General features: G+C 39.7%; 1 protein-coding gene across 2 annotated transcripts; it reads right to left on the bottom strand.

The window, feature by feature from the left end:
• Positions 1–17,437: 17,437 nt before the first annotated feature.
• On the bottom strand, positions 17,438–52,881 carry rab11fip4b (RAB11 family interacting protein 4 (class II) b). 2 transcript variants are annotated; one of them, XM_005936430.3, is made up of 17 exons: positions 51,899–52,881; positions 38,924–39,174; positions 38,206–38,391; positions 35,763–35,897; positions 32,932–32,967; positions 31,926–32,025; positions 31,447–31,550; positions 30,869–31,009; positions 30,446–30,527; positions 29,531–29,668; positions 29,186–29,344; positions 27,563–27,643; positions 26,968–27,111; positions 23,224–26,270; positions 20,753–21,215; positions 18,773–18,903; positions 17,438–18,269 (listed from the first exon to the last, which is right to left on the bottom strand). In XM_005936430.3, the coding sequence occupies exons 1-14, from the start codon at positions 51,974–51,976 to the stop codon at positions 26,154–26,156; spliced, it is 1,752 nt and encodes a 583-aa protein (XP_005936492.1). In that variant the 5' UTR covers positions 51,977–52,881; the 3' UTR covers positions 17,438–18,269; positions 18,773–18,903; positions 20,753–21,215; positions 23,224–26,153. The 2 variants fall into 2 exon arrangements, with proteins under 2 accessions (XP_005936492.1, XP_005936493.1); XM_005936431.3 differs by lacking the exon at positions 27,563–27,643 and having other exon boundaries at positions 51,899–52,863.
• Positions 52,882–68,583: the final 15,702 nt, after the last annotated feature.

Raw genomic sequence — 68,583 nt, 5'->3', positions numbered from 1 at the left:
AAAAAAAGAAACAGTTTACAACATGAGGAGCAAATGGAAATGTTGAAAAATAACTAAACCATCAGAGAGTTTTGCATCTCCAGACCAGCTGCAAGTGGAAGCTTGTCAGAGTGTCAAGCTTATTGTTATTTTTCTGGCGACAAGCAACAAGTTGAAGAAATGATAAATGAATGAAAACAGCGAGAGAAGGTCAACCGCGAGAAATGCAGCGGCGCTTCAAAAGTTTAACCCTTTATTTCTCGTCTTGGGCTCTGTTAAAATAACCGGCAGGTTCGCATGTCCCCTTGGACCTTTCAGGCAGCTCTACTGTTTGTTTTCCACTCCAACGTGGGGACAGATTTGGACAAGGGCGACTGCAGAGTCTATTTTCTCCACCTGGAAGCTTGGAACGGTGGGGAGGGAAACTCAAGACTGGTTTTACCCGCTTCCTGGAAACGGTAAAGCAAGCGGGAGGCCCCGCTGTCAGGGAAAGGGGTAGCGAAAGAGAGGGAGAGAGAAACTCTGTGACAGTGTGCACAGAGAGAGCGACTAATGCCTCTGTCCAGCAGATAAGAAATATGTGTGAATGCATGAGTGGGCGTGTTTATTTGCCTGCCTGCCTTGTATGTGTTTGTGTGTATGTGAAATAGAAAATTACAGAATGGTAAAGAGCACACGCTCCAGCCAGGGGATTTGCTGATGCCCACGAAGATCTGTTTACAGTAAGTGACCCTGATGACCCCCCCCAGAGGATACAGGGCTCAGTTCCAGCACACATACATATACGCACACATCATCCCAGCCTCGCATCTCACCAGACTCTGATACAAAGTGTCGAAGGCCACCTGTTAGAAACATCCGGAAGTCTCAATTCCAGACAAAGCATGCACACCTATCGTGGCACTAAAAACACAGCCTGGAGTGAGGTGTTGTGTGGATGTGTGATAGAGGGGAAAAGAGCGAGAAATGTTCCTTGTATCCAGCAGGCGACTAAAGCCCTGCACAGACCAATTTGCAGCTGAATGAAAATGGGAAGCCGTGCATGAGGAGAGAAAACACGCAAAACACATTTAAACGGTATTGGAGGCCATTGAGGAGCACGGGGAATTTTAAAAAGCTTATTCTAGAGACTGAAGGAACAAACACTGGAGAAAACGGTGGAAAAGGGGAATGGACGGAAGAGACACATACCTGAGCAAAGGCACAAAGACAGACAACTAAGGATTCAAATGTTAAATAAAGAAAGAGTCCGGGAGGTTGGGGGGGGGGTGTAAAGAACTCAATGCAAAAACAAAAAAACATTGTGAACAACTGCTGCTCTGTTTAAGGAAAAACTTGGGGAGATATGCCAATTTGCTTTACTGCCATGGAACAAACGGTAGCTTTGATGCTACTGACGTCTTTAAACCCAATAAGAAGCTTCAACCATGAGATGATGAGCACTTAGATCTAGTCTCATTTTCACAGTGAGGTTTCAGGGAAACTGGTGAAATTTAACTGCACCACAGCCAAGAATATGTTACTTTCGGACAAGTTGTTTCAGGTCTTTAAAGGGGACCTACTATGCTTCAGCACCATATTCATATTCTTGGACTCTTCTAGAGTAGTTTTGCATGATTTACTGGGCCTCAGTGCAGCTCCAAAGTGTACACACTGTCTAAAACAAGACATTTTAGCTCCACTCCCCCTTCCCCTCTAAGTCAGCATTCTTATCATTGGCTGCCCCTCGGAAACACAAGGTTGAACTGCAGGTGAATGGAGCTCTGTACACAGTAAGAGGTGTGTTCCTGATATATTTAGTTTATCCCATCCCACTCAAAAAAACTGTCCAAAAAGGAGTGTTTAGAGCAGTCTGAAGCCTAAGCTTTTGGCTCATGGCAATTACCTGTACATACTCCAACCTCAATATTTAAAACTTTGGCCATATTTAATAAGAGCACCACCATTATATCAATATATACAGAGGTGTAGCTGAGCTAATTGGCTGCAACCTGTTTCTTTATATTTACCCTACAGGTGTAGCTGTAGGGGCCAATTAGCATATCTCCTAAACTATTACTTTAAATCTCCATTTTCCACCTCCACTTCCTCTCTGCTCTAGACTTCTCAGCCCCGCTGTGCTTTTCAGGTTTGCATATGACGGCCAGGTTTTAAGCCTGTCTGTTACATTTCAGTGGCAGATCCACTTGACACACACAGACGTGCGTGCATGCCCGCTGACTCACTAACCTGCTCGTCTGTCAAAGCGATTGTCAAATGATCAATGCTGTGTGCCAACCACGGCTGCGCTAATGCACAATAATATGGCTTTTATAAAAGCTGCAGTTGGCTGCATTGAATGTAGTGGCACACACAAAGAGAAAGTAACAGATTAACTTAACATAAGCTCTAAATTATAGGGCGTCGCTTCGATGCTATGCAATGAACACGGTCAAGGTCCAGTGTGTTTATATGTGGTGTGGCAGACACACCAAAGTACAACAAGCATGAACGCTGTATGCGTGAATGCCTTGAAAAGTGTGTATGGGAGTATACTCCGTTTTAGTGTGTAAATATGTAAGTGTATGGGAATAAAGAGTGTGTCTGTGTGACAACAGGGACAGAGATAGTGAGAGAAAGAGAAAGTGTGAGAGAGGGGAGGGTGAAAGTGGGACAGACAGCAGCAATACAAAATCTTAGCTCCCTCCTCTCCTCTCCTGCTTCATCCTCCCCTCATTCTCCTGTCTTCTGCCACTAAGGGGAAGCGAAGGAGGTCACCTACGCCTACAAGCACTCAATCAACCTGGCGGCGACCTTGCTTGTCCTGGATACAGTGCCCGCTCCCTCTGTTTGTCTGCCTGCTACACTGCCATCCTGCTGCCATCTCTCTGCAGCTGGTGCCAGGTTACAATGCCACAGGCACAGAGGTGTCGTTCCACAAGATGCCCACTTTTCTGCTCACGCTGTGCCAAAAATTCAGAGGCAGACAGCTCTGTTTTCCATCAGTGTTAAGAGAGATCTTTGACAGGGGTTTATGTCAAACCAGATCCACGTTAATTACTATGTGGGGGATCCTATTCCTCTTTGTATACTCTGCTGACAGACGGCTACAAAGTGATTTATACAGCACATAATGAAAGAATGGTTTTGATTAACCAAAGTGAGCCTTTAGAGAGTTGTGCATGTATGTTAACCCTTTAAGATCTGGTACTTTTAGAGCCGGATCTAATGCGAGCACTTTTTAATGTGCCTCAGAACTTGAAAAGGATGACATCATGCATCTGGAGCTAAAGGAAGAAACATGGAAACTTTGGAGCTTGTCTTAAGGAGATATATAAACGTCATACATAAGCCTCACTTGACAACGTTAATGGACACCAAGCCGAAACTACAAGTAATTTCTTGAGAGCGCACAATAATATATGTTGCTAAAATGACATATGAATCAATATTAGGACTTTAACTTCAAAATTACTTTCCTGATTGCTTCATAAAGAGACATAAGTGACAGACTTGATAAACCATAAAACCGTGATCACATCTTTACACTCCTATGTATATGATCCTGAAAGAAGTGACCAAGTCAGACTTAAAACTTGCATGCATGGCGTGCCAACAGCCACTGTTTTAATTCACAGTAGTAGCAAAAGTAGCAAGCGCTATACATCCGTCCACCCATTTTTCTACTGCTTATCCAGAGCTGGGTCACAAGGGCAGCAGCCTAAGCAGAGAATCCCACTCCTCCCTTCCCCAGGCAGGCCGAGAGAGACGTGCTCAGAACACTTCGCCCAGGAGGCATCCTAATCAGATGCCCAGACCACCTCAATAACCGGCTGCTTTCAATATGTGCAATATACTTTTTTCAAAAATTAAATTAATCATTTAAAGACTAAAACTAAGAACAACTATTACTTTACAACAGACAAACAATTTCAGACCTAATGCATTGTCTTTTAGCTCTGTCACAAGGAAAGTCTTACATGTTCTAAGGCAGGAAACATTGCCTTGAAAAGTGTGTGAAGGATGCCTGTTGACTTGTGCAGACTTATCATTTGCAGAACCCCCAATACTTCAGTCCTCAGTGTAGCAGTCAGTGAAAAGCCCATGTTCTTTTGGCACATCTTGGAAGTTGTCTCGAGCTGTTCCTGGTATATTTCATCTTGTAGTCATGTGCCATTAGGTTTGTATTTCCCATTCTTGCAAGCTTCCTTTGCCCTCTTTTGTTTATGACAGTGTACATAACATGCTATGTGAAATCAAATGTAACCCAAAATCCACAAAGTAACATATACTATTTAAGACAATTGATTCGCTTCAGTTGGACCACTAAAGACAAAAAACATGATTAATTTCCATTTGCAGTCATTTATATTTGAGGAGTCTCTCACACTTTTCCATACTTTCATGTGGATACATGGATTGGCAGAGGCAGAGAGCACAGCAGCAAGACCCCAGCAAAGAATTCAGATAGCAAATCATCCGATAGCAAAGAGAGGAGGAGCTGGGGTGGAGGTGGGCCTCAAAGCAGCTTGCAGATAGAGAACAATTGCCAGCAGGCTGAAGCATGTTAAATAGTGTGCACTGCATAATATTTGCCAAATGCCAATAAAAGGGCATCAGCTGATCCATCACCTGGCACTGAGATAGTTGATTTTAAGGGACTGTGACTGAATTTACAGCCTGTCTGCACTAATGTTATACTCAATTTTAGTTTTGTTCTTTCTAAAGAAATAAACTTTAATACTTCTTAAAACTTCAAAGGGATCCATGGGAATCCTGTAGCTCCTGTACAAATGAAGGATGTGGCCTCTCATATCCAAATAAAAGCATTTTTGTAGCCATCATGACACTGCCACACAGTATTTGACTTTAGCCCAAGAGTAAAGAAATATATTACACTGCAGGTCATGGGGAGGGATCACTCAATGTGAGAACCTCCACAGTATACCAAGCTTGTATTGAAAGACTACCTGAAATCTAATCAAGTCGCAAACAGCTGAAATTCACCACCAGCCACTGCAACACACAAGGCCACAGATAACTCTATCAGCTGTGACAGTGAGGTCACATTCCTTTGTTATGTGCTGTCTGATGGGCCTTCCCCTTCGGAAAGTTGGTTATGACTGTAGATACAGCTGCAAAGATGGCTCCAATGACCACAGCTACAAAAGGCATGGAAAGAGAACACATGGCCTGAGACAGACGAGGGAGTAAGATGGGTGGAACAAAAAAAAAGGGGTTATTTTTCTGAATGGATGGCAGAAAAGTTGAAGAACCTTGGCCCTGATCATGTATTAGCCTGTTCCTGTGTGCATTAGAAGAAGGGAGAGGCAGAGACAGGAAAGTGGATGTAATTCATCTTTAAAAGGGCAGATTCCTGTGTGATGTATGATGCACAGAGTCTGTGTATTGTAGAAATGGGTGTGGGAGGTGCAAGCTAGCTAGTTGCAACTCCTCTTACTGCTTCACAGAGCAATGTAGAAAATGAAGACTTTGGGTTCTTCCCTGATGATCAAAGACACGTAGACGGTGATACAAAATCCCCCTGCTGCTCCCCTCCTTTCCAGTTCACTCGTCGATGCACGCACACACATAAAATTACAAGCTCAGCAAATAGCATGTAGGCAAAGACTTTGAGTGATCACTCCACTGAAAGGCAGAGGGAGTTCAGTTTAAATATCTGTGAGAAATTTCAATGAAAAAAACCACCTGTTTTTTTTACCTACATCTACTGTACACTCAGATATAAAAGACTCTGATTTTTGAAGTTAATTAGGCAAATTCACTGGCATAACATGCTAAATAAAATAACATAATTTAACATCATGAAATTACTAGCTTAGGGCCCAGTCCCACAGGTCTAGACATCAGCTGGTGACCACCAAGCAACAGCCAGCAACTCACGAGAAATGAGTAATCCCTGACTAGTAGAGGAAAATTGCTGGCAGTCATTGTGCAACTTATCCAAAAGACTGGTCAGTGACCCGCAGCTAACCTCTTTTCCTTAAACATAAGCAAAGCCTGACCGATATAGAATTTTAAAGGCCAACACCGATATTTGGTGAAGTAAAAAGCTTCTGTATCAGTGGATCTGTATTTTTTATATCACAAAAGATAAACACATATGCCACACATTTTTTGTGTGCTCTGAAAGTCTAAAAATAATAATTTTTCTGTTGTCGTGGATTACTCGTTTATGTTCTGGCAAAATCTGTTTTGGATCACGTTTTCATGTTTGCGGCATTCCAAATACGCTGCCAACACGAAAGTTGTAGAGTGCTTTCTAGTGGACAAAGTATTTAACATTAACACTCATAAGATGGTTGAAGGGTGTTTCTTCACAAATGAAATTTTATTTTTCAGAGTTTCAGTCAGGTTTCAGAGCTCACCACAGCACAGATGCAGCTTTAGTGAAGGTTACAAATGATCTTCTTATGGCCTCTGACAGTGGACTCATCTCTGTGCTTGTCCTGAAACACCTCAGTGCAGCGTTTGATACTGTCGACCATAATATTCTATTAGAACGATTAGAGCATGCTGTGTGCATTACAGGTACTGTGCTGCAGTGGTTTGTATCATATCCATCTAATAGAGTCCAATTTGTCCAGTTTGTAAATGGAGTCTTCTTCACATGCTGAAGTTAATTATGGAGTTCCACAGGTTTCAGTGCTAGGACCAATTCTGTTTACATTATACATGCTTCCCTTAGGCAGTATCATTAGAAGACATAGTATACATTTTCCCTGCTATGCAGATGACACCCATCTCTATCTATCCATGAAGCCAGATAACACACACCAAATAGTTAAACTGCAGGAATGTCTTAAAACCACAGTGTTACCTTTGCCTCCGGTAACACTGTGAGGAACCTTGGAGTCATTTTTGACCTGGATATGTCCTTCAATGCACATATTAAGCAAATATGTAGAACTGCTTTCTTCCACTGCGCAATCTCTCTAAAATTAGAAGCATCCTGTCCCAGAGTGATGCTGAAATACTAGTACATATACATGTATTCATGTATTATTTATTACTTCCAGGCTGGACTACTGTAATTCATTATTATCAGGATGTCCTAAAAACTCCCTGAAAAGCCTTCAGTTAATCCAAAATGCTACAGCAAGAGTACTGACAGGGACTAGAAAGAGAGAGCATATTTCTCCTATATTGGCTTCTCTTCATCAGCTCCCTGTTAAATCCAGAATTGGGTTGCATCCAAAATCCTGCTCCTCCTACTCGTTTTATCCTATCTTCCTTCACCCCAACCGGTCGCAGCAGATGGCCGCCCCTCCCTGAGCCTGGTTCTGCCGGAGGTTTCTTCCTGTTAAAAGGGAGTTTTTCTTTCCCACTTTTGCCAAAGTGCTTGCACATAGGGGGTCATATGATTGTTGGGTTTTTCTCTGTATGTACTATTGTAGGATCTATTTTACTGTACAAAGCACCTTGAGGCGACAGTTGTTGTGATTTGGTGCTGTATAAATAAAATTGAATTGAATTGTCTCATCTCTACTTTATTTTTTAAATAGTAATTTATAGAATAGAATAGAATTCAACTTTATTGTCATTGCACATGTCACAGGTACAAGGCAACGAAATGCAGTTTGCATCCATCCAGAAGTGCTTTAGTGATATAGATATATTACAAATATATATTAGCAATAATATAGATATGTGAGTATATTACAGAAATGGGTCTATTATGGTATGTTATAATGTACACGGTATGAAGTATGTTATGAATATGCTATAACTATAAGTATGTACAGGCTGTAGTGAGTACAAGCTATGTACAGGATATAAATATGAAAAACTATACAGAAATATGAGATATACAGCTATACAGAAATGTGAACTATGCAGGTTATAAACAGTTGTAGATTTAAAAATTATCGTATTGTACAGAATGATTATTTACACAGAATTATACAGTAGTGCAGTTAAGGTAAGTGAGATATGTGGATAATTTCTACAGAGGCTATATAAAGTGCTAGTGGTTGAGAGTGGTTGTTCAGTCCATGTTATTATTGTGTGTATGAGGGTACAGTTGTCCATTGTGTGTGTAGGTGGCTGTGGGTGTGTGTGGGTCAGATGTCAGGAGGCAGAGTTCAGGAGTCTGACAGCTGTGGGGAAGAAGCTGTTCCGGTACCTGGTGGTCTTAGTCTGGAGTGGTGCAGCGATAGAAGTTCACCAGGATGTCTGAGGACAGGTGGTTCTTCCTCAGAGTCCTCAAGAAGAAGAGGCGCTGGTGAGCCTTCTTGACCAGCTTGGAGCAGTTGGTCGTCCAGGTGAGATCCTCGGAGATGTGGACTCCCAGGAACTTGAAGCTGCTCACACGCTCCACAGCCGTCCCCTTAATGTGGATGGGTGGATGTGGGTCAGCATTCCTCCTGTAGTCCACGATGAGCTCCTTGGTCTTCTCGGTGTTAAGCAGCAGGTTGTTTCTGTCGCACCACTCAGCCAGACGATCCACCTCCTCCCTGTAGGCGGCCTCATCGTTGTCACTGATGAGGCCAATCACCGTGGTGTCATCTGCTAAATTAATGATGTGTGTTGGAACCATTCAGCAGGTCTGCAGTCGTGTGGTGAAGACAGTAGGGAAGGCGCTCATTCACAGCCTTGTGGTACACCGTGTTCATGTTGATGGTAGATATGATCAGCTGGTTATCCAGCCGGACATAGTTGGGGGCGGTTGTCAGGAAGTCGACGTAACCATTTGCAATGAGAACTGAAATGGCCAAGGTCTGTCAGTTTCCTTGAGTTGTGAGGCGGTGGATTTATTGAATGCTGAACTGCAAAGTCTATAAACAGCGATTCTGACTTAGAGTTTGTTGTTGTCCAGGTGATAGAGACATAAGTGCAGTTCGATGGAAGACTGCATCCTCTGTGCGTCCTGTTCTGCGCTAATGCGAATTGAGTGGGGATCAGGTGGGGGGGAGAATCAGGATTTGAAGTTTGCTAGGACCTCTGCTCTAAGTCACTTGTGATGATGGGGGTGAGTGCTGCTGGGCGGTTAGTTTATCTGCCAAAAAATAAAATAACCAAAAAAAAGGTGGGTTTTTTTTGATAAACAACCAGAATGTCAATGAAGCAGTAGTTCATCTGGGTCAAGACTTAACGCAATTTGCAGGTTATTGTAAGACAGGGGGGTCGAACATAAGACAAAGTTGACAGAATAGGCTCAGCAAGGCTCTAATCTGCCCCACTGTTGGAGTTTTAGCTGTAAGTTTTTCAACTTTTTCTACTGATAAAGACTTCCCCCATGGCCATTGAGACTACACCAAAGTAATTAAGCAATCGGTAAATAATTAAATGGAGAAAAAGAGCAACCTATCAACTAGAGAGATGTCTGTGAATTAATTTTTTTTTTAACTACAGGACAGTGTGGGCTTCTTTACATTGACAGACAAGGAAAATTTCACTGGTCCAACGCACTTAAGATTAAGGACAAGCAATTCTTATAAACTGTGTAGTAACAGAAGGATGGAGGAATGGACAATGGACACCCTGCTATTGCATAAGCTCACTGGTCCTTTGGCCAGATGGTCTGAAGTAAATGAAACCTCAGTAAACAAAAACTGAGGACCTTCATTGAAGACGGTCCAAAACTTCCTCTGTAAAAGGTATATTTCTATAACATGTAGGAAAGCAGAATTTTTTGGGCATTTTTGCTTGTTGAATACATTTTCTTGACAGAAAATTTTTTATTGATTAATTGAATCCTACACAGATTCATATCTAATTTTTACATTTCAGAGTACAGCTTCAGATGATGCCCTGTATCCCTGTTTAAAAAGACAGCAGAGTTTAAGCAGGGCATTTGACCACAGCATTATATAGAAAGAGAGGCCCAGGGTGTCTTGATGGGATTAACTAGAGTCAAAGTTATGTATACAAATGAGTCTCTGACTACAGCACTTTACATTAGATGGTCTCATCTGTAATTCAGATGCAAGCCTCATCACAACGCCTGTGTGCAGAGGCACAGGAGTCTGACACTAGATAACTGCCTGTGTGGGTGTGCATGTGTAAAAGAGAGTGTGAGAGAAAATGTGAGAGACACGGAGTGCTAGGATGTGTGTTTTTGTGCATGTAAAATCCCCATAGAGTCACAGTTCTGCTCTTCAGACTAACAGTACATCTCGCACACTAATTCAATAACAGAACAGCCGTGGTGTGTAAGCCTCTTAATAAGCAGCATGCCTTGTCTGTCTGTCTCCCGATCCCTCGACTCACTACTGCTTTCACTCACTGCGCTCTGCTTTCCCACCTATCCATCTGCTTCACCCTGCCTTCGTCGTCTACCTCTGTTCCTCCTTAACGCTTGTCTATCTTCATGTGCTCGCTCATTCTCTGCCTCTCAGGATTGCTCTCCACACCCTCTTTAACTCTGTGTGCTCCCTCCCTACTCATCTCCTCCTTTTTCTCCATTTATCTCTCCTTTCATCTGTCACAGCCACCTCCTACCCCCTCTCTTTCTCTCACCCTCCCTCCACGCCTCTGTTCTAGTGAGTGGTCGGTCTGCAGGGTGCTTGTTATCCAGCACCTTTCCAGACATCCCCCGGTTGGGAAGCCAGACGACAAGACAGGCGGCAGGGCAGATAGACAGACAAAAGAAGAGCAGCAAGGAGGAAAGAGTGACAGCTGGGCAGCCTCTGCAGCAATACTGACAGGCAGGAGGAAAGGCAAAAAAATTGCAACTGGACGGCAGATGTCCATGGAGACAGCTAAGAGAGTAGTCTGTCAAAAAGACAAGACGGACTGTCAGTAAGAGGTTACCAAACAGGTAAGAAGACAGATAAAGGCAGACAAGTAGAAGAGAAACAGGTAAGCAGAGTAGCCAGACAGGTCGCCACAGGCCGGTGTGTAGCAGCCAGCCAAACTACGAGCCCAGCATCCCAACATGCCAGAGGGCCAGTGGGTGCACGGCTGACAAACACTGCCGCTGTCTGGGCCTGGCACGGTACTGCAGGCAATCACTGATGCCCGCATAGTGATGAATAACAGTCTAATTACAGGCTGTTCAGTTACCTCATCCTAAAACCGGTAGTAAGGGTCAGAGGAATGGAGTGAACATTAAGGTCAGCGTCATTTGGCGTTTAAATAAAGCTTCAGCTTTCCAGCACCTTGAAAGCAAAGCTCCACTAGCTGCTGAAGAGATAATTATCGTGCACATTTTCATCCACAGTTTGCTTACACTGTTACTCAAACAACAGTATTCACTTATTTTTACAGTTTTAGTATAAGGTGACTATTGAAGCAACAACTACAATGCGGTGAATTTAAGATTAAATACTGCTATGTAGTAGAGCAGGCCATGACAAGAATACGATAGTGTATTATAAGCAGAGACCATTTCAAAGTACAAAGCTAATATTGTTTGTGAATGGCACTGACAAATTTTCCTTTTGTCCTACGAATTCTTTGTGGAAAAGTGTTGCCGTGTGATGTTAAACAGACTTTTTTGATAACGCTGAAGCAAACTGGACCTCTTCATAACCATCAAATGCTGCCTTAATTCATGTCAGGAGGGATTAATGTTAAAACATACGTATTTCCTCAACTGTACTCCAATAAAAGTCATCATGTTACCGCAAGAATGGACTACAAAAGCATTACTTTCACACTCAGGAAGTGATTTTACCAGACGCAGGCTTGCAGCACTTGTGCAGTGCTCCAGTTTCACCATATGGTGAAGATTTTAGTCCAGGCAAATTCCAATCACTCTGACTCAGCAAAATTCATTAGCCTTTCCTCTGCTCACCAGATGTGGCAATGGCTCCTTTCAGAGCAATCCACCAAAAAATAAACATTAACATGCTAAGACTTTAATTGCAGAGCCCGTGTTCTGAAATATAAACATCAATAACCTTGCTCAGAGTTAAAGCTTTGAAATTATTTAGTGTGTAATAAGCTCACCTAGTTGGAAGGACTGCCTGGAGCATTGCAGAACCTTTTTATTTCATCACAAAGTTAAGAAACAGAGTGCTTTGTCATCAGGCTATTGCAACCTTTACAGTCACTACTGCCAGCTATTTCCACAGGCTGTGTGTGGGTTTTTTTCTTGATGGTCTGTCACCCAGATCTCTGCACTCTGGCTGTCTTCCTACTGGGTCAAGTCACAATGACAGGAAATTATGAGCCTTCTTCTTTGGGAGCGATACAAGTGGCTTTGCAGAAACTAACAACAGGGAAACTCAGAGTCTTCTCATCCTCACAGTCAAAAACAAGCCATAAAAGCCATCCACCATTTCCTTAAAGTTGAGGTTTAAAAATGCCAACAAGTCATTATATTTAATCCTGCCAAAATAATAAAAATCCCAAATTAAATTAAACTGGCACAGATCACAAGTAACTGAGGATATTTTTCCAACAGGTCTTGAAATTTCCATCTTTAAGCAATTTTAACTAGTTGACTGCTAGTAACTGTTCAAATTTACTGGAATCTCTGCACCCCGAAAACTGCCGATTTATGTTTTTGTAGTGGTTAGTTCTGGCGGTACTGCATCGTTCTCTACTTGCCAACACATCATTACAAGATCAGTCAAGAGAAGGCACAGAAAATGACCGGACACACTGAAGCGAGATGAAAAAGCAATGACTGGAGGTGAGTCACAAAGGAAGAATACAGCGTTAGATGCCTTTCTGAACTGGCTGTACAATTTATCATGCATGGTGGGAGGTAATTTAGAGGTAGAGGAAGGCGGGTCTGCATCCTATTGATAGAACAAATAGTACAGATTGTTTACATGGGACCATATATACGGGAACAGAATAATTTGTGTCAGCTGGTGGAACAACAATATTTGGATTAGGAAGAAAGATGTGCAAGCTGAAAAACTTATTCTAATGTTGTTATAAAATGCTGCACATTTAATATTTGGTTCCATTTCTTAGTTAAAAGTACCTCTGTCTAGGAATAAAACTTTTCAGTGAAATTTCTTTCTATTCTGTAGACTAATTTTTAAAAAAGTTTTAAGGGTCAAGCTCATTTGTGGTGATACAATGTTTTCCATCAGTTCGATTCAACTATAAAATATTCAGGGTTAACAAGCAAATTCTAACTTACCTCACAAATACAATGCAATATACTGTAAAATATTGATACTCCATTTTCATCCTGCAGAAAAAGCCTAAATTAACAAACATTAGTACATCCATGAATATTTTTGACTGGCAGATTTGTTGCTTAAATTGATTCAATATGCTCTTCCTTATTTTCTGTCATTTACAGATGTTGCTAATGTGCTGGATGCTTGCATTAACATGGACAATAATTGAGTACAATTAGGTTAGATGATGTGCAAATAAATAATGTCCGTTAGCCAAAACCAGCATGTTTCAGACACACACACGAAAATGTTACTTACAAACAGGAACACATCTGTATGTAAGTGACTATTTTAAAAAAACAAAAATAAAATCAACTTCCTTATTCAAACATTCCTTAGATAAGTGAGCTCTACACAATAATGTGTGCAAGGTTTTGTACTAGAAGACTAAAATGTGTACACATGTATTTGATGAAATCTGAATGCTCCTTTGTATTCAGCTGAAATACTAGTTTAAGACATTTAACTCTGAACATCAGTTAAAGAGGCAGATTATATCTGATTATTGGTATATGAAAACAAAAAAGACAGCATATAAAACTTTTATGAGAAGGAACAAGGAATAAATGTACTTTTGAGAATTTATAATCAAATTGTTATATGTTATTATTATGATGATATGTCTATAGCCATCTTATAATTTACTGTTTTTTTTATTTATGAAAATATTTTTCTTTTATTTCTTTGATTGATTATAATTACATTGGGAAGACCATATAGTAAATAACTGAAAAATATAAATACACAAGGTTATCAAAGTCAGACCCCTGACTTAGTATTATGGTCAGTACTGTGACAAACATCCATCCACTACCGCAGTGTGTTTGCTTTAGTTAGGTGCAGGGGATTGAACTGACCACATTCTTGCTTCCTGTCTCCTCCTGGGTCTCTTCATGTGCCAGCCTAACAAACCATTATGTTGCCAGATCAATAAAGACGATGAATGCTAAATTACTGGTCACACCGGATCCAGATGAAATAACTGGGGGGTGATTCACATATGAGAAATGTAGCTGTTAAGACCTCAGGCTGATTTCCCAGAGTCATGTCAGCATGAGAACATTTTTACAACAATTAGAGGATATCTGGCAAGAATTCATCATTATCCCATATTGTGAGCTGGCTAGTGAACTGCGAGTGCAGTGTTTGAACGTCAATCTAATTTGTTTCAATTGAAAGATGAACTCTAGGAAGGAAAACAATGAAAACAGATGAATTATGAACAACAATGAGGACGTAGGAGGGCAAGCAGGGCAGGGCTGGTTCTTTGTATCTACTTATTTGTCCAAATACAGGATGTGGTAAAGGGTCCACTGGGACATATAGAAGTATTACTCCCTCATAGAGATTACAACATGTTATCAGACATGCCATTTCTTAACATTAGAGCTCCCATCGCCACCCCCTCAAAATGGTAATGCAAAACTATTACAGCTTACTTCAGCATTCAGGGAAATCCCTTGAAAGCCAAATGGTGGTTACAAATGTGAAGCAGCACCTCAGAGCTAAAAGTGAGCACCACGACTATGAGTAACAGATGTCTTAGGGTACAGACCCAGCACGTTTAGGTTGACTTTGAATGTAGAAACACATTTTTAGAAAAGAAGATCATATGTAAAGTCAGTGAAAGTGACATATTTCATGTCAAAAGGAGCATCTTGTCAAAGTGACACCAAGTTCGTTTTGGGATTTTTGGATTCTTTTTGCAGAAGGCAGCTATTCGTGACCACAAGTGTTTATCAACTGTCTATGATCAAACAAATAACATATGTGAATTCTGCTTCGCAGGGGATTTTCACTGTAGGGTTAGCCAAGTTTACGAAGAGTGATGATCGCTACAGTAAATTAAAAATGACTTTCAGAATGGGTCAGCTTCCTGGAAACGAATGCTTCAAACAGATGGAGACAAGCACAGATTAAAATGAACAATCAGGAAATCATCCATCCAATTTGTATCGCTTAATCCTGTTCAGGTGTGTGCAGGCTACAAGCTATTCGAGCAGTTTCTAGGGCTATTATGAGGCCATCATAGGGACGCGGTGAGAAAAACATCTGCATTAGCTCACAGATTTACAAAATAAAATAAATAATATATCTATAATAAAAACAAAAAAAACCCTAAAACTAAAAATATCTATGATAAAACTAAATAATTTAAAGTAAATAATCTAACCTATGCCACAAACCCTGGGTAGCAAACAAACAGTCCCCAGTAGACCTACACAGACACGGAGACAACGTGCAAATTTTTCCGTTCTGTTGAGACATGGAACACAATAACCTTTGAAACAGTGACACATCCAGACTGAATCATCTCTATATTTTGAAGAACTTGAGGCCACCTTTCTCCCATTTTCGACACTGTCTGAAACTTTTATGACCATTTCATTGGTATTTAGGTTGTGCTCAATGACTGGTCAGTCTCCGTCAGCAATAACATGCTGTAAAGTATTGAAATGTTTCGGCAGAACTTGGCATGATGTTACTGAACTATGGAATTTGAGCTTTAATTCAAGGGGTTAAAAAAGATTATGTTATTATTTTTTTTGATATTTACTTTATTAGTGTTTATTAGTGTTCTATTTTAAGTGGTCAAATGTAATGGACTATTTATTCAAAAGCTGTTTATCAACAGGCAAGGAGATTTTTATTGTATTTTTTAATCAATTAGGCAGATAAAAGGCAAGTCGAATAGCCATCCTCAGAATGTAAAAAAACAAAAACAAAAAAAACAAAACAAAAGAACTCAAAACCACCAAAAAGATCATGGAGAAAATGTGGAGAAACAATAGAAATAATTCAGGTACAAAAATTAAGAGCTCACATGAGCTTCGCACATCGCAACATAATAAAGTCTGATTGTTTATGGAAGACAAATATGAGGATGATCGCAGGATCCTTTCCATGGGAAAAAAAATTCACAAGTTTCATCCTCTGCTGAACAACATAACACAAAGAGATAAAGGGAAGGCTTCAAACACTACAAGATTTAAACCACTCCTCAGGTTTTTGAACAGCAATGCCAGATCTGCAATTTTGCAGAACAAACAACCAAAAAATTAAAGGCCATTTATCCAACAATATCTGTAAGAGAGGAAGCTAAGATCTGCCCGTACCAGAGTAAAGTATGGAGTATGCTTTTAACAGCTCATGATCTGACACATACTCTGTAACACACACTAGAGGCAGTGTGATGCATGGTCATGTATGCCTTTCACTGGGTCACTAAAACACAGAAGACACAGGATGAATTCTGTGTTTAGGGATATAACTGCTGGTAAAATTCAGACAAATGTAGCAAAGTTTACTAGACAGACAATGTACAATGAAACTAAATATACAGTGAAAGCAACCCAGGACATTTTAAACTTCAGGAAGTGGATTATTCTGCAATCAATTACCTGATCTGTCCCTGACAGAATGCTTTGAGTGGAAACATAAAGAGCCTAAAGCTCCTCAAACAACATCTGAACACAGTCACTGTATAGGTCTGGCAAAGCATCACAAAGGAGGAAACCTGTTATTTGGTCTGATCTGAACCTGACAGAACAGCATTCCACTCGCTTAAAGCAAACATAATGGCCTAAAATCCTTCAAACAAACACTGAAGACAGCCTCAGTATAGGTTTGGCAAAGGATCACAAAGGAGGAAACCTATTACTTGGTCATGTTTATGAATTCCAAATTTCAGGCAGTCACTGCTTGTGAAGGATCCTCAACAAAGAAATCTAAAATATTTGTTAAGTTAATTTGTCTAAATACATTTGAGTCCCCGAAAATAGGGGACGGGGTATAGATGGTGGTAATTCCTCAACACCTGAGGCAGTATTTCTGTTCAGCTGCTTGAATTAGAGCTGAAAATCTGCACTTGAACAGGTTTTGATTGATTCATTTCAGATCTACTATTGTGTTTAAAGAAAAAAAGCATTATGAAAATTGTTACTAATTGCTACTTCATATTAAAACATTTTAAATGGACCCATTTGATTATAAAAATATCTGTAAACATATTTAGTACAACTAAATGGCAGTAATCAGCTCAGTGTCTTATTACATTCTGAATTCAACACCAGGGAGAAATGGGCTGAGCACTATGCAAGTAAATGCCTCTGTCTCTCAAGTCCTTGGGAATGAACCCATTGAACTCCCTGAGGTGTATGGAAATAACTAGCAGAATGCAAAATCTTATATCCACTCTGCCATCTAGTGGCCAGAAGCCATTATTGCTTCTAAAGAGCCGTTAAGTAGCAACAGATGGTAAGGTTTCAAATCCATTTGTTTGTGGTTAAATGGTGAAAAGAAGGTGGGCCTTCTTGTTTAATAACATTTTTTGACAGTGGCGATGAAAAAATGCAGGGTTTAAGCACAAGTTAGAAGAAAATGTGATTTATTATGGTAATAAAAATGATATGAACAACCAGAAAATCACTTTCGTATTACATAATCAAACCATACTTTCTTGGTTAAATCGACTATTCCATGAGTGTCAAAATAAAATAGTTACTTCATGTACTTGCTGTGAACAGGGGGTGTTTATAAACAGATTAAACAGATCTTTCAGCTCAAATGAGCAACTCATAACAACATGGTATTAACTTCAGGCATTTTAAAACACAAAGAAACAGTTAAAACTAGTATTTTGCTCTTTTAGCACAGACAAGAAAAAGAATGGAAATATAAGATGAAAACGAAACAGGAAATGCATGACCTGTGTGAGAAACAGCACTAACTGCAGCAATGAAACTAAAAGTAGTAGTTGAAATAAAACCAACCTTTAAGATCACAAAATCCAAAGTATTTTGTTGTAATATAAAACAAATATAAAACCTGAATTTTAAATATAAAATAGAACCTACAATAAAAAACAACCAGATGGTAACCTAGACTCCACCGCACAATCTTTTACCAATAAAGTAAAATTTAATGTTTTCCACTAAACCAAATGAGAATGAAACAAATATTTTAGAAACAGATGTTGTTAATTCTCATATCAACCATTATTCTAACATATAGGCATACGCCCAGCTTACTAGTCAGCGTCTGCGAATTGGTCTGGCTCAGTGGGAATGATGTGACGGGACCATATCAGGGGGTGTGGGTGGTGCACCGCTGGTGTGTAACTGGCTGACACGGGCAGGGCCGCTGTGTCCCTTTGCTTCAGTGTCAGGTCCTGCAAAGCAAAACGGAGGACGTCTTCTGGACCTGAAACAGGCAGCAACACACATCATGGCCTGAATCCTAAAAGTAGTACTGACACCTACAGTAACATCAGCTTCAATGAAAACAGGATGCTGAAGGACTGAAACTTGCTGTTTCTAATATTCATTTTTAATTTAGTATATATCCTGGCACTTTTATGCACATTTGACCATTTTAAATGAAAGGAAATGTAGATAACACTTTATAACTGCAATGAGCCATTTCAAAGTGGCTCTGTGTGGCAAGACTCGCTTCTCTAAGGACTTTCGTTTCAGCAGTTTTCCTTTATGACAGAAAAGGTAATGACTACTACTACTACTATTAATACACATCAGGTAAACTTTAAAATTTCCTTGTTTGACCTCAGTGGTGAAGATATATTCAGTAATCAACCTTACAGCAACATAAATTTATAACTTATTACATATGCATGTATATAATAACTAAGACATTTAAATTCAGTACTGTAAAGAGAGTAGATGTCATGAAAATGTTTTTTTCTTTACCATAAGGTCTGACCCCAAAACACATGTTTTTCCAGTCAGAGCGTGTGCCCTCCTGGATCTCTTTTCCCCAGTCTTCCTCCGCTTCTATGGGTGCGGGTGAAAGAATTTCCGGGTAGACGACTTCTTTGTCTCTGCAAGAGGGCTCATGTTAACTAAAGCAGCGGTCCCCAACCTTTTTTGCGCCACGGACCGGTTTATGCCCGACAATATTTTCACGGACCGGCCTTTAAGGTGTCGCGGATAAATACAACAAACTAAAACTAGTACTGGTACCGAAAAAAAAGAAAATTTATTCATAACACATGCGAAAAGACCAAGGAAAACCGAGTAAACGATAAAAACGATAACGAAATAACGCTGAAAACCGATAAAAACCCTGAAAACTATACATTTCACACCTGAGCCTCAACTCTCGCGGCCCGGTACCGGTCCGAGGGTTGGGGACCGCTGAATTAAAGTGTTCCATAATCAGAGGGAAGGGAAATTAATTACATATTTAAAATACATTTCTGGTTGTTAGTGGCAGTATTTTTCGCCACAGTTTACATCTGATGTGTGCATAAAACCATTAATGTTGGAATTACTGTAACTGTGTGCTTTAAAAAAAAATGCTATACAAATAAAGTTATATTTATGAGTATTATAGAGTATTTTTATGCTTTAATTCATGCTGTCATTATGTGAATGAGATGAAAAAAATAATTTACCATTCCCATACGTTTTCACTGAATATAATAATTCAGTACAATATGCACAACTCATTCTTCACATCCAGAAGAAGCTTTGATGCATCTCTCCTCTCAGTCTCAAGCATTAAAGGGTTATGGGAAGATGGGCTGTTTATACAAGAGCAGCTGGTCAGGGTGATAGAAGGGCAGCAGGACGGTTATCTGCTCCTTTGTGCAAAGAATTAACCTCCAGCGGGCTGCTCATGTACATGTTTATGTCGCTCCGATGCATCTGTTATCACTTTAATTTGCACCGAAACAAGTGAAATGGATTCACAATGATTTATGCTTTTTACCTGGACACAATGATATCCCTTAAGTCTCTGTGTGTAAATCTACAGACAGATTTGAGCCTAACTATTATGTTTTTAGTGTTCATACTGTGCTGGCTGGAGATTTAAGAGACAGATATGCACAAGAATATTGATATTACTCTCACATGTTACTCACAGCAAGATAAGCAGTTATCTAAAATAATAACTAAAGCATTCAATTTTCTGTCGTCTCATCTGAAACTTCACTCAAGTTGGGACTGAAAGCATTTATTCTTCTACTTCATGAGTATAATTTTTGTACAGGAATACTTTTAATGACTGTTTCCAATACAAAATTATAGTGTGAAATTGTATGCACTACAGGAGCTTTTATAATTTCACATATTCAATCTATGGACACATCTGAATCCCCCTCGCTCTGTGCACAGTCCCACTGGAATGGCATTCCCTAGGCTGTTCCCATAAATCTGGAAGCATAGAATTGAGAACCCCCCTTGCTTGAAGTAAAGGACCCTGGCTAACCCTAAAGAACAACCCCATAGCATTATCCCTCCTCCATCAAACTTTACAGTTGACTTTTATGCACCTTGTTCTCTACTTCAGGGCTGAGTTGCAATGGTTCGTAATTTATGAGGGAAGAACTTCACAAACTTAACTGATTTATTACAAAAGTGGCATCCTATTACAGTACCCCACTCAGATTTAATGAGGTCTTTAGAACAACCCATTCTTTCACAAATGTTTGTATTTGTTTTTATGCAGAAGGGAGTAAACTTGACTCATCTCCATCAGCTGAGCATTATGTATTACTTATCTGTCTCAGGGCCTCTGCAGTAGTAAATCTTGCTACTCTAGGGCTGTTATTAATGGTCCACTGCAAAACCATTAAAAAAACGTGTTGATTTTAAGTAGAATCAACACATATAGCTATATATAGGCTGGACTTGAGAACTTTAAGATTAAGATAAGTGATGCACCTCTTCTTGTGTCTCGATCTCCTCCACCTTTTCTTCTTCCCTGACGCCGATAGGCTGGGATCTGGTACCTTTTGGTCAATGTTACTGGGCGGAGCACTAACTTTGGCTGAGTTACCACTCAGGAGATCTTCACTGCCGTTTCCATCACATGCTGGGGCATCACAGAGAGCTGGAATTTTGCATCCTTGTTTCTTGAGGGTCCCTGAGGGTGCTGCTTTTGTACTCTTGCCTTTGTAGCCATAGTTAAAATAATCGTTAATCCTGTATGTGGGTTTAGGACCATGCTGTGTGCCAGCTGGTGTGCTCCTACTGATTCTGCTGGCAGAAGCTGAGCATCCATTGTAAACAACTGCTCCATTAACCAAACCTGTGTTGTTGATCAGATCATTGGTTTTACGGCTGTTGTGATAGGTTCCCCTTCTGTTAGGCTCAAAGTTCATACAAACCTGAGGCATCGCTTCACCTGTGAAACAGATGGAAGAGATTGGCTGAATTTCTTAGATGATTTGTGTCAGTTGAGTGTGATTAGACCAAAAGTGACCCAAATGTTATACTTGGACTTCTTTAGAGACTTTAGTTAATAATGAAAACATGTCATTAACGGCACCAACAGACCTCAGGTTATTTACATATCAAAGAGATTATCTAATTCTTACAGTGACTGACACTGAGAACACAATACTTTCAAATGTAAATTACTGACAAGTCTCCTTCCCTTTATACTAAGGACTGTTGGTTTTAGTGACGTTTCTAAACATATTTCCTGTATTAAAGGCTGATTCACAAAATTTACTTTTAGTGTGAATAGGCAGCTTTGAGCTGACAAATCTGGATATCGTCTGATTAGCAGTAGCTTCATTTTTCAGCATGACAATAATCCCAAACACACTGCCAATGAAGTAAACGCCACATGGAACTAAAACTCCCCCCCCCCCACCCACAGTGAAACAGTATCTGTCATGGATTGGCCTTCCCAGAGCTTGGACCTCAACAGTATTGAAACAATGTGCGATCAATTTATCAGAGGAGGGAACAAAAGCTTTTGGATGTCCTTCAGGATGCCTGGAAAACTACTCCTGAAGACCACTTAAAGAAATTACAAGAAAATCTGTCTAAAAGAGACATCCATACCATTATTGACTTTCATTAATTGTAAAAAGCCTGTTTTTGCTTCTTATACTGTTTTTTCCATTTATGTTTGCACATGCTCAATACATCTCTGCACCCATCTCATTCCTTTTCTACGGAGCCCCGCAGGGGACATGGGAGAAAAAAAAATTAAGACGGACTTTTCTGAGATCTCGCAAAACTTTTAGCCGCATTTTTTTTTTTTTTTTTAATTGACAAAGCACAAAATACAAATATACAAATACAAAATAGCAAACACAATGTCAGGGGGTTCGTATAAAAAAGCAAAATAGACACAGTCTATTATAGAATCACATAATATTGAACAGGGAACATAGGTTTACGGTTTTGACAGCTTTTTGATTTTGAGAATGTTGTATGGTTTTAACATATTGTTTGGTTTCATTTAAAAAGCACCGAAAGGATGGTTTTGCGTTAGAAAATTTCGACTTATGTATATGAAATTTAGCCAATAATATCAATAAGTTAATCTTTTAGCCGCATTCTTCGGACGCCGGCTCGAAGCCAACCGGGAGGTCGAGGCACGATGTGCCGGGAAAGCGGTGTTCCACCCGGCTGTAGTAGGTCTCGACCTCCCGTTAGCTTCGAGCTAACGGGAAGAATGCGGCTAAAACTTTTGCGAGATCCCGAGTTTGTTTTGCGAGATCTCGCAAGTCCGTCTTAATTTTTTTTTCCTCCCATGTCCCCTGCGGGGCTCCGTATTTTTCCTTTTACAATACCAAAAAAAAGATGGGGTGGCTCAAAGCTTTTGAGTACTAACCAACCACAGTACTATATAAAAAGTCTAAACTTGGGGAATGGTTTTAATGAGGACTTAAAACTGTGCAATTCATTTTTTGTCTAGTGCATATACTGACTAATGATTGTTTTTGGTGAAATTTAGTTGGTGTGTCTCTATAGAAAACAATGGCGGTCCATTAAGCTAAACTTTCAGCCTAAACCTTTTCAGTCAACACCTTTCTTACTTTTTTCTGTTAAATAGTTATTTTCATTGGTATTAATAAAAAAAACTAAACAATAAATAATTTAAATCGTAAACAATTTTACCTTAACAATAACCAAACATACTGACACTTAGCTAGCTTTGTGCTCTTTTAACCCCAGTGAATGTAGGCGCCCTGTTTTCTGTTAGCGGGCTAACAACTTTAGCGCCGTTATCAACAGCTATCGTCATGCCGGCTGCTAAAAGTTTGTGAGCTTCCTGTGGGAAGAAAACAACAGGGAGCAGATAACATACACGGAAAGCACCAAGTTATGCGTTCACATGCAAGTTTACCTTAAAACATCACTCACATTATGCTTAATTTTAATTTAACTCTTACCTGCACCGCTGTGTCGGGCACACCAGCCGCGTGCAGCACCCAGCTGATCAAATGAAGCTGCGCAGTTCGCCGATAGGAGGCGCCAGAGTACACAAATACTGCTCCGAGAGCAGGTACAAATATATATATAAATGAAAGAAGATAAAGAATAAAATCTAAAAATAAAACTAATGTATAAAAATAAATAAATGAATGAAATAAATACATAAAACAATAACTGGCATTTATAATCCGCAAAATCTCTAATAACACCTAAATTAACTGTAATGTAATTAGTCAAATTAGGTAAAACTACATGTATAAAAGCACCAGTCACAGTCAAATCAGATAGAAATGTTTTTTCTGTCGTTGCTCCAAAATAATGTTGCAAGGAAGATTTATTTAATAATTATTTTTGGTTTGTTTTTTTCCCTCAATGCCTGGGCCTACATGGGTATTGACCATACATAACTAAACAGTGCAGTGCTGCCCTTTTACAAAAGGTTGTAAATCTTGCGTTTTAAGATTTCCCATATGAGAATACACAATACACACAAACACATAAAATAAAACATTAAAGTTAAAACATTCTCATTTGGCGACATGACTATTTTCATGCCAGCGCAAACACTTTTATTTACAGCAAAGTACATAATGGCAGCTAAGACAGCAGCAGCATACACTTTAGGCACAATGTTTATGTTTTAGAAACTATAGCTGAATTCAAATGAAAATAACAGAAATTTCATGAGACAACATCACTGCCAAAGCCATTTTTTATTGCTATTTAAGATGACTGCATCCAATCGGATCGTCCTAATAACAGAAAGCTAAAAGCCATGAGTTTGTGACAGTTTTTACAGCTCAGTGTGTCTTGAATTTTTGTTTTTTTACTTGAAGAATGGCATAAGTGGATTAAAAGTGAAAAGATTTAAGATGCAAAACAGGACACAGATCAGCAGGTACTGGTAATAAGTTAATATTGCTCATAATAGTCACCGTTTAAGTTAGGAAGACAGTAAACAACCATATATAAAAATCCACTTTGAAGCTGATTGAAAATCAGTGGACTTACTGAATCTAACAAAAACCTTGAAAAAAAACCTCAAAAATCATTGCTCACTCTGTTTATATAAAAAAAGGAAAGAAAAGAAGATAAACTGGCTTGCATACGTCACAGTCTTGTGCTATACTGCAAACAGGACAGCTAAGCAACAACAATTAGTTTCTTGATTAATCTGTATAAAAGTGTTTTCTCAGTATCAATCTGAAAAAAGATTGGTGAGTGGCACATAAAATACAAATTATCACTAGATAATTACAACATTTACAAGTCATGAAAATGTCATACATAGACAGAAAACGCACTTTCCAAAAAACAGCGTAAATCTATAGCGAGATTATCTCGAAAAATGTCCTCAAAAGGCACAGACAGAAGTAAATGTGACCATGCAAAAGGAAACAAAACCTTTTTTTGTGCAAGGAAGCAAAACTCAAGTTTTGAATAATTACATAATACATGAGATTGTAATTGTTTCCCCTCTGAAAACAATGCCCTCCATATAACAGTACTAAATACTGTACACATGTTGCCAAATGTATTAACCAGTTTCAATGGAAAACTGCTTTTTTGGCCACACAGAAAGTTAATTAGGAATCGTACATTCGTGATATTTACAGTTTAAGAGGGCTTCAGAGTCATTGGGGCTTAAACTACAATCTGCAACCTGCTGTAGGTGCAAATGTGACAAATCAAGTCTTTTGTACCAAAAAGTGAGTCTCCTGTGCACGCTCACATCCGGTATCCAAGTCACTGAACATGAAAAGACAACTTGGTAAACCACGTTACAATGGCTACCAGTCACTCCACCTCACGCTGTACATTCACATCTTTATATTTCTGTGCAACATCATTTGGGGTCTATTGCAAAGCAACAGTGACTTTTTATCAAGCTCAAGTTTAGCTAGCAAATAGCAGCCATGGAAGTTACAGTTTGAAGACACTCCTTGGTTGCAGCTTCGGCGCCATAACGCGACACTCAGCGACTCGTCTGTACCAACTAAGGGCCACTTCTCAGTGAAAACTGTTCACCGCTTTAGGACTGATTGACGTACGAAGTGTGGTTTCGTGGAAGACGTGCGCAAGAGTGAACGAAAAACGAAATTTCACTTTCAGTGTACCTTCATCGACTTCACAAAAAGCCTCTTTTGGTAGCATACCTGGCCTATCATGTAACATCCCCACCTGTTTAGGGTCAACGCTCTTCCTTAATTCATCGTCTTCAATTTATAATGTGGGCATCACTCTTTTTCTCTCTCTGACCGCTTGTGCCTCGCTTCTCGACCTTCTTTCAGCACATACTTGTCCAAATATGTCATCACACGCACTCAGAGACTGGCAACAGTGGCCTGGCCTGTCTCACTCTGGATTTAAAGTCTGCTTGTCATGTTGCTCTACTGTCTTATTGTGCCTCTCTACGCCATGCCAAACAGCTTCAGGATAAAGCTGTTTACATTTTCTTTTTTTTTTCCCTCCAGTTTTTGTGTCCAGTGTACTAAATCAAGTGAATCTTCAAAGCACGTTGGACACTGAATATTCCTGGAGTTTTCACAAGAGATCAATCTTGTGACTTCAACTCCAGCTCACAGCATAGACAGAATAAAAATGTGATCAAATGAGTAGAACAGTCACAGTAGCATAACCAGTCAGTGAACAATCACTGGCTGAGAAAACTCCCTTTTGTTCAACACAGAATCCCCTTCTACCATCCTGAAGAGACGCTCTTCTTGGCACAAACAGCAGGGGGCGATGCATGTCTGTTTACGTAAGACTGGCTCTGTTTTTCTGTACACTTTCCCCCCGATTCAGGTCACCCTGCTCTGATCAGACAACTGGAATGATCCTCACTCTCCCAAGATCAGGAACGCTGCTCATTCCAGTTGAGTCGCTGCTAGTTCTTTATCTCTAGAATGGAGGGGTTGTGGTCCAGGATGTTCAGGATTATTTTGTCCATGTACTGCCGCAGACGTAAATTGATCTCCTCTTGCTCCTTCAGGGCTTCCATTAACTAGGGAGAAATATGTACAATACATGTTATTCATTAGAAAAAAAAATGTTACTATGATTCAGTTACATGACAATGAGCTCACTGTACTCAAATGGCCAGCACAGTTACCACATCTGCATCCATTAGGGCAACTTTTTGATGTAGCAAAAAACCTGCATCAGCTTTGTGATGCTATCATTTCAACATGGACCAAAATCTGAGGAATGTTTCTGTCACCTTGTTGAATCTGTGCCACGAAGAATCGAGGCAATTTCAATGTCACTAGCAAGGTGTACCTAATAAAGTGGCTGTTGACTGTATTATAATTTTAGAAAAAATAAAACTTTTAACCAACCAACCAAAAAAGTAATGCCAATGTTGAAAAAAATCTAACTAATGCACTGAACTCCTCTGAAAACAAGGAATGAAAATAACATTTTAAAAACTGCACAGAAATATGATAACTCATAGTAATGCTCTCCTCATTATGCAGATATAGATTTAATTGTAAAACAGAGGTAGATGCGTAACATCGTACTGCTGTGATATGGCCTGAAAAACAGCTATTTCTCACTGTAACTAAGGAACCTGTAAGCACTGAGATAAAACCCTGTCTGGATGCTGTCAGTAAGACTCAGAATATTTAAAAAAAAAAAATCACATTGTAGCCGCAGGGGTGTTCATGTTCTTTGTTACAAGTCTGCATAACTGATTTTACCTGGTCTCTGGAGGCATTATCGATCTCAGCAGCTAGAGACTGAGCCTTGGTCTGTGTGGCAAACAGATTCTTGGCTTCATGCAGGCTGAGGCTGATGATCTGACCGTTCAGGTCCTCGTTCTGCTCTCTAAGCTTCTGGTTCTCCTAAAATGCAAAATCAGGGGAGGAGGTGGAGGACAGAGAGCGAGAAAGGACAAGATAAGTTCCTAGGCCATAAAAGTGCACTAAAATGACTTTTTTTAAAAAAAGAAAAGACCACTACTCAAGCCACACTCAACCCATTTGACAAAGCACTGCGGTTGGTAGCAGCAAACTCAGCAATGCACGTCTATGTTTGCAGCACCTACAAGATGTAACATGGGTTATGCGTGTTACAGAACAAACTCTTCCCTGCTTTTTCTGGTGTGTTATGAAAGCTCCACGATCAAGTTGCCTTAAACTGCTGACGAAAGGTCAGTTTGCGTTTCCCTTAAGTCTATCCTTAAACATTAGTGAGGGAACTGCAGCGCCCGGTCAGCATGGACAACTTCACTCTACTCCATTGTCGTGATTAGTGGTTAATCGGTAGGTCAGAGGTCACGGAGGCAATTTTTACCATCATACCGGGACGGAGCCGAGCCCCAGTCAACACCAGGTGCTGGTATTCAGGGGGAAGAAAGTCCTGGGACACAAATCGCTGGACACACACACACAGACATTTACAAAAAGGTGCACAGGCAAGCATAAGAGAGTGAATTCATCCTTCTTGTGGGTGAACAGAGGCCGTGATCCATCAGATATAAAACACAGACAGTTTTATTACTTGTCCGAATTCAAAAGACATGCTGGTAACTCTGCTGGGAGGAGCAGATTTAGAGAAAGACAGGACACAAAGGCAGAATGAAACTACTGCTATTACTCCTTTACTTGCTTGCTTGCAAGGTGTGACAAGTTTGGCTCGAAGCCAGGAGGACATGGACCGTATCATGTTAAGTCACTGATAAAACGGACACTGAATGAATCAGCAGTTCTGGCCGGCTGTGCCATTTAAAAGTTACCTCAAGGCCACGTGGGTTTGATAACTCCAGATTTTTATGGTGCCTTTGTCTGGCTTAGGAACATCAAAGCGACATTTCTAATGCATATGAACTCGTGATAAAAAGTCACACAAAAGCTTCTGCACAACTGCTTTTATGCATCTTATCTGAGAGGACATCTGAAAAACACTTTCATCTACTTGCTTATCTCTAATGTTTGCTTTACACCAGGTCTGGCCACTTAACAGGACTGCAACAATAAGATCTGCCTTGTAACTGTAGCAGGCAAAATGTCAGACAAACAGATCTTAAGGAAAAGATAAAGATCACATATCCTCTGCAGCTGGCACGGCATTTAGCAATGCTGAACTTCTCTTTAATGGTTAAAAGATCGGCACAGTACATCGGGGGATCACAGCAGTTCTAATGCACAACAATGTATTCTGGCTGAATGTAGTCTGTGACACTATATGCTCAATTTTCATCTTTTGGTTGTAGCCACAAAAACAGCTTCATTTACACAAGCAGAAAGGTTTATGTTCCTCTGGCAGCCAGTTAGCTGTGTTAAACGTTGTGGAGGTGTACTTCAGAAAAAGTTAAAATACAAAAGGTGCTCATGAAAAGTTGTAAAACTGTATGTGATAACAGTGTATTTTTTTGAGCTGAATTTCTATTTCTAGGGGCGATTACTGTACTGAATGCATCATTCAGCGTGATAGACAGTGGAAACATATACATATGAGCCAATAACTTATAAAATCAGTCAAAAATATTCACATTCAACGCTGAATCAATCAAGTCTAAGAAGCCAGGGTACATGAACTGCTACTCTAATCAAATGAAACATGAATAATCTGTAAATATATATTCATACATTACGTTACATTCAGTCTGTGGCAGCTTAATCTGTACTTCTTACTTCTGTGCATCTACCACCTCCACATGCATGAAAAGCTCCACGTAAACACATTTCAAAAAGCAGAAACTCCTCATTTCTGTCATACGATCAAATCAAAACAGCATTTAGATATTTTTGAAAATCCTTAGATTGCTTACATACATTGACTGAAGGATTGTAGAAAGTTTTAAACACTGTTTCATATTCTTATTGTTCATTATTCATAACAAACAGTCTTAAAGCACATTCATTAGCAACAATACTCGCTGAACTGCCTATGCCCAACAGAGCATTTCATCAGTACCTGTTTGAGCCTCTTGACTTCATGCTCTAGCTCCACCTCCCTGCTCCTGTTGTTGAAGTCTGAGAGCCCCGTGGAGGAGCTTGGCCTCCGGCCTGACCTCTCTGCATCCAGCTTGAAGACCTGCAAGTGTTCCAGCTCTCGACGCAGGTCCTCTATCAGCTATGCAGCACAGAAAGAACGAATGAAAAACGTTATATAATGTGCAGAGGCAGCATATTGTAGGTGTAAGTGTATGAGTTGACATAAATGCTGCGAGAGACTGGTTACAGAGAAACTGAATGAGCAACATAACAAACAATCACACCTTGCTGTGTGTGTCTGGTTACATAAAATACTTCCTCCTACCTCCTGCATGGCATCCTTTTCTTTCTGGAACTGATGTCTATTTTGTTTCAGTTTGTCCATCATTTTCTTGTAAAGATCCATCTCATCCTTCAGGCGCAGGCTGGTATCCTCCAGCTTATCTGTCATCCTTTGCTTCTCCTAAGGATAGCCATATATACACACAGCTATAGTTTGAACTTTATTTTCCTTTATTTATCTGTGTGTTTGGTATTCAGGGTCATGGGAGTGCATTTCTTTTGAGCAAACAAGTTTTAGCACCAAGATAAAGTTTGCATTTATATTCTGTGATAAATTGCTTGCACAACATTTTGTAAGCTAGAGTCGGGTTTGGTGTCATTTGCATAGATACAAGTTCATAAATGAGGTGTGGTTCAAAACTAAGACGCTATCTCCACAGATATAATTACTGGCGTCTCTCTTTGGCTTTGTGAATGTTGAAGGAGTTGTCGCTGTGCTCACAGGCGTGGATAGAAATGAGAAAACCCGCCGCGTTCGCAAGAGAAACAGACACCAAACTGCAGAGATTCACACACACACAACCGATGACAGACAACTACTTAACCTTTTAAAGCCTAAGCCATGAAATAAATGGCAGAAAAATAATTTTTTGGAAAATAGAGTGTTTACTGCACCTTCTGACAAAATGTTTTAAAAAATAAATTACATAATAATTTGCAAATATGAGTTTTAACATGTATCATATTTTCCACATAAGGTGGTTTTTTTTGTTGCAATTTGTTCATTAAAAATGCATTGTGCAATTTCTTTTGGTTTTTCAGAAAAAAAAAAAGTATACTGATGGTGTAAAAGTCTCAAAAACTCACAAAGACCCATGTATCAACTATAATACATCTGGCTTTAAAAGGTTAAATGACCAACACAGGAAATACAGCCAGAAACGTAAGCAACACTTACCTCATCCAGCTTCTCTGTCTGCGACTTGAGTCGGTTCATGTTAAGGGACATCTCATTATTCTCCTCCTCCAGCTGCTTAACTCTACAGACACAAAATCCCTTATGTCAGCGTGCATTTCTATAGTGTGGCACACAGTCAGCTAAGGCACTGGTTTGGGTAAAATACATGCTGTAGCTGTCCAGAGGCAGATGACTAAAACCCTGGGAGGACTCTCAGAGCTGTTAAGCATTTAGTTCTCCATTTTGCATTTATTTTCTTAAGCGAGCAGGGACATAAACATCATTATCCAAGATATGGTCGGTGTCTAATTCTCTCCGATTATTATTGAACTATAATGAGTTTCACATATTTACATAAAAAAAGATAATGCACAAATAATTGGGAAATGTGCTCAGCAAATTGTGCAACTGTGTGTTTCTCACCGGTTGGTCAGCAGCTCTATCTGTGTGTTCCTGTCTCTCTCCAGCTTGCTGTAAGCCTCTCTGTGGCGTCTCAGGCCCTCCTGCACACTTTGCTCTGCCCGGGTCTCTTGGTCTTTCAGCTGCTCCTCCAGCTCATGAACCCTGATGATGAGGATGATGAACGCATCAGACAACATGATTTATTTTTTTGTTGCAAAGCATAAAAACCGAGCTTACTTTGGAAATGACTAAATGCTGCTGCAATTTTACATGAGTAATTTCAGTCAAATTATCTGCCCTTCATTTTCTTTTGTGCTGCTATAAATTAGACTAGATTCAACTTTAATGAGACTGTGCTGAGGATTGTACAAAGCCAGTGAAATGCAGTTAGCTGGAAGAGAACAGTCTATATACAGAAGTGCAAATGCAAATATACAGCAGCACTTTAAGTATGTTGGCATGTACAGCGAGTATAGCATATATGAGCATAAATAGTGTTGTCAGTGAAGAGATGTGTCTGTATAAATTACATGCATGTTACATAATTTTATGCTTATGTTAAGATAAGACTAGTGCAAAGGGGAAACAAAGTCCTCTACCTGTGCACTAGCTGAGTGTTCTCCTGCTTCAGTTTGGACTTGAGGTCACTGTTCAGCAGGATCTCATTCTCCAGTTCTGCCACCTTCTTCTCAAGAGAAGTGACCTGAGAGAAAAACAAACTGTGAAATTACACCAGAAACTAAATTAAATGTTACAATCCTATGTATCCTATGCATCTAAATTAGGTAATAAAGTTAACAGGGCAAGTTTGTAATTAAAAACAGATTCATAATGTTTTCTTTTTAACTTAAGTTTGCAAATGTAAGAACTGACAGAAATTAGTAAATGTATCATATTAAGCTGTAGCATTTTTAACATGCTGGAGGTGAGTGTTTAGTATCTCAGTTTTTCACTTCCACTGAAAATACTAGATCTGACATGATCACATCCAATGAGGAATCGACTTTTGTTTAAAAAAAACGCAGTCATACAAATCACCACATGGAGCAAACTAACAGAAGGAAACATAAAGTCATACCTTCTCATTGATGTCGGTGTCGCAGGAGTCGATGCTGTCTCGGAAAAGGTCCTCTGTGCTGCCGTTACTGCTGCTCAAGTTGCTGTTGTGGAGCAGCTGCCTGCTCGAACAAACAGATAAACAGCTTAGAGAATATGCTCGGAATAGGTCCAGGCAATGACCGGTTCTGGGTGTTTATGTTTCTGCAGCGAAGCTGCTGCAAGGTAACCCAGATATAGGACACTACAGTGCCAAAGAAAAGAAGCTGCTGCAAACAGGATTAACATGAGCATTCTCACACTCACACCCACACAGGTGTGTGTACATCTGGCTGTGATATTTATGTCATAATGTAGTTTTTAGCTTCCCCATTGTAAACTGATGAAATAACGTGGGAAAAACAAGCTGCTGGCCTATTACTGAGATTAGCAACAGAGAGGAGAGGAAACAAAAAGGAGAAAGGGCAGAAGAACAGTTAAAGAGAGCCATAAAGTGAAAGCAGCCATCAAACCAGACAGAGGAGAAAGTAAGAAGAACAGGGAGACAGCCAAGCCTTATATTGAATACATAGATCAGGCCCGACAGGCCATTTTCACTCTGTCACTATAACTCAATTTCTGTGGCTGAAAATAGGACAAAAGCCTAGATACAAAACATCTCACCCACTACACACCAACAGTCCATGTAGTGGGCCACTCCTGCCACTAAAAAAAGATGATGTCAAACTCATTTCCTCAGCTCTGAGACAAAAAACAAAAGTTTGTACAGTGTTCTTGGCTCTATAATTCTTTGAATAACTAGTTAGAAATTAACCTATTTAGTGTGTGCAGTGATAGGACAGCTGAGAGATCAGGAAGCACTAGTTGATAATCTTGCTCTGTGTACGTCACTATGTCAACAAGATCGAACAAGCACGTGTAGGGCGGGCTGTATAATGCATAAACACGCAGAGGACAACTGAGTGACCTTGCCTGTAACGTACAGAAGCACATGCATGTGGACACAAATGCAAAGGTGAAAAGCCTACCTTCCAAAAGCAGTGCTGGAGATTTTCCTGTTGGGGCTACAAGGAGAAGAACAAGATTTCAGATTCTTTTCAGTCAATCATCATCATCTGTCCAGACACATAGCTCAACAATACAGTGGATGTAACCACTAATTTTAGCTATTTAGTGCGAGAGAGAGTAGGAAGCATTGGAAAAATGATCGCTGAAGGTCACTATTAATATTATTTTAGTCCTTGGTGAACAGGGCTTTCTGTCAGCTCTAGAGGGGGGACAAAGGCCCAAAGAGTTTCTGTATGATGTGCCTGGGATTCACATTAGATTAATAAAAATGAGCAAACACACTGCAGGGTTACCCAGTTGACAGCTGACACTGATATAAAGCGAACATCATCATTAAGTCCTGGCACAAAACACTAGGCTTTCAAGGCTGGAGGATAAACAAAGTTAACGCAGCAGAATAGAGTGCAATTCGACCATTTTTATAAAAACAGCCTATTCTGTGCAAAAAATGATCACTGTTGTCTCTACAGTATGACTATGGGGCTTATGTGTGATGATGTCATACAGTTTCTCCTTGCTAACAGTTTAAGAACAAGATGCACTGTTTCCTTACAGCTAATGTTTCAGTTAAACTCACACCAACTCATGACTCCAAGGTGCCCAGTTCTTAAAAGGAAAACAAGCCCCGATCATCATCCCTCTACCTCTGTGCTTGGCAGTTGTTTTGAGGCGTTTGTGGTTTATTCAGAGTCTGAGATGTAGCTCTAAGGTTTTTTTTTTTAAATTTTTTTGCAATTCCTCTTATTTTGGGGTGAATTTATCCCTCCTGGGAAGAATGGCAGCTGTTTTGAATGCATCTCCTTTCAGAATAATGGACTTGACATGATTTGGAAATGGCTTTAAAATCCTTCTCAGATTGATGGGCAGCAAAAATTGTGTCACTAAGATGCATCACTGCCACAGACCTGAATGCACCAGCCTAGCAAAGTGCCAAAGCCTCTGCTTTTACAGAGGTGCTCACACTTCCTGGTGATCAGTTAATCAGGTGTGTTTGATAAGCAGCGCCTGGCAGTGACTTTGCCTCTTAGGTGCTGTGGGAGAAGTAAGGGTATGATAAGTTTTTCACAGGACTGTACAGAGTGGTTTGAAGATTTTTCCCCCCATGATACACCAGTGTGTGAATGTGTGTGTGAATGGGTGAATGACTGAATGTAGTGTAAAGCGCTTTGGGGTCCATAGGGACTAAGTAAAGCGCTATACAAATACAGGCCATTTACCATGACTTTACATTCAGTAGAAACAAATGTAAATTCATGTGAAAGGTTTGAAATTTATTCCCTATATATTTTTTATCTACACAAATTGCAAACATATGTTACAGTACGAGACTTTATCTAAAAGCTCATTCAGTCTGTAATTTACCAGCATTCTTACGTACAAAATTGAAAAATAAACAACAATCATCTGTAGCATTGTTTATAAAACAGAATCCCAAATTAGCATTATAAGCAGGTAATAGATGAACGCATTCACCAATCCAAGCATATGTTTTACAGCCTTAAATTACTTGAATGTATTTGCTATTAAATATAATAAGAGCTCAGACAAAAATCTGAAGGTTTGGATAACCTGTTCAATTCTTTACCATCCTGAACCTCATCAAACTCAGTCTCTAAATTAATACCCCTTTATTAACACAGCCCTTCTGTGAAGACCTAACACTACTCTGCCTGCGACTGGCTTGTGCTTGTCAGGGTCGGATACACGAAAACATGAAAAATAACTGTATGTGGATGTGGGTGTGTTTTTCAAACGCTGACACAGACGACAGGGAACAGAAGCAGCACGTCTCACAATGCATTCGAGAATTTCAGCTTTGGATTTTATTACATTTCTATTTTGGTAAAAACATTTACCCGCCAGCGTGGCAGCTAAACTTTGGTGATTGACACACCGAATGAACAAACTATCCGGGTGACAATTTAAGAGCCTGTTTACAAAACATAAAACATTGTCTAAGCAACTTTATGTTGTGCTTAAACGGTTAACCCTTAATGAACTCTGACCATAGGAGAAGAATATAAACAAGTAATTCTTTAAATCGTTTAAGCCTTCTCTATTGCAGTATCTACGAGGGACTAACCCCCATAGAGTCCAACATCCATGTTTCAAATTGTACTCTTAGACATTTTTCTTAGTTGAATTTTCTAAAAAGTGTGCGTCTGCATGCCTGTGCATGTGTGTATTTGTGTTTCCAGGTGGACTGTACAGTTATTAATGGTCACTGCGGATTATGTTTCTAATAATAGTTTCCCTATTACAATGGGCGGTGAGGTAAGCTCAGGAGTGACAGCCTTACATAACGATCAATTAGAGTTTGTGTGTGAGCATGTGGAGAGATGATGTGTTCAGTCATGTGTGAAACCAGGCGAGGAATCATTTAAGACTCTGTAACAATGTGAGATCATTCACATTAAATGACAGTTTAAGAAAAAGAGCCACAGATAACAGTGTCTCCTGGGTCAATACAATGTGAGTGGATGAATACACTTTAAATTCGGGATAGTTCACTTACGAGCTGACAGCATCTGTTTCTTCTCACGTAACAGTAGGGTGGATCCTTCCTGTCTCTTGTATAAATGAATTATTGTCTTCTATGTTTAGACAAATTACCTGCCAGGATAAATAACTCTAATTTCCAAAGAAACAAGGCATGTGTGCTCTTGTTTCGAAGCTTCTGCTAGTGGGAAATGTGTACTCTGCCTGGGAAAATTGCAGACTACGAAGGATTTTTGGAAATTATTAAATTATAAGATGACATCACTGTGTGTATGCGTTATGTGTGTCCTACCTGTTTGCTTTCAGGTTTTTGAGGCGAGCATCCAGGTCATTTAGCAGATTGACCTTTTTACTGCACTGAGAACAGTAGACATCCGTCATTTCTCCGGTGTAATGGTGACGCACCTTACGAGGAGTCTGACCCGCACTATCAACACAAATACACAGAAACATAGTCACAGCTACTGAAACCAATCAGACCATTTATCAAGAAATAGCGAATGATGCACTCTGGACCTTATTTACATATAATCATTAGTTATTATTTGGATTATTGTAGGTTATTTACCTTACAATATAAAGCATTTTGACAACTGTTGTTGTTATTTGGAGCTATATAAGTAAAACTGAATTAAATTGAACCTCTCACGAAAACAAAAAATAACAACATTGTTGCCCATCTATTGCTGGATTATCACTTTTAAGGTCTGATCTGAACATAAACCGCACAATCTTCATGTAGTTCGGAATAACTTTGTGAAATCGTGTTCGTTACTCCTAAAAAAGTCAAAACAGTTCAACATTAAGTTTTAAGCATTCCTCTAATCTTCATCTTTTTTTTTTTAACTTTAAGATCAATATCTTAACTAGAAACTAGAAATTGTACTTTTTGCAGACGGTTATTCAAATGTCTTTGCTGTGCTGAGCTGTCTAAAAGTTCTTGTAAATCTGGGCCTCATTTTGAATTTAAATCTCCCTGCCAACTCCATTTGATAAGTTTTATCTGCTTGGTATGTGTGAAAGGAGCATGGTGCTGTAAAGCCAGTCTTTCAGCTGGGAGACGTAATCCCATTAAACACGGGCTTTTGATGAATATTAATGTGGCCTTAAGGGCAAGAACTCCTAAGCTACAGTGCTACAGTCAAAACTCTGAATAATATGAAGTTGGTACTATTATAGGACAGAGACTGCACCCTCCCAGTCTGTGGTTCCCTTTGCCCCAAGTGATTTAGTAAGAATAACTGAATCATAGCAATAATGAGACACTTACAGAGGGTTAATTCTTTCGAATCACTCTATGTCAAACACATCAGGACATAAAATTAACAATTTGTCATCACCGTTTTGGTAAACCCTTTAGTTTGTGCAGCAATTAGTATAAGAAAGCTCAAATAAAATGACTTAATTCAATGTTTGCAGATCTAGAGAGTTTCTTTTGATGATGCAGGCAGGAGCACGTGTTTGTGATGTTTTAATGTTCAAGCATTTGACTGATGCAGGATTTCTGGTTCCACATTTGTTCCCATTTCCACAGATTTTAGGCAAAGCAGAGATTATAGGAATTCAACCAACCCCAAGTTTGCACACGGTTCTCAAACAAAGCAAGATCAAGTTGCCAACGAGCCACATGCTACGCGCAAGCTGAATTTTGTTGGTTAAAAAGATGGCTAGAACAGGAAAGAGGAAACCACGGCAGGTTTCACTACGACGAAAAAGACGAGTGGAAAAAACCCCCATCAAAAATAGAAAATAAAACACATAAAGAAAAAGGAATGCTTCTTTCTCTGCTGCTTCACTTTCACTGTTGTCTTTCCACAACAGGGTCTAAGCTAAAAAGCCAGCAACAGCACAAACATGAACAAAAGTGAGCCAAATTACTGGTTCCTGGCTGCATACCTTTGACACTGCGTCATACAAGAGTGCGCTGTCATATCTGGCGCTGCAAAGATCTGTGCAGCACCCGCAGTACCAATATTGTAACATGTCGGGTCTTTTAGCAGACAACTCCACCACAATGAATGTCCAAAACAACACTGTCCATATAAAAGCAGTCAATTGTTGAAATAAGATTCAACTGGGACCTGATGAATAATAGACTACAATGAATAAAAGAAATGGGTCACCTACACGTTACACCTACAGGAACTGCTCTGTCATGAAAACTAATGCCGTGAAGCTCCCAGCACACAGTATTTGTGCTGATGTTAATGCCAGAGGAGGTTTGGAACTCTTAAGCTATTGAGCCAGCACAGCGTTGGCGACTTTTAAACACTATGCACCTCAGCACTTGGCGACCTTGCTCTGTAACTTTACGTGGTCTCCCAGTTTGTGGCCGAGTTGCTGTGGTTCCTAAATGTGTCAGCTTTGAATAAATATCTCTTACAAGTGATTGTGGAATCTGTAGAAGGGAGGAAATTTCACAAACCAACTTGTAGCAATGGTGGATTCCTGTTACAGCAAAATGCCTCAGAGAGCTCTTTAGAACGACCCATTCTTTCACAAATGTTTGCAAAGGCAGACTCCACGGTCAGGTGCTTGATCTCATATACCTGTCCCAGTGGGACTGAAAACACCCGAATCCACAAAATAGCTACAAGTATGTTTTTTAATGTCACGATTTTCACTATATTGAGGATCACCATTAACACTGAATATAGTTATGAATGTAGAACGTAGTCTTATAGTTACGAGTACCCCAACATGAAAAACAATGTTTTTCTTTAGCTCGCTCCCACCTCGAGGGCACAGATGAGCCAAGGTCGGAATAACCGTTGGTACGAGCCTCGTCGTCCGGACAAGGGCTGCTGGGAGTGTAGTCCGGCTCCTCCCCTTCTCCGTAGTCTTCAAACTGCTCCTCGTACAGAGAAGCCGACGAACGTGTTGACAGGTCAGAGGTCACAGAGATACTGGTCTGACCGCACCTGAAGAAAGAGAGGGAGATGTTGGCTCCATAATCTGAAGTTATCTTTATTTTTGATATAAATTGAAATGGAGAAGTTTCTAGCTCAACTTCATCCACTTCTCCCAGTGTGCACAGAGAAGAGATTATAGTCTGAAGATGGTAAAGCTCCAGTGGGGTCAAGTAATAAAGTCGTTCTGTATATGCTACAAGTGCTGCCGGAGCTCTAACTGCATCCAAATAAACAAAACTGCTTCATATGCAAGTAATGCAAATAATGGCACTTTTATGGTAACAGATCCTACTTTACTTTGACTCTAGAACTTATATTTCTCATGAGAATAAATGCATTAAATAGAGGAACTGGCAGTGGCTGTCAGACTTAGGAATTTTAGAGAATATAACAAAACAGGAGCATCAAGCTCAAAGAAACAACACAGAGCAAAGTCTGTGAAACAAACTAAAAGACATCTGAATGAACCTGAAAGTGAAATGATCAGGAATCAGTGACAAAAACAGAAGGCATAAGTTAAAAATGACCCAAGACTGCTTACTTCTCCCCGGGAAAAAAGAGATCCCCTAGCGTGTCTTCCTTGTCTCCCAGTCTGGTGAGCCCGTCTGAGGTTTCCGAACCCTGAGTGCTTTCCACAGCGCTGTCTCTGTCCGATTCCCTCTCCTTGCCTTCGTCTGCCACCTCCTCCTCAGGCTCCTCCACCTCTTCTGGGAACAGCTGGCACTCACGGACGGGGTCAGGATAGGCCCGCGTGCACATGATGACCGGGCAAACCTGATCCTCCTCAGCACCCTGCAGAAGCCAGAAGGGGACAAGCACAGATTAGCATCAGTTTGAACAAGGCCACACAATTATTAGTAGCGAAAGACAAGATAAACAAAATATTTGCCCTGAATGATATCCCAAATGTCTTAAGTTTAAAACATCAAAGTATGATCTTTAGAGTTTGTACCAGAGAATTTAAAGCATTTTTGGACCTCAACTGAACCACCTCCAGGCCTCAGTATCAGAGACTTTTGTGTTTTGAAGCTATCAGAAGTAGACAATGCATGCATACACACCAGCATCATTTCCATAAGCTTATCTAATGTCAAAACATATATTTCTACATCCCCAAAACTGTCAGTGGAGTTAAAATCTAGACTTTGTTGTGGCCAAGCCATCTGTGATACCATATTCAGGTATTCTGACCTCCGTTTATTTGGGGCCATAACATTAGACTTTAGATTATGATCTGAACAATGCCAGATCATAATCCTGCCCCTACAGGCTTGTAGGACAGGCACAAGGCATTATCTGCTTCTCGTCATACTCTAATGTGCCCATCACTCTGGAAAAGGGTAAATCTGGACTCATCTGCCCATGTGACCTTTTTCCATCCCTTCAGAGTAGAATCTTAATGTGCCCTGACAAACTGAAGCCTTTTTCTGATTAATCTGACTGATAAGTGCTTTTCTTAAGGCTAAACAGCTGTTTATTCCCTTTGTATGTGTGAAAATGCTCACACTCAAACACAGTTGTGACTTTACTGCTGATATTTTCTGATTTAATCTCACAAAATTTTCTCCAATTGCGATCATTAAAAAAATTAAATTGGACAGTTCTTAACCTATATTCATGCAGTTTCAGCAACATCTTTAAGTTGTTTTTTTTATCTGACGCAGGCCACTAACGTGACCCGTCTAAGCCACAGTAAAAAATTTTCCATGACAATGTTCATGTCCATGTCTTCTTACAATGAGAAACTACTCACTGCATCACTGAAGGTTAAATAACCTGTTTCCAGTCAAAACATAAGAATCACTGCAGTGATTCTCCAGTGGAGGGCTCTCACCTATTTGCTTAGTAGCCACAATGCCCAAGGGGGCAAAACTGTAAAAGGGCAATTTAACAGATGAATGATGGAATTCAATGCTTTTATGGGTCGTCTGACATTTCAGGACTTCTAAAGCTGTAACTCTCACGAATACCACCACTGTCACAGTTATTTTCACCTTCAGGCATAAAGAGGTCAAACAATTTAACTGACTATATTATGGCAAATCATGGAAATATTTTTACTCCTTTACAGTGCAGAGCACGATAGTGTATCTAGATAATATACCATAAATCTGCAAGTAGGAAGAATCAAAAATGAGCAAATGCAACCAGAGGCATTCGACGTTTTGCAGTTGTTTATATCTGAATAATGTTTTATATATTAGACAGTGGAGTTCGTGTTGAGTTCACTGTTTTTAGCAGGGCTGTTCAGTCATTTGATTTCCCACTTAGTAAATTCCTTCACTGTGGGAATCATCCTAAGTTCACACCAGGGGGGGTTTGGAGGTCTACGGGGGTGAAAGGGTGATGGGCCAGAGGTCATGGGTCTCACTCCTTCTTGTTTCACCCTCCAAAAATCTGGTCTAATGCAACAGAGAACAAAGCCTTATCTCAGCATGACCGAACAGCTGAAACATGGAGGAGCAGGACAAAGAATGAGGGGCAGGTGAAGAGGTGGATAACGAGAAGAGAGAGCAGGGTAAGTAATATGTTTTAGAGAGTCAGGAAATTGGAAAAGTGGGTGGGAGAGTGAATAACGAGCTAACGAGGGAGGAGAAGGAATAATGCAACAATGCAATGAGAGACTGGAAAGGAGCTAGCAGTACAGTGTGTATGAGGATGAGATTAGTCAAAGAATGAGCCATGGGAATAAAAGAGATGCAAGACAGGAGGAGAGGCAATACAGCAGAGGATAGTCAGGTTAGTTTGTAACAACATTGCAAACAAAGGATTAAAGAATCTCTGCACCTCTCTCGCTCTCAAAAACTCTATATGCTTATTTGGATTTAAACCAGAAATAGTGAGGAGCTATACCCAAAGTTTCCACAGAATATCTCCATTGCTTCATTTGATGAAGTGTGATGTAGTGGTGATAACTGTCACAAAGCATTCTGCAGGTTCAAACAAAAGCCTTTCTGTGTAGTGCTTCAATGATGCTTTGGCTTTCTTCCACAGTCCAAAGGCACGCATATTATGTTAATGTTTAAAATTAGGCCTGTGATGGACTGTTGACCCTAACTCAATAACTGTTATGGATGGATGGACTGTGCAAGAGCAGCTTAACGGTTTTATTTTGATGGTCAAAGAGTTTAACAGCTGAAAAATAGTTTAAATCACACTGCATACTGTATAACTTTCCTTTAAATGCTGTAAATCAATTCTATAACAGAAGATAAATGCTGTTTGTACTTAAAAGGTCTTGTGAAAATTACAATGCTGTTATAAAGCATTAATAAACAAAGACTAATTATGCATGTAAGTCCACTGGAAAACAAAGTTTCAGATGATTATAAAATTATGAGGAAGGATTTTGCATGTATGCTTATGGAGAAGTAAATAAAAAAAGTAGCCTATCCATTTACAACACAAACTGAGGCACTGCATCGTCACAAAGAGCCAACATGGGGTGTGAGTCACAGAGAATAAAACAAAGGATAAAGGTCTCTTTAGCATTCCTTCCCTGCAGCAGAGAAAGAAACACAGTGTGCGGCAAGGAAACAGGCAGCCCCACTCTCGGTACTCTGTTCTGCAACAATTCAGAAAACCGAACAAGCTAACACAGTGGGCGACGTGACACCTGCTGTGAAGAGACAAGAGAAGGTTTTTCAAATGCTCCTCAGCAGAGGCTGGATATGTCAGAAATCACGCCCATGCAAAGAATATACCATCAACACTACAGCGTTATACTGACATTAACTGGAAAGCTTTACTTCACTCGGAACACCATGCATTGTTGTGGTAATAAAGGCGTAATAATAAACTTTGTCCAAAGTAAACATTTTGACACGCTGCCTTTTTTGTGTCATTTACATTCATTTTGGTACCGAAATGTGAGACAATATGGGTTATATGCTGAATACAAACCTAAAGATAAGACCAGAGGAAATGAAAGTAACTTGGAGACATACAAGCTGCCAAAATGACCAAGAGAAACCACATGACTTGCCCTTTTAATTAGGTGATATGGTGCATGAAGACGGCATATAACTGACACGAGATCTCCATACAGACATGTAAAAAATAATTTCACTTCATCGCCACAGTTGTGGATACATTTGGGAGATTTAACTGTAACTGATTAATGTGCAGAAAGGTCCAATCAGAACAGTCAAATTAAATATGAAATAATGAAATATTGGTTTGCGGGGAGAAAAACGTAAACTTGCCAAGAGATCATCTTTCGGGGGTCACCAAAACAGTGGATCATCTGACTTCATGTCCTCCCTCACCACAGCCATGAAAGTCATCTGCAATCTTCCACCTTTCCCCATGTTTGGCATCTCCATATTCAACATGCCCCCACCATCTCAGCCTCGCCTCACTAACCATGTCTCCAACCTGCTCAACCCAAGCTCTCCCTCTGATGTATTACTACTAAAGAGTGTATTCATAATATTCACAATGAAATTAATTTGGTGCCAACGCATCCTCGGCATTCAGTTCATCCAGGAAGATCACGTGGTATCATTTAGGCTGCAAACTCGAGACAAAGATGCTGCTGGACAGTTACATCCTACAGTGTTTGCTTCTTCAACCAGAAACACTTTGTACTCTACATGTCACTTTGAGCTACCCTGATGAGACTGCTAAAAAAGTGATGATTAAGGAAGGAGCTTTGCCTATGAGTGCATGTTTGTATGCGTTTACTGAACGCTTCTGTTTATACCCGCCTGCTCCAGAACAGCCAGGGGGCTTCAACTGCCAAAACATGAGCCTACCGAGCATTTTGAGTTGCTCGAATCCCTGAAGCAAAAAAATAAAAAAATAAAGCTGGCCTGCCAAACAGCATCTGAACTGCCACTGGCTTTGAACTGACGGACTGAGGATGCCAAGATCTGCTGTACTTTTAAATGTAGCTGTTCGATCTGAAGGCTGGCATGCCTTCACATCTCATTTGGCACATTTGGCCAAAAGAGGATTTTTTTTAAAATCCAGATATTAAATGTTTGATTTGACCAAATCAGTCATATTATTCATAAATTATCAATACCTCCCGCCAAAAATAAACATTAAAAACAATTTAAACAATGTTGTACGCATCCAGCTTCTGCTGTAATACTGCACAGCACGAACGGTGTCATACACAGATCTCAATATTTAAATCAAATAGGAAAAATACTTTCTGATCTCTTCGTGAGCCTGTTGCTGCAGGGGTCTGACCCAGTTAAAATACAGACGTCCTATCGTTCCTTTCCTGCTCTTCTCCCAAGCGAGGCCAACATCAGCAACAGAGCAAGATGGAGAGATGAAGGCGAGAGAACAATCAGTACCTTCCTGCAAGGTCTTTTGTTAGTTGAGGTTTCTGTTCACTGCAGACTATACAGTAAGTGTGTTTGTTTGCAAGCTAAAGATAGTTTCATGTGTGTTACAGTATTTGTGTGTATGCTCATCATCCAGCCATCCCTTAGTAAAGCCATGTCTAGTAACCATACAGGGTTTGAAAACAAACTAGCCAACTACAAATCACTGTAGATGTGCTAACATAAAGCCGATCGATTGTCATTTATTTATAATAAGTAGTGTTTTTAAGTATGCCATTAAATGCTAGTAAACATTTTGAAATACAGACAGAATTGTGCAGAATCAGTCATGTATAAGAAAAAGAAGAGAATGCACTAATATCAGACATTATTTATATTCACTGCAACAATCTAAGCAGCGAGGAGTAAAGAGATAAGAAGACAGAAAATGAACAGCAGAGAAACAAAAGGGGAAAAAATAGAGAGCAACCAAATGTAAATTAAACCAACTAAAATAAGCACTGCTATTCCTTTCAAAACTTTTGAGTTTTTTTTTAAATAAACATAATAATTTTACAATCATAAACTTTCAGCTGAGCTTGGTAGTGACATTAGTTTTTCAGCTGAGACTGCATGACATAATGCCAGTGCGCAACCCTGAAACTCACAACACTGAGTCATGTGCTTTTTGTGCTAGAGTTGTTGAGCAACATTTCGGAAGATTAAGCAATAAAAAAAACACAGTGACATACAAATGATATTACTGCACAGCCATTACCCTTGTAATACTAGAGTATTAGTTACCAGGGAGGCAAACAGTACACAGTAATCTCTCATTACAAAATGAGGGTGTGTAACAGATTATAAGAAAGGAGAGAAACATCCAGATGTGTTCTTGTTATACAATTACACAAAGTGTTGCTACTAATATTCACACCCAGCATTTTCCCAGTGTTGTGACATGAAGTCAAAAGACCCATCCACATACAAGATGCAAAAGCAACTCAATCAGGTAAAATGGGAATAAAGGCAATAAAACAACATAAAAACAGAGTGAGTACAGCACAAAAAGATCAACTCTATTAATTATAACTATAGTAAATCATCATGATTAAAGTACACAATCAAACGGTGTTAAAAAACATCAACCCAGTCCTAGAGAGGCTTCAGAAGACATATTCAAGCTGGCAAAAGAGCTGAGTAAAAGTTTAAGTTTACCTTTGAAAACCTCAACACGCCGGGCGGTGAATCAATGATTTGGTTTCAGTTATCGAGAAAACAATGTACTCACAGCTCTAAGTCTTGGATCCCAGTACAAACGGAAGCTTTATGATCAAAAGAGCTCAGGTTTGTTAAACATACATTTAACCTATGAACTTGAAATTATTTTAAAGACGTACGGGAGAGATTGGTATCTCGTTTGCATAAAGAACATAGGGATATCTGAACAGTCTTGATTTTACAGAATCTGGGTGTTGTCCTAGAAAAGAAGGAAGGAGGAATCCGGTGGTGGTAAACCTATCTTGGGGTATGCTACAAGTACTGTATTTGCTTTGCCTGGGCAGTAAAGCCTAGCAGAAGAAAGATGCCTGCTGTAGCTGAAGAGGACCCCAGAGTGTTGTTATGTTGGACCCTGAGGCAACAACAACAAGCAGGCCGATCATGAGCAGAGGTGCGGCTCTCTGAGGAGGTATCGACTAAATTAATCGGCGCTTTGTGCTGTTAGCAAGTTTTTGCAAAAATCCAGACTGCTTAGTGACCACTCAGTCCAGGTACCTTATTATGGGTTATGAGCTGAGGGAACATTAAGGACAAATTGATGACTCCCACAGAATGGTCTCTACATCTTTTTAACCCGAGCAGTGTCAGTGTCAGTGAAGGCGAACGATAGAGTACCCTTCTTTTCAGAATTTGTGTACAGCCTAGTAACATTTCTTTAAACCTCAGAAAGAGCTGTCACAGTGCAACTTTTCCCATTTCAATTGCTTTCAAGGATGGTTTGTGCTAACAAGATGGCAAAATTGAGATGTTTTTTCTAAAGCAATTTCAGGACTATTTTGCCTATAATGTTAAAAGAAAAGACTGGTTACATTTTAAACAAACCATTAGCGCATTCACACTTTGCCTTAGGCAACAATATTCTCCAAATCAAGCGTGTTCACTCTGCATCTGCAGCTGTGCACTCTCATACATATCTTCCAAAAAAAGTTTGCTGTAAGCACACTGAATGAGTCTTTTTCAGTATAATTAACACATGGCTACAATACATCCTTGTGCATAATAAAAGCTCACAATGCACATATGCAAAACACTCACACAAATAGTGACAGCAACTTCAGTCTCTCATTCAGCAGGTTGGAAAACAACTACAACGTTATTATGACCACAATTAAAGAGATTCACATCTTCTCGCGCCAATTTAGTCTATGCTGAGTGCTGAAGGTCGATACCATTTTAGTGCTGAACAAATCATTAATCTGCTCTTCTGGTAAAGAGGAGAATTATGTTGACAGCCATGCATTTCAAGAATTAAGTGATGTTAAAAGAAGGCGACGACTGGTTTAAACATAAGTCTTGATTCAAGTCGACTGCTTTACATATTTCAATCATTTGAAGTTTAATTTTATTCAGGAGACATTGCAGTTTGTAATGACTTTAAGAGAGTAGGATCTTTTTCAGGGTACCACCCTTTAAGGATATTTAAAGAACATATTTGTGGGATGTCATAGAAGCAAAGCCAGATTAAAGGGATTATACGTCTCAATAAGGCTTTAAAAAGGTGTTGTTCCAGCTGCAGGTTTGTGGAATAACTAGTTAGACAGTAACCACCTTTTTGTTGTCTTATTGAGCAAAACAAGTGTCGAGAAGGCTTAACAAAGATGGAGTGCTACGCCACTTTGAAGAGGGTTTGGATGAGCAGACGCACGAACTGCTGTCGAGTGGATCGATCCAAACCGATGAAGCTTTGATTTAGAGTGAGTCAGCAGTAAAAGGACCGGAGGATAAGTAGAAGAGTGAGAGGCAGAATGAAAGGGGGCAAGATGGAAGAGAAAATGGAAAATGGGATTGAAGGAGAAGAGCAGGATGGGAAATCCAGACTGAGAGCTGCAGTGTCTCCCTGCTTGCGTTTGTCAGACTGAGCCACAGAGATAAGAGGCGTTTCTCTGCAGAGGTTCCCCCCCCCCCCCATTTCTCGCTCTTTGTTCAGTTTACTCTCTATTCTCCAAACATCTATTTGCTCCTCGTTTGTTAGCGCCACAAAAGTATTCACCTAAAACCTGAAAAGTTAAGCTTTCGCTTTGATATGCAGCATTTTGACTGTTGCCGTCTGGTGCTTTGATTACTTTGAGCCTCTGATCCTGTCAGAGAAGCAGCTCTGGTACAGATGGAGTGCAAAAAGGCTTTATAAGAACTTAAAAGGCTACAGTTACAAATAAATAAATGGTGAAATAACTTGTTAGCAACTAATAAATTTTTTTTAAGCTTTGTTTGATGATCGTCTTTGTAGCCTCATTTTTTTTTTTGGGGGGGCACAAAATTATCACTAGGTTAATCTATGAAGCAAATAACCATTCGGTATTCCTTGAGTTGATGAGAGACAGTTGCAGCCACACCTACATGTATTCCTTAAACATCTGCTCGTTGTGTTTAATGTGCATGTTTCTGCCTGTGTAACTGCCTTACTCAGATTCAACAGTAAGCATTATTCTTCCTGAATCATATCTGATTCATGTTTAAACTCTGTTTGTTTAGGTCAACGCTGTTTGAAATGCTGTGTGAATTAAACACACAAATACACACACGTCTAACTGAAAGCGTCTAGCTGAAACATGAGGAAACCATGAGACTCTTTACAGCCTCACTGTCTTCTTGCTCATTCATCACTAGGCCATAACCATAACTGAAACATGGGGGGGGAAAAAGACGTTTGTTTCAGGTAGCTACTTGAGTTACAAGAAATGCCACACTGGACAAAGGACACTGTAGGGAGGGACTGCAGACGCACACTGGAGACTCTGTGGAGGTGCGTTCAGTGAAACGTGAACGCCCCTAGAGTTAAAATGCTGTGCACGTGTCAGTATTTGCTTCTGTATTTCTGAATTGACTGAATGAAGATGAAATCAGATTCAGTTTAGACGGTTCAAGGTACGTTCAGTTAATAAAAACAGGGAGAACCTGAAATGCATCCCATGATTAATGTGCCAGAGTTCATTGTGTTCATAAATTTGAGAACTGCATGTCTGTAAAGTGACAAAACAGTGAGGACAAGCAGCTTGTAAAAACAACTGCTATATGATTCTGATCAGAGTTATATTTGTCATTAGTTTTAATTTTGAATTTTTAGTTTCGATTCAGTTGAGTTTGAAGTGTTTTAGAGCGACTTGGCTTATCTCAGTGTATTTATTTATTTGGTTGACAATGTTTAGTTTTGGTTTAGTTTTTGTTGAAGATGCACTGATCTGATATTTGGATTAAATATCGCTTTGACTTGAAAGACTAAATGACATGAAGGAAGCTAAGAGCAAGGGAGGAGCAGTTTGGTGACGTTTCAAGTGACTCAACTTTATTTTTATGTTGGCAGATGCTCTCATTTTAACTTCAAGCTTCAGTCAGATGATTCAACATGACTGAAAAGATTTTACTATAGCCATGTAACACAGTTTTTATTCTACATATAGTAGGGTTGTCAAACATAAGGCCCGGGGGCCAGATTAAGCCTGGCAAAGACTCCAGTCTGGTTCACTGGATGTCTTTAGCGAAGGAGGGCACAAATATTGAACTTCAATGTATTTTCACAAGTTTTACAACTTTTAAAAGGCCTTCCTGATTGCCATTCACTCTGCACCAAAACTAGAGATAAACAATAAAAATTAACACACTAAAAAAAAAGTTCCTGTTTTTTCACTATTTTCTATAGAAATTTCTTTTTTCTTTTTTTTTTTTAGCAATTGGTCCACTGGGGCAAAAAATGGACATTACCTAATGTGACACTTGTGACTGTGATACATTTAGAAAACAGCCACAGGCTTAAATGTTTGCAGTGGGCAACAGTATATAAACTCTTATGGAAACTTAATTAATGTTATACCTTGTAGTAACATCAGCAGGCTACTCGGCAACCATCCTAACATTTGACTCGGTGTCAACTCAACAAAATACAACGTCAACAATTTAAATAAACATCTGCCATTACCATGTCAACAAGTTCAAAATTAATAAATGAGTTTATGTTTAAATACGTGGAATGATCATTTGGTTTCGGTATTTAATTGGGTATCAAAAATCGTGCAGTTTTAATTGGTATTGGTGGAAACTACTACTTTCCTGGTATCCTGACATCCCTTTTTTATCATCAGGCTGGGTTTTTTTTTTGGACAGGAAGACTTTTGTGTACATGTTGGTTACCTACAGTACTTGGTACCAGCAGACCCTTGAAGCCAAAGCTCGAAACTAGAAAAGTGCAAATTTGGCTTATCTTCAGTTTCTGTGTTAGTTTTCTATTTTTAATATAATGTGGGGGTTTGGCATCAGGGACAAGTTCAGATAGATAAGATATCATAATAGAAACAATACTTCATCTCATGTACACATCCTCATTTCAACATGCACCAAAACCCCCTGAAGCTTGCAGAGTTGATAAATTTCACTACACTGAAAAAAAACATAAAACTAAGGACATCAGTTTAGTTTTAGTTAAATGTTGTTTCTCACTGTTGCTGGTGACACTGATATTTACCAATAAAGCATGTGTGTCGGTTTTCAAACACTTCATAATGATAAATAATAATAAAAATATACCTTATATATAATGACAATGGTATAAAAAGCAGGCCCAATTTGAGCAATGATTAAAGCCCAGTGACCGTCTGTTTCATCTTGAAAAATGAAACTGTTAAAATGAAAATAGTTGTGTAAGCATCTGTCACAATAATTTAAGTTTAACCCAAGGTATATGTTACGAGGAAGTGCAATTATGAGAAGCTGTCACACAAAGTGGGTAGCTCATTTGCCCTTGGTTTGACATGTGCTATGTGTTCCTGCCAAACAAAACAAAGGAGTTGGCATTAGCTGGCAGAAGTCATATCAAAACCATGCATGCTTTCCTGTAAGTACTCCAGTCAATGACTGTAAGAGATGCGGCAACTTCAAATGACTGCTTTATCAGTCTAAAACCCAGAGATATAAAACATGAAAAAAGGAGAAAATAATTACTCTCAATCATATTTTTATCCATTATATACTTAAATAATTAATAAACCATCAAATCTGATGACTGTTTCATCTTTTTGTCCTCAGCATTGCAATCCACTGATTAATGCTTCCCTTGAATTATCATCATCACCAACAAAAAGAGAAGTTAGTTATCTTTCCAGAAAAGAGGAAACACTGACTCATTTGGAGTTTCACAAGCACTTAACACTCGCTGTCCAATTTACTGTTCAGGTTCATTATTTCACAGCTTGAGAGTGTTGTGTCTAGAGTGTTTTATGAGTCATCAAACTCGCGTCCAAAGAAAAGAAGGGGGGAAAAGGACACCATCCTTCTTCGACATAGTGCATTGTCTTTCTCTTAACTGGCAGCTCGTGAGCCCACTTGCTGTCGGCTATTGAACGGAGGCATTTCAGCGTGCTGTTTGGCAGACACTCAGCAGGTGGTCTAGCCCCTGTCTGCCATAGGCGGTTGCATTAAAACCCCATTATCTGTTTTTAAAAAGTAACTTTAAAACACTTATAACTGGTAAATGGTGAGAGCCAGGGGAGCTTCATTTATTTTTAAACCTAGAGTACATGATCTCAGTGACGAAGAAGCTACAGTATGAATGGTCCTGTTTAGATAATTGCTCGTTTTGTCTGTCGATTGTTGTGTCTTTTCTCTCAGTAGCAGTGTGTTAGAAGGCCCGGAAGAAATTGTGTAAGAGGAGTGACTGTGACTCCTGGAGATTAGCTTTCATTCACCGAGTACAGCTCAGAACTGCATGTTAATCTAGTTATTCTAGTCCCTGAGAAATACAGGTGCACTGGTACAAATACTTGGCTATGAGACGGTTTTGGTGATGGAAACAAACATCAAATTACTGTAAAAAGCAAATGTGTTAAAGTGTATGCCCTTAAACACATTTGTCTTTTCAGTAGAAAGATCTTCGGAGAATGTTTTCGTTTCTTTTGGTCCGGGTGGAATCGACAGCAACTTTCCTGCTCAACTAAGAGAGGGCAAATCTCATTATGTAACGTCCAGTCACAGAGCAGCAGGTGTATTCAAAGTGACTACAGAGTCTGACGTCATGTATATGTTGCCACTGACAATAGAAATAAAACTCCCCTTGCCTTTCTATTTTTAGAGAGTTGAATAAATACGCTCAAAAGTTACAGCAAACACGAACGTGTGCAAAAAAACCTATCAGGAAGGATTCTCCATGTATTTTAAGTGTGCGTGCTTAAATAAATCATAGCATTTGCAAACAATTTAAATGTATAAAAAGAGAAGTTTGTATATGTGCAGTGGTCATGTGACAGGCAATCTGTAGTTTTGTGGGATGTCATTAATGAACTTTGGCTCATATCAGCTGATGGGAATTTTTAAGTATGAAATGCCGCAAAATGATGATGATAATGATGATGATTAGATAGATACATTTATTTGACATTTATAAACACAACTGTAGAAAACAACTTTGTCACATTTATCTGCTGTTCTTTCCGTTTCTTTCTTTCTTTCTTTCTTTTTAAAATAAACTACACCTGGACATTCACTTCACATGTTTTTTCATCCCTCTCTCTGTCATTCTCCGTGTCTCCTTCCAGCTACCCTAGTTTCCAATTAATCCCATTACCCTCAGGGAGAGATGCTGGGATGCAAATGAAGCAGAGGGAATATGACAGGAGGAGGGGGGAGACAGGAAAGCAGAGAGAGGGAAAAGAAGAGAGGAGACAGGAGTGTGCAGGCATGACACCAACAGCTGAGCAACACAGACAGGCAAGCTGTGAGGCAGGGTCAACTACGTGCAACACTCACATTCAAACACACAAACCGGGGGACAATGGACCGCCGCTGAAGCATCACCCCCCTTAACTCCCCTTTAACTCAGCTGTCTTTCCCCCAACGCGTAAACTGCTTTTCTTTCATTAAACCCCAGCTTCTCCCTGCGGACCTCTTTCTGTGTTTTGTTCTCATTCTGTCAAGTCATCTTTTATCACCCTCACATTTCAGCAGGCTTGCTGCACTCCCTGGTCTCTTACCCCGTTAACTAGTGCGGGGAGTCCATGATCGGCAGTCTCCCTCTTTCCACCAGCCAAACCGTGTTCCACTGAAGTCATCCAGTCGCCCTGTTTACCAGGGCTAAGTCCGTTGTCTTGGCTTTCACGCGCACAGGTGTTCCCTTCAAAGGCAAGTGTGAGGGCAGGAGGGGGGGAGGCGGAAACGACGGAATAGTCCAAAGGGTGAGTCCCCGGTAGTGGTATAGTCCACGGAGAGGCAGAGGAGCGAGGCAGGCTGTGTCTTTCTCTTTAAAAACACTGCACTGGCTTTTCCCGCACCAGCGCAGACTCTCTCTCTCTCTTTTGACAAACGCGTGCACGCGCAAACACACACACACTCTCTCTCTCTGCACCTCACACACTTTCTCTCGCTCACTTGTTCGCCGGCTGACTCGCATTCACACAGCGAGAGCTCGGATCGGGCAACAGTTGTTGAATTCATGGCCCCTCCTCCTTCTCCTCCTCGCTCCCTCCTCCTTGCAGGTGGTCGCTTAGCAACTGGCTGCTGTGGGCGGGGCTTGTAAGAGTTCTCACATTGCTGCACACTCGGCTCTCGGCTGCCGCCCACTCAGGCTATATTTGCATATGAAGCCCGGCCTGCCTAAAAGTCGGACTCCCGGTGAAGAAGAGGCCAGTGCATGTGTGGGCTGTGAAGAGGGGGAGGAAGGTGACGGTTGTCACTAAAACTGAAACAGTTTGCATTCGGTGATGCAGCAGGTTGCATGAGATAGGTCAAAAATACAAGATGTGCTGGTTAGTCATAGCGGAAAAGAAGATCAAATTTAACACAGGAAGCATGAGTGAGAAGGAGAGAGGGGATAGAAAAGAAACTGGAGGCACTGGTTGTTCATTTCACTTAATGAGGTCAGGAAATATCTTGGCTGTAACGTATTTTTCAAGCAGAGGAGCAGACAGCAGATACAATAAAATGGTTATATGATAGAAAATTAATTTTTTAAGAAAAATAACCCCTCACTGAGTTACTCAGTTCTGTGTTGTTAAACAGAATGTTTCGGGGGCTGGTCAGACAAAACAGCCATTGTAGGCAACATACCTCATATGGCTTGGGCTTCAGAAAAATCAGTGTTGGCGACTGACATGTTTGCATTTCATTTATGGGATGTGAAGAAATAAAGCTTGGCGGCACAGAAAATCCTCTCAAAAATGATGCTATGCTAAAACTATTTTTGCTTTAACATTTGACAAAACAACTTTTTTTCCAGTCATGCCATTTCCTCTGCTCTCTTATGTAACTTCCAAAAATTCTATATATGTCGGAAAAATGGCCTGTGAGTGGGCTCTCTATAACGTGGACCATTATTAGCTTAGCTCCACAGAATATCTGAATCATTCTCACAACTTCCACTCCATGCTTTACTCCTCACTTGTATTGTGAGTCGGCCACTGCCTCAGAGTCTCTTATAAGAGACAGAAATACAGAAACAAACTGGTGTGTTGTTTACTTTTGGTTACTTATTTCTTAATAGTTGAGTAATTCTACATTAAAACTCAACTCAATAGTCTGCTCTGTAGACTGCACAGAAGAATTTGCAGTGTCCCCAAGAGGACTTATGCCAAAGTAAGATTAAAGGAAACTTACCACCACTGTAATGAAATTAGCTCAGATTGCATAATATTTAACAAATGATGAGAAAAATCATATATTTCTGACTGTAGGATAACAAAGTTCAGAGCCTTTATAGTATATGGGCTGATCTAGCCGGTTCTCATTCCCAGGGAATCAAATACTGCTGTTTTGTCAAAGCTTCTGGTGTCTCAAAGATAAAATCAAGGTACCCTTAGGTGTCGTTTCTGTGACGCACAGAGATATGACAATATTGAGAGGGTCTCTCACTCCCAGATTATCATATGCGGTCCATTTTTAAATGCAGTGGCTAAGCGTCATATTAACAATTTAAAACAAGGTTTATTTTAAACCTAACCAAGTAACAAGCTGATCATTTTTTCCTCTCTTAAAACAGATTTTATCTCTAGGTGTCCAATATAGAAATAACCAGCATGTGAAGGCACCACTGGCCAAATCTGTGAGATGTCAGAGGCAACTGACAGAACAGCAGTTTTTGACAGCCTGGAATAAAAATGTGTTGAGTATTTGTTGTTGTAAGTCATAGTGCTATTCTGATCCAGCAAAAAACCCTGAACTACCAGTTTATCTGGCTACATTTTCTTAACAAAAAAGAAAAAGAAAGATGAGATGAGCTGTTTTTTTATTATGCTGCTTCATTTGGCCCAAATCAACAACTACCATTATTATTATTGACACATGAGAACCTCCCTGGCTGGCTACCTAAAATATAACCAGCTAGTTCCCCATGCAGCCTAAACATAAATCATACTCTACTGCCACCTATAACAAAAAATACCCCTGCTGATTCAACTTCAGAAAGATGGCAAGTCCTCTGTGTCTCTATTTTTAAATGCCTGTGGCTATATTTCCTTACACAGACATCTAAGCTATATTCTCTAATGATAAAATGGTGATACAGTATCTGTGTGCATGCTTCTGTTTGTATGGTGTTTGCTAAAGTTTCACCACTCCACGTTTTGTTCTGGTAACTGGACTCAGCAGCTCTTGGCATGAGCTGCAGGCAGCTGAGCCAGATCTTAATCCTGCTAAAATTACAAGGAAATTCCAGTGGACCTATTACCTCCTCACTGTCTTTGACTCTCTCTTCTGCTTGTTGACATATTTTCAGTGTTTCAGTGTGAGCTTTGTGACTCATACTTTGCTTCTCTCTCTGTCTCCCATGCATGTAGTCTTAGAATAACACAGTGATGAAAAACAAGGGGAGAGGTGGTCAGAAAGAGGCAAAAAGAAGAATAGATATGATTTACATTAAAGCAGCCAAATAAATCAGATTATGGGGAAAGGAATGCACCGTATAGTCTTCTTATTTCTCCTCTTTACTTCTCGAGGATGCTGGCAGTTGCTCAGCCAGTGGTCTGTGGCTATTTGTTTACATGCAATTTGTTAGAGAGTTGGCCCCTTTCCTTCTTTTCAGAGAAGCCATTTACAATTCTATTCATGTCTACCTGCCTCAGCAGCACATACTTAGGGACAAGAGGGTTGGTTTTAACTACATACCTTCACAAAGTGTTATAGTAATACTATTTAGTAAGGGGAAGATCGAGCTCAAAATCATCACATTAGTTTCTGTAACTGGGTTTAATGGACTGAAAGCAGGTGCAAGAGTAAAGCAATTAGAGGAGGTGGAAAAGGGGATATGGTGGCGTATGAATCCAAATTATATTTCTAATGCACAAACACTGTGGGTATTTAAATAAAAAAGCACAAACCTAACACCTAACAAATGTGTATGTTGCAGAGTTCAGCTGAAACAGCTCTGTGGGGATTCTCAACCAGCTGCTGGGATTCGCAGTGCAGCCAGATGAATGATAGAGGGAGAGGGTGGGGGTGGAGAAGATAGAGAGAGGGAGTACGAGGCTGCGGAGAACAAGGGAGGAAAAGGAGAGCACGAGAAGCTCGCGAAAAGTAGACGAGGCAGCAGTACTGTTTGGCGGGGGGTGGCGGTTGTTGGTGGGCAGCTTATTTGCGCTGAGTGCTTTGAATGCCAATAACTCTGCTGCTAAGTGCAGAAACACAAGCTTTGGACATGGTGGCACATTTTCATAAGACCAGAAGAAAACATTTTTTGATATTCAGATTTTATTTCAAAGAAACATACTCCATCATTCTTTTAATCTTTTGTCCCTTTAGGTGGACATCGGGTCTTGTTTGATCGCAGAATGATAGAATGAGGACTGAGTGAAGCCGATTGATATTTCACTGAGCTTTTCTTTTTATTGAGTTTTCATGTTTCATGCTAAAACGGTTTCAGCCCAGTTTCTCTATGTTATCACTGCTACTTTCCCGTCGCAGATGAGCCCCACCCTCTGGTTTGTGAGCCTGGACGTTGTTTTCTAAAACCTGCTCACCTATTTTCTGCTTAATGTTATCAAAGGACCATCTGTTTGGTGGTAGTGGGCCCCGTTGTCCTGTTTTCATGCATCATCCTAAAATAAATTTACTGTACTGTCACATTTACAGTACTGCTGTACTGTCAAGGGGATGTCCCCTTATTATCCCCTTTCCCCCAATTATAATAATTTAAATAAGCCTGCGCAAGATTACAAACTCATCTGTTACAAACTTTAATATAATTTAAGGTCATGCTGCAGAACTACAGGTACCTTTTTAATTCTGTCCTACAGACACAACAGTCTGCTATCATGATACAGGAGGAGGAGTTCATTATATAAAACCTGAGGTCTGACAACATGAAAGCACTAAGTGCAGTTTTGTGAGAGTCACTATAATGGAAATGCTGGCAGAGAAGGTGTTGAGAGAAAGGGGTCAGGCAGAGTGTGAGTGAGCTAATGGTAGACTGAAAAGGATGAAATCTGCTGCAACATTTTCATGCTATCCGAAGGGCTGATATAAACAGTGAGGCTATGAATACATGTGAATAAAAATGTAGAATATGAGCGTGACAAGTCAAACCAAACCATGAAAAGAAGAGCGCAGAGACATACACGTGGGCCATATCTGGGACTGCGAAGCTGGGGTGGGCTGGAGCCTATCCCAGCTTTCATGAGTCGGGAGGCAGGTTACACCTAAGCCAGGTCACCAGTATATCTTAAGGCTAACAAAAAGAGGCAGACACCTATTCAGTTTCACAGTCACACCTGTGGCCATTTTAGTCACCAGTTAATCCAACATGGAAGTCTTTGAATCGTGGGAGGAAAGCAGACGACCTGGAGGCTTTCCAGCATGCACAGGAAACACATGCAAACACCAGGAAAAAGACACTATTCAACACGATATTTAATTTTTCCCCTTCTTTTTACTAAATCACGAAGAGTTGAAACAATGAATCGATTACTTGACTTAATCTTCTTGGAAATGATTTCTTTTACTTTTTGCATAATAAAGTGGAATAAATTCATAAGGTTTGGAAAATCGGTTGAAAAAAAGAGTTGGCGATGTCACAAAAGCTTCTGCGAAACGAATGACAGGAAATCACAGGGAAGATTTCCTGTCATGAAAACCACACATTTATATTAAGAGAACGTCCAACCAGGAATTTACCAGCTTACTTTTATTACTTTTACACAGAAAAGATCAACCAACACTGAAAATATTTTCAAGGAATCCTGCAGTTAAAATACTATGAAAATAACCCAGACGTGTTACAGGAGTGAAATCAGGTCACTGGGTCAGTGTTGCCTCTGTGGAAAACTCGATATATTGATTTCTGTTTACATGGCGAGAATTCATCCATTTGTTATGGCACAGTGGACCCTGACAGGCCGATGGATGACCTGAGTGTACGTCCAGAATGTACAAAACCGTAAATTAAAAGCTGTTCAGGAAGTAGTGAGGAGTTGGTCATTTTTACTGTCTTGCTGGATAGATATGCAGATATGCAACTGCACATATACACACAGACACACTTTGACAGTGTATGTGGCAACCATGCAAATGACATTGCAGTGGAAGCACTAATTTACATTTACCTGGAAACAGACATTAAACTCTTTCTTGTCCTGGTTCAGTAGGTCACAGGGCCCTGTCAGTGTTATACAACTAAAAATGTAATTTTGCAGGTAAAAGTGCCTTCAGTAAAAAATGCAAAAGTGTTAAGTAAAGCTTACAGGGGAAGCAAACTTTTGCTTTCTGCTATTCCTGCTTCTTCTTTGCAGATTTTATTTGACTTTTAAAGTTATGTTTACGCTGGCAGTTAGGTAACCTTAAGAGAAAAACTTTGGTTTGGTTTGATAAAATTTGTATGTCGTACAGAAAACATGGATGGATTAATGCATCTATCTTTCAATTATGTGCAAACTAACATAGAATAATATTATAAGTCATCTAACAAGCCCCACAATTAAGGTTTCATACCTCGAGCTCTAATTTCTGATCCCTGCATGAAGGCAGCGAAACGGTACTGCTGGATGTTTAAAATGTATCAAATATAACACGCTGCAACCTGTGGTGAAGTAAAGTCACTGCTTTCCCCCCCCCCTATCAGTGAGTGATAACTAACACTGATACTCTGTCAGTATGCTGAGTAGGCCCTGCAAACAGGTGACTGACAACACATCAAATCCTTATGATCAATACGTGTCCTGACCATCCATCTATCAAACTGCCACACCACTGGGACAGCGGGCGACAGACGAATCAATGAGGAAGGGAGAAGGTAGAGATACAGACAAGTCTGATTACAGGAAAGCGAGCAAGAGAGAGACAAAGTGAAGGATCTGACTGACTGCCCATGGTGGAATCGCAGGTCAAAAATGAATAAGAAGAAGCAGAAAAAGAAGGATGTTTGGTGTTTATAGGAGGTTTTTACTTCCTCTTTTTAAAGGTTACTCTGGGTAGGGAGGGTGCGAACTGAGCGGAACAATGCAGCTAGACAATGGCTGCTAATTAGCCTGACAGACGGGGGGAAAAAACACTGAACCATGAAAGGAGTCATTGGCGAAGGTCATGGAATACAAATACACTGTGGAAAGAGAAGAACAAAGAGAAGTGGATATACAAACACAAACAGCCTTTGAGCTTTAGTCCTTACCCCAAATGGACACTAGTGCTGTAACAACGTCAGATTTTTAGGTTACTTTTTTATTTTTAGGTTACTATGGCCAATTAACCAAACCAATACACATTTGCAATCAGGTCAGGTGAGAGGCCATAACCCATAGTGACCCATGAATATTAATTTATTAACTATCACACTTTTCATCAAACATGTGGTGCTTTACAGTTGCTGCAAACAAACCGAACACATCACACAGTATGAACGTGCACTGCTTGAACTGAGTCCGGTGTATGCACTCTGCATCTGCCTAAAGATGAACACAGACATCATTCAGTCTGCTCAACATGGGAAGCGTTTTTCTTTTACTTCCACAAAAGCATCACAGTATTGGTGTTGAAAGACACCTGGATGCTGACACGGTAAAGTGGCAGTGATCACATGGAAAATCCTTTTTATATTTCTTGCTCATGTGGAGAACATATTTGAGTCATCTCTGAGGTTATTGCATTTTTTTCTGCACTGCCATGTTGTGATGCTACAGAGGACAAAAAAACACCGGCTGAAACTGATTGTGCAAAACTTCTCTTGCGGTTATACTGCAAACCTGAGGTTTAATAATGTGCAAAACCAGGATGTGGTACCAGCAGGTTAAAATGAGTCAAAACTGTTTGGAATGGCGTTCCGACACCTTTTGGATATTGAGCAATTAAATCTAATAGACAGATTAATGCGTATTACTCTCGAATGAGTATATTTATTGTGTGTTGCAGCTTGGCATTTCTTCCAGTGATGGCATGGAGATACTTGCATAGTAAGAAGAAAATAATGTATAGATGATGAATAGAATCTTATTTTGTATTTTGATCGCTTGGATTTTATAGTTGTCACTATAAGAGTAATATTTTGTTGAGGGATAGAAATCGAGAACAGTTTTTTTTTTCCAGAGTACCAGTTCCCAGTTAACCAATTTCTTGGAATTTTTTGTCTCCTTGCTTATTGATCGTGCTTATTGGTTCAATTTTGTTCCTCCGCTAAAAAATTTCTACGGAGCCCCTCTGATAACATGGTCCAAAAAATAAATAAATTGTGGCCACAAAATACTACTTCGTGCCTGCTAATTTGTGGGCACGAATTGGGTATAACTTGGCAACGAATTACGCATTTGTGGCAACGAAATAGATAACGTGCGCACATCATATTGATACAATTCCTGGACAGCTGCGTAGAGACATAAGCATAAGAGTAGGCTAAACCTATACACCATGGACAGAGACAGAATGATTGAGTTTTATTTTAGGCTGGGAATGAGCTACAAATGCATTTTGAAAAGCCTGGCAATGCAAGGAACCACTATTACGGAGAGACATTTAAACAGGATATTGGGAACCCAGTTGCTTTACAGATGCAAGTACGACCTGGACGCCGGGATAGATTTTATTGTCAACCAACTGCAAGGGCCTGGGAAGGATCACGGTTATCGGTCAAGTGTTTCGTGCCCACAAATTAGCATTTCGTGCGCACGTTATACCTATTTCATGCCCTCGAAATAGTATTTCGTGGGCACATTATACCCATTTCGTGCCTACTAAGTAGTATTTTGTGGCCACAATTTATTTGTTTTTTGGACCATGTCATCAGAGGGGCTCCGTAAATTTCAGTTCAGTGCAGTCTTGAGTGTGGATATGACATTACCTTTATTTTTATTGTACAAAAGGATCAGAGTGCAATGGTAAAGTGAAAACAACTGTATTATGCTGCTAACACAGCTTCAGCTCTTTGCAAGCAACTCCACAGACAGCATGCTAACTCTAAGCTAGACAAGAACCCAGAGTGACATTAAAGTTGAGTGTTTGCTCACCTCAGTCCAGCAGCCAGACTCTGAACTTCAACAGGTAACAAACTGATGAGCAGTCAGGTTGCACCTCTGTACCTGTACATTTTTTTTTTTTTACAGTAGATTTACTTTAGTCTCTTTGTGTGGGGTTTTATTTTTGGCCTGAGCTGCTGGCTTAAGAGAAAGATTGCATGTGTTTTCTCATTATGTAATGTGTTTTGTGTAATAAGTGCAATACATTTCTTTTTTGAGTAATGACCCCAACTCTGATCACAACAACGAGGGGAGATACCTCCAACAGGCATAAACATTTGGCCACACAGCATGCAATTAGTTTGTACAAATGTAATGTCTTTACAGTAGAGCCAACCCTATGAACCCTATGAGAATCGATAATGGAATCAGAATGCTAAATCCTTATCTATTCCCAGCCCTAATTTTGCTACCGCCTGATTACATTATGCAATTCAGTTTTATTTACAAATGTCTTCCTGAATTTAAAACAATTCCAGTGCAAATTGTTTAAAGATTTTTGGTTCTTATCATTATTTTTCCAGTGTCTCAGCCTTCAAGTGTGATGCAATGCTATGGCTTGTGGGAGTGGGAGTGTACAATTATAGTTGTGTAGGAAAGAGGGAAAAAACAGAGAGTGGGAGAAGGAGGTACTGATCCAGAACTGAGTTCTTGTGACAGCTTTTCTATTCAGTCCACACATCACAGGGCAATCTGCGACCTGATTAAACAAACAGAATGAAGGAGAAATGAGAAAGACAGAAAGAAACTGGCGATGGAGGAAAAAATGTGCATGCTGATCAAAGTCTACTGGGAAGCACAAAGCATGAGCTGTGGATGAAAGTCACAAAAATGGGGGTGAGAGGGAGGGAATCTTTGGATCTAAAGAGTTAGTAGAGTCAATCCCTGATTGAACCAAGTTATGCCCACATGAGCTGCACAGTGACATGTAAAGCAAAAGGGGTTCGTGGAGAGGGGTGAAATGTTTTGCACACTGTGCTTGAGCATTATAAGAAATTTTGGCTCAGATGTGAGGGCACAGTGAGGGAGGATAGGCTGAACAAAGCTTTGACGAGACCTCTGACACGGGAAGGGAGAAAACATGGAGGACAGTAGACTGTTTCATTCAACAATTTTTAGACAGACAGGTGGCCAAGGATGTATGACCACCTGTACGCAATGATTTGAATTAATGCCAAAACAAGCAAAACAACAACAGCATGGTATTAGAAAAGTAGAAATAACTGACCTCATGGAGGAAACATCACCACAAAATGAGGAAATGCGATGAAGAGAGGCCAAACAGTATCACTTAACTAAAATAACTACAAACAAAACTGGTATTTAAAGCTGGATAAATAGCTGTCATTCATTAACAGAATTTTATCAGTTACAAGATATGGTGAGCTGCCTGGAAGAAAAAGGTGTTTTCATGTACTACTTCATACATACTACTAATCAGAAGAAATCTCAAATCAAATCAAATCAAAATCTCAAATTTCAAAATGACCCTGTGGAGTTTAAATGATGTTATATTTACTCACCAGGGCATATTGTGTCTATTCCTGTGGCCTGACAACTTACATATTTGTGTAAGTGTAATGTGTAATACCTCTATATGGCAGAATTTGGATTCATAAAGGCATCAAGGAAGCAATCAATTGATGTTAGCTGGCACTGAAATTATCCAATATGCTGGGAGGACAACTTAGACTGACTTTGTGGTCAGCTTGAAGTAATGCTAAGCCGCATTTGTTAGTATCATTCAAATATAATAAAAAACTGTTTGAGCGAACTAGTATTTCGATTGTGTTTGTCAATTCTTGTGCATGTGCATGTGTATTGCATACACAAATATTCATATATGCTATAGCACTTGATGCAGTATTTAATTTAGCGTTTATCTTGGCAAACCTTTTAGTGGATATAGGAGAAATAATGTAGATACAGGTGATATTTATAAACATAGCTGATGTTAATCCTTGTTCCAACTCTGTATAATACTGTAGATATTATTTTACATAGACGTGCATGAAAAAGTAGGTCAGCTGATCCATGCTTACGTTGCAACATCATGCATGATTTACATGCACAAGCTTGTTTTTGGGTTTTGCTGAACACAGTTTCTTCTTTCTTCTTGACTCACTGGAAGAAGATCACTGAACGGCTGTGCAATTTTACATGTCTGCTCAGTCCTCAGCCTTACAGTGACTAAAGAGAGAATCACCCAAAAACATGAAGAAAGAGAAGTTTTTTGGAAATAAACACATAAAAGTGACCCAGACGTGCACACACACACACTTCTTTTTTCAGATGCTCGTGACAACATAACATTGTCCTCTTCTGTCACTTCAACCCTCTGCACATTTTTTTGCTTCCTCGCAGCTCCGTCTTCAGCGTCCTTTGTCTGATATATTCACTATACCTCCTTTGCACATATACAAACCACTTCAGCCTTGCCTCCCCAACTTTGTCTACAAATCATTCACCTTTCCATCTCCTTCCATCTGCTTCTATTGACATTCATTCTTCTCTCCAGTGCATACCTCCACCTCTCCAGACTCTCTTCCGCTTGCTCCCTACTCTCACTACAGGTCACAGTGTTGAGTGTGCAAACATCATATCCAACGTAGACTCCTGCCTGAGTCTCTGTCAAGCATCCATGTGTATGTGAAATGTTCTATTATTCAAATGTCCTTATTTAGCAATGTGATGAGGGCTGTTTTTCCTTACCAACTTAAAAGAAAAACATAAATGTCATCAAAATTTACAAGCCTTGTGACCTTATAATAATGGAGCCAAGTTATTTCAGTTATTTTTCTTTCCTTTTCACTGTTCAGACATGACTTTCAAAAGGAGTGTACGGGAAAGAAATGTTACCTTTCCTGTAAAATGCCTGGAAGCTAGGCAAGGTTAATGCACTCGATAATAGAGCCCGGGCCCCAAACAGGACAGCGTACTTACAATGTAAGATGTGGGAAATGTGTTTGTTTTGTACTTAAAATTACTTAGGGTATAATTTTTGTGTCATTCCCTGTAAAATGCCTACAGTTTAGCCTCCACTTAAAATGACCTCCGATGTAATTATCATTTCTTTCCTGTAAAACACATAAAGTTGCACAAATAAAAATGACTCATGTACTAGCTAAAGTTATTCACACGTTATTTAAAATTCCTTGGAAACTACTTAACAGAATAATTATTTCTTTGTTTCCTGTAAAAAAAAGGACTTGTTACCCTCTTATTCTAGTGTACCTACCCTTAAGGATTTGTCGGTAAGTATAATTACATTATAATTTCAAATGAAATCTACTGAAATTCTATTTAACTACAGGGGAACTACACTTGTAGTCATGGGCCAAGTTATAAAGTGTTGGACACACACACACAAAATGTTGACATTGCACTACAAAGACATGTTTAAGGTGAAAAATTAAATCTTTCTGACAGCCTGTGCAACTTGTTTTGAATACCTGACTCATGTCTGTCAACATGCTTGCATCATGGCATTTCTTAGCATCAGTGTCCACACAGAAATCAATGGATGTATGAAGCGAAATGTGTGTGTGTCTAACAGCTCATGCTTCATGCTCTCCTCCCAGATGCTGCTGGCAGGAGGTGACCTCTTTCTACTAACAGACGGTCTGGTCCTGTCATAACACAAACATCGGCATATGAGAGGAACTCAGAGCCTGCTCAAAGTCAGAACAAGGTCACATCAACTTCCACAATAACTAGCTGAAGAGGAACAGCACAAATACATGCCATCAAACCACACTGCTCTGCTTCCTCTTTGGCTCTAGCTTCGCTCGTTGCCTTGGTTGCAGTTGTCTTCCAAAGTGCCTCAAGTTTAAGGTGCAACGTGATTTGATATTCTCTTTGCAGCGATATGAATGTTGCTCTAAAAACATTTGAAACATCTTTGGAGGAGTTTGTAACTTGTTTAAGATTGCAGCTCTGATATTCATAACATAGTGAAAACAGCCCAGAGAGACGCATATAAACAAAGTACAGATATGTTGGTACTGCCTGAGATAATCAAACCCCAATGAAACACATCATTTATCACAATGTGGAGTTGAGAATTACTTGTATATGCCCCAGATGATAGGGATGCTGTGAAATGTGGCTTCGGAGGTGATCAGGGGAAAGAAGAAAGATGGAGAAGTCAACAGAAATCATGAGGCTATTAATGAAAAGAAACGAGGTTGAAAAGGATTAAGCACATCTATATTTACAGCATATATACTGTGGTATATGTGCTATATTCAACTGGGGATTTGGCTTGAAAAGAGCAAGTGCAACTTGTTTATAAGATTTATAGCCACTGCGAGTCAGTGAGACCATGGAAAAAAGGCAATATTTGCATGAGAGAAAGAGGAGGGAGAAACAAAGATGGAGAGAAACAGAGACGTGGTGTTTCTGTTCATTAGCAGTCCTTCCTTACAGCAGAATAGTTACAGGATAATCATGTCGAGTTGGTGGCAGTGTGTCCTTGACTGTCATTGGTGGGTCTCTGCTGGGCCTCTATTCCAGATTGTGTGTGTATGTGTGGGTTTGTAAATATACGAGAGTCTTTCAAAACTTTAATTAACCAAATAAGACCCACACACTGTTGCCAAAAGCTGGGTGGCAGCAGTGCTCATGTTCTTACTAATCCACATCTTATAATTCCCTGATTTCTAGTCAGCCTATTGTGCGCCCACTGAAATTCTACTGGGAATATGATGTCTAATGGTGAGAGCAATGAGTGCCATGCTTTGAACAGGTTGAGTTTTGCAGCAACATCCATCTCGGCCTGTTTTCATTAGGATGCTCTGCTGCATTTCTTCATTGATGGAATCTATTGATTACACCCTGCAGTACTTCTTTTAAACTCTACAATGTTTGTGTTAACTTGCTGCTTTACTCAAGGATATCTTCCAAACTTCTGAAGCTGTGTGATCGATGAGTTTTTAAAAAAATGGGCATGTTTTCCATACAAGATTTGTTTTTTCCCCATTTGATCACGTGAGTTTTTCCAAATTCAGAAAATGTGGGCACACTATTTCAGGTGTCAGTCAAAAGCAGACAAAAACATAGCTTTCAGCATCTAGATCTCATGACATTTTGAAGTGTTATTTAATACATACTGTGGAAGTCTTAAAATTTGAATAACTTGAATAGTTGTTCTAAAACAGCCGCAGTGCAGACCTCCACATTGTTCATCTTGATTATATCCTTGGTTCAAGAGGAAAGCCAGTGGCTGATTTGGAAGTGAGAACTGATGCGTGTCACTTGTACTAATGAGTTCTGTCACTCACAGCCCCAGGCCAAAGGGCTCATTAATACTGTATGTTAGATAAAGGTGTTTTCTGACTCTGCTCTTCTCGTAGCTCTCTAAGTCCACTCAGGTCACTCCTGATTTCTTTTCTTTCTGCTCTTTTTTTTAAAATTCACTTCTGACTGCTGCTCTTATCTCTTTCCAGACTTTCATTCCTTCACATCCATCAATTCAAACTTAACCCAATACATCCCATTTTTTCCCCAGTACAGGCAACTTATAATCATTTCCTTATGCAGACCAACCAAGACAAGCTCACATAGTCAGCATTCACAGGCGTACTCCTTTCCATAACTTCCTTTGGATGCACACAAAGTCAATACACTGTAGTCAATCAATGAAACAAATGAATGTAATCAATACCAATAGATTTTAGCTTTAAGCCGTATGAGATGAATATCGGTGTGTTTTAAACCAATCTAAGAATCCTTTTGCGCCTCTGGGTGCAACAACCAATTTTTTGCATCTTCCTGTTGTTCCAGTAGCTAGGACCAATAACAGATGTGTGTGTAGGTCAGTTGTTGTATTTGAACTTAGATATTTTAGAAAAAAAGGGTTTGTACTAAGTTATATCACTGATGCAATTTCTCTTCTGCCCTCCACATATTCTGTTACAAGCATACCAAACTAACTGGTCGATAGAACTCAGATTATTTTTAGTAGACTATAAAGTGAAGCCAGAAAACCTCTGGTCTCAGAAATCTTGTCTGAAGCTGACAGACTGACAAATTGCTTCACCAAATTCTTCTATTGTGCTGGAAAATATACGCTGGCTAATCCTTGATAAAAAAGTAGTTAGGGTTATGGTACATGCTGTCTGACCATTTGAAAAGTAAATCTGGCTCACAAAGAGGCAACAACCTAACAATAGACTAAAATTACAGACTAAACAATCGTGTATCATAGGCAAGTCGTATTAATATTAATATCCAAATATTTAAACAATGTGTAATATGGGGATTTCTGTCAGAGAAAGGTAAAATGTCACACCTGGACACAAAACTGCTACAGACAAATGAAAAACCAGAGGTCAAAACAAGCTTGCTTTCTCAGCTCTGTATGCAAAAGAACGTCGGTGGTTGAAAAGGTAAAGGTAAATAGGGTTTCTGAAAATATGTGACGATCTGCCTATCTTGCCAAAAAAGCATCATTAAAAAAATATATAACATGTAAAGTGGAGATTCCAATCGATCATCATTACATTATGAACAGCTTTCTGATTTCTGTGAAATGTTTGGAAGCTAAACACCTCAAATCACTTTAAGTTTGACCAACTTAGAAAAGTAAACCCCACTCACACCCCCCAAAAATATTGTATAAATGTCCTTTGGTAAGAAAAATTGTTTAGTAGTATAAATTTTGAAAACTACCTGAATTAAATTAAAAAGTTAACACAGAAAAGGAATGCAATAGATTTAAGATAAGCTGAATTATCTTTGTTTTATCTTTTTAAAATTTCTCTGTTTAAATCGTTCCTCTTGATGACATGAAGGCATTTTTTGCCCTTCACATTTGTATATGGCACATGATGACATCTGTGTTTAGCAAAAATTCAAAAATGATATTAATCGTGGCAGCTGAGAAAAGGCGCAGACCTCTGATCACAAGGAAAATGCAAATCTAGAAGACAGCTCGTCACAATGTGCTATCAAATCACATCACGCGAAATGCATCGCAATGTGACACCACATAATGTAAGGTTCCCACGGCTGTCAGAACACTCATCGGTCAATGGTGTGGCTTTTATGTGGTCAGAAAACGTTTATTTCAGACTAACATCACACACTGAAAAACACTCAGAGAGAGAGAGAGAGAGAAAACATAGAACATGTTCAGATACACTGAAAACTAAAATGTTTCATCCACTACAAATAAACACATCATCATTTTTTGGCACATCAGCAATAAAGACTGAGCATAATTTTAGTACAGTTTTTATATCCTTATCTAATATATTGCAACAAGAACAAGAGTCCTGTTATAAACACTGATGAGAAAATATTAGACAGGGTCACACCCACTGTAACTTTTAGCTACAGTCATCAAATTTCCAACTCCTCTTTAGGACAAAAGAATTAAGTTATTCTGTACATTTTAGTTTCTTATGTTACACACTGTTGGCTACTCATATTGAGCTATGTGTACTTAATCCTGCTGGGAGATGTAACCACCTAACACTGTGTCTGAATCTGAATGGCTTGTACAGACAGTCTGAGGGGACAAATGACAAATAAGGGGACTTTTTATATTTTATGGGTTTTTAAGCCAAAATGGCTTTTTACATATTCATGCAAAAATTTGAAAATGCATTTCACTTAATGAGCGTTTGTCAGTGCCTTACTCAACATGTATGATAACTCTTTAACATATTTATGATGCTTTTGGTCCAAGTACTGTTAAGGTTACGTGGAAGTTTAGCCACCCAACCTCTTGCTCCTCTCGGTGAGGGAATGACTGTGATCTTGCTTAAAAGAAACTACAGTTATATTTATGCAGGGAAATTCAATTCAGTTTTCAATGCAGTTCAGTTTTATTTATATAACAGCAAATCACAACAGCAGGCACCTCAAGGTGCTTTATATTGTAAGGTAAACCCCCCACAATAAGAGAGAGAAACCCTAAATCAAACAACCTTATTTGAGCAAGCACTTGGTGACAGTGGGAAGGAAAAACTCCCTTTTAACAGGAAGAAACCTCCAGCAGAACCAGGCTCAGGGAGGGGCGGCTATCTGCCTCAACTGATTAGGGGTGATGGGAGGAAGGGTAAATAATAACTAATGATTATGCAGAGTAGTGTACAAACACACAGCGAGTGACAAAGGTGAGTAAAGAAAAGGTATCTATCTATCTATCTATCTATCTATCTATCTATCTATCTATCTATCTATCTATCTATCTATCTATCTATCTATCTATCTATCTATCTATCTAT

This window comes from Haplochromis burtoni, unplaced genomic scaffold, assembly GCF_018398535.1.
Source record: "Haplochromis burtoni strain Fernald_Lab_line unplaced genomic scaffold, NCSU_Asbu1 Contig_212, whole genome shotgun sequence".
Taxonomy (NCBI): Eukaryota; Metazoa; Chordata; class Actinopteri; order Cichliformes; family Cichlidae; genus Haplochromis; species Haplochromis burtoni.
Note: the sequence above shows the minus strand (reverse complement) of the source record. Positions and strands in the feature narration are given on the sequence as shown.

What these genes read in the sequence shown, in the direction of transcription:
- rab11fip4b (XM_005936430.3), bottom strand. Translation starts at nt 51,976, where the DNA reads ATGACTTCAGTGGAACACGGTTTGGCTGGTGGAAAGAGGGAGACTGCC. An exon ending in CTCTTTTTTCCCGGGGAGAA is followed by an intron (nt 38,392 to 38,923) that starts GTAAGCAGTCTT and finishes CTCTTTCTTCAG; the next exon opens with GTGCGGTCAGACCAGTATCT. An exon ending in AACACTCAGCTAGTGCACAG is followed by an intron (nt 31,010 to 31,446) that starts GTAGAGGACTTT and finishes CCTCATCATCAG; the next exon opens with GGTTCATGAGCTGGAGGAGC.